Source organism: Apium graveolens, chromosome 3 (genome assembly GCF_009905375.1).
Source record: "Apium graveolens cultivar Ventura chromosome 3, ASM990537v1, whole genome shotgun sequence".
In the NCBI taxonomy this organism is placed as follows: domain Eukaryota; kingdom Viridiplantae; phylum Streptophyta; class Magnoliopsida; order Apiales; family Apiaceae; genus Apium; species Apium graveolens.
This window is the reverse complement of record NC_133649.1, coordinates 206127560-206199648: the sequence shown is the minus strand read 5'-3', so window position 1 is coordinate 206199648 and position 72089 is coordinate 206127560. Positions and strand designations below refer to the sequence as shown.

General features: G+C 34.5%; 1 non-coding gene across 1 annotated transcript; it reads right to left on the bottom strand.

Annotated features, from left to right (window-relative positions):
• Positions 1-37643: 37643 nt before the first annotated feature.
• Positions 37644-37750, bottom strand: LOC141715830 (small nucleolar RNA R71). The gene has a single exon (XR_012572578.1). It is a non-coding gene; the product is annotated as a small nucleolar RNA R71 (small nucleolar RNA).
• Positions 37751-72089: the final 34339 nt, after the last annotated feature.

The window sequence follows — 72089 nt, the reverse complement described above, 5'->3', positions numbered from 1 at the left end:
CTTACCTCATTCCCCGAGGTAACCCAGGGTAAATCATTCGTTAGAACCTTCGGGGCTTGCTTTAATTCTAAAGAATTCCGATATGAGATTCATTGTAACGTTTTCTTTTTAACAGTTCGCCACTAATACCTTGGTTTAATCTTCCTTGTTTACACGCATTCCTTGAATGAAATTCCTATCTTCAATTATCAGTGCTTCACTTCATTCCCCTATCAGTTTTGGCACAACGGACGTTCACAACTTGCTTATATCCTAGACCATTTTATAGAATTTCTTTATCATCCTTTTGTTTCCACTTCTTTTCTTCATTAGTTCTTCATTCTCATTATTCATTATCTCTTTTAAACATAAGGAATTTCTTTTTCCTTGATAATTCTAATATGTTCATTATTAGATAGATCATTTATGGAGTTAACACTGGAATAAAGGCTTTTATTTATAATATTTAAATTCTTACTAACAGAATTATCAAAATTGATCGATAGTTATTTTCTGAACCTCACTTAAATCGTCAGTGATCGCATATTTGGCTTTTCCCTAATTGATTAACATTTCTTTTTCTTGAGTTCACATGTGGACTTCGTCAATCCCTATCTTACATCGGGTACTTGGATTTGCAAGTTTCCCAGTATTTCACAGCATCTTCCATTAAATCATAATTCGACATGGATGTACATTCATGTCCTTCATGGTGTATTATTACAGATGGTGACATTCCTTTGCTCTATTTTGGATCTTCAGTTCCTGTAAACGTTCTCTCCATGAATTTACAGTAGCTTCTATTAAATCGTCATTCGATATGGGTATACATCCAAGTCCTTCCTGGAACACTATTACAGATGATAGAATCTCTTTGCTTTATCTTGAACCTTCAGTTCTCGAAAATATTCGTTCTTACTGTCATGTACCAATTACTTTATGTTCCTCTTATTTATCGAAAAGGGCGTATTCATCTAGATAAAATCTCGCACATGTCTGCATTAACATCACGCTAATTTTACTAAACTTTCGATTTCTGCTAATGCCATCACTTCCTCCAAATTCCTAATTGCTTTAATTTTGGAACTGAAAATCATGTCAGAGTTTGACTTAATCTAATTGGAATCGATCTTCATTTAACTACCCATTAGTTGGTAAAGTTAATCAATTAACTCTTTTAATCGATCAATTAAACCAGGTAATGACTAGCTAAATGGAATCAAAGACCAATTATATAAAGTCGGTTTGATCATGACAACCTTTTCCAAAAACCGAGATCGTAATTATTTGGAGTATCAATTAGAATGAAAATATACTTCTTTATCCTTAAAAGTAGGGTAATTCCTGAAAATTTAGGCAGCACTTCCCCTATACCATCAAATACCAGTCAGGCTCAAGCCGACACCATCAATCAACTAAAGCATCCACAATCATATCCACCCACTTTCATCAACCAATTCATCCATACACCATAACTCAAACTGTAACATTTCGATCAGCACCTGTACTATTAACTGGCATATCATCTATCTTTGAATTGGACTGAGGTCTTAAACCAACAATGATTAATATAACCATAATTTTCTCAGTTCTTTCAGAATATTCAAAAAGGTTATCAGTAAACTTAAAATTCATCTTGTTGTTTCTCAAAATTTTTATTTCACAAGTATTTTAACTTATTTCTGGCCATTACTAATTGTGTAGAATTACTTTTAAGAATTATGCCGCATCCTTCAACCAGTCACACCAATCATCTATCTTGGACGATACACATTCAATTTCATTAACTAGTCTATTTATCTCTTAATAACCATGCATGGTTTTCATTATTATCGTCACAATCTGGTGGAAACTTAATCGTTATATCATTATTTCTTAAAAGGTTTCACAGTCGAGTAACCATTGCTTCATCTCCACTTATGTTCCCGTATCAAGCCTTCGTCATTGTTCCGGTTATGGGTATTAAATTCACCATAACTTATTTACTCAAGTTAGGTAACTTCACAATTCCTTGAAGATCACGTCCAAAATTTGGTTACAATTAAAATCTCTTCTATCTTGAATCTTCATGATAAATATCTTCTCGCGATGAAGGGATGCTTCACGTATTAGTTGCCTGTCTGAGTCAGTGTTCAGAATTCCCTTGATCTACGATTGTCATCCCGATACTCGTTCGCTTCGTCTGATGCATACAACCTTTCTTCCTTATTTTATAACTAATCTATTTGTTATGGTTCGCTAACCATTCATTTCACGTCAAAATCCTCTAATTTGAAGTGCATCATATTAACATAATTTACCATACTGATGAGATCCTCGTAACATGAACAACTGTCTGACTTGATGTCTTCGCCATGTCCATGTTATCGGTGAATTTCTTCTTCCTTACCCGTAGATGTCCACCACTTATTTTCTTGCGATCCTATCTACATTCGACATGTAATTCTACCTATTACCTGGGACTATTCCATTTCTTTTGAAATCGTCAAACAACAAACTTTACGCAAAAGGGGAGTTTGTGAATATGATTTTGATTGAAAAACTGAATAAGAAATAACAATGCAACAAACGATTGTGAGAATCTGTAAATCAGTAAATTGAAGGAAGAAGAATAAGTGAAGATTTAGATGTGAGTGAGACAACCATATTTGTACGCAAGATGGCCAGTCTTTCATACTATATGGCATACAGCACATGATTAGGTGGCGTCCCACCCGACTCTTCATCATTTCGACAAAGTGTCATACCACAACACTGTTTGTCTCAATCAGGAATCAATAATATTGAGAAGAGAAATAATTCAGAAGGAATACAATAAATTTTCTTTCGTTTTTGCCTCCTACGATTTATCAATAGAAAATCTCATACGTATTTAAGAATCAAGAAGAATATATGCTATCATATTTGTAAAAGAATGACCTTGTAGGTAACCATTGGTCACCTTCCACGCTTCATTTACGTATGCCCTCGGGAAATATTTGAATGAGAGATTCACAGCTTCAGTCACATTACAACTTTAGAATATCGTCTGGAAATGCCTCCACGCTAAATGCTTTAACAATTCGATCATGATTGCGCTCCCATGAAATTTATAATCATTTCTTTCGATTTCATCTATGCCACGTAGAATAACCATCACGACACACCTCACTTCGTCGATAAAAATACGATTCTTCTCCAATCATCTGGAAGATTCTTCGATTTTATTCAATCATCCTCTGTCCGTTCAAATCACGAATCTTGTTAAATTTTAATAATTTCATAAATTGGGTAAATAATATTTTAACATGTTGATTCAATTATTGATATTATTAAACAAAGTTTACTTTCGTCTTTTACGGAAATCTTTAAAATTTCTTCCTGCTGGTGGGTCTACTTAGTCCTTCAAACTAACAACACTAAGTCTATATCCATTCTTCCTTTTTAGGTCATTTTCTGTTTATAATAGCAAGAACTTGAATAGTAATTCGACAAACAAATTGTGAAACTCATTTATGCAAAAATCTTCTAAAAGTTGATTAAGAAAATCTGTTTCGAAATCTCATTTTAAAATTTTGAAAGTCATACATTTGGTCGTCATTACTATATAAGTTACTTGCTATTCTCATGATCTGCTAATGAAATATCCGATTAAAAGAATGCTCATATAAGGGTCCCTCCACTTTGGTACATCTTCTACTTTTTCCTTGGATTTTGCTCGCACTTATTAGTCGATGAAACTTTATTTACCGTTGTATATCATTTTATTCGCAATTCTACCACAATACTGACATCTGGTACTATCTTTGACATTCTTGTCATCGTCCTTGACGTTATGCTTACAACCATGCAGGCGATTTGACGTTCTGTCTATAGATAGGGTCGCATCTTCTTGCTAGTCTTACCTATATCTAGTAAGGTAAATATCATTCCTTGCGCAGCTCCCGATAAGTGATAAGAATCTTCTCGCAACAGTGGTGCCTCTGAAACGTGCAACATTGGTTCTTCATCAGCTTCTCTCAACTTGTTGCCTTCGGCGTGAAGCTCGTCCTACTACCTAATTTTAAATTAAGTCGTACCAAAGCTCACCTAGCCTTTCTTTCACAAGTTCTCACAAGAATCAATCGCATTTTCTTCAAAACCGCATGAAAAGTAGGGTAACATACCCAGTCTCCGTCGATCTGTCGATTCCTCATTACTGTAGGATCGGAGAACTCAATATACCTATAGCATTGCGATATTCGCCTTACACTTCCCTCAACAATCCTGGCTTACCAATCCTGTATCGGACCTGCTAATCCTTACTCGTACTCAATTCGAACTTAAAATGAGTACGCCTAGGGTCTTTCCTATCTCATATGGCCTATCACTCTTGTCTGACCCTCACCTATTCTTATTTCAGTGACCAATAACCTGTAGCTCTGATGCCAACTTGTAACAACCCAAATCTGGGGTTAAGATTTGGTGTCACTAAACAATCTTTACATAAAATAAAAGAATATTCAATTAAACCCTTGAATCCGGATCGTTTACAGGTTATGGTATGAAACAAGAATCTAACCTTCTACAATTCACAACAACTACAATACGAGTGTAAATACCTTTATGCTAGCGTCCTTGTCATATTTTTCTAACATCTTCGTCCTATCGCAGCGGAGATTGCTCTAACTTCTGCTGTCTAACGAAACCTATTCACTTCTATCCTTATCTGCTTCTGAAAGAAATAAGAATTTACAAAGCAAGAGTGAGCCAAAAATGCCCATCAAGTATATAATTTGAGTCTCAAGCATTAATTTCAAAGGAAAATTTCCGGACAAAATCTTTAAACAGTTTTAAACAATTTTATTTATTTGAGTGAGTTGAGCGAATAAACATTGGTTGTCACCAGCCTTTAATTATAAATCCAAAATTGACAAGCGATTCCCAGATTCATCTCCTGAATCAGGGTTTTGTCCGATTTTTGGAATCATAAAACCTTTCAAGAGAGAGTGCCTTTAATGGCGATCAACATTATTTAGACTGGACAGTAGTTCACAATTATATCCTGCTGATCAGTTAGGATACAGTACAGATCTATACCTACCTCTATAGATCCAGTCGGGTACCCAGGCTCTACGGCCCATCTCAAGGATCCGGTTATGTCCCGGTCCCTAGGTATAAGAACACTTAATCCCACACATCATCATCATCCAGCCCGTGGAGTATTTTGATGTCAAATCATTTTGAATTCAAAACATCCCAATTCAAGGTTCGCAAATAACCCGAAAGAATGGGTATTTGCTCAAGAGAGCAATCGAATTATAGGAACAATAATGAAAAGAACATGCATAATAAGAGTAATTGCAGCGAAATGTAAAACATTTAACTATTCTGAACTTAAAATAGGAACGAAGAAATAATTGCAGTATTTTAAAAGAAAGTTCAGGAATACTTGCCTCAATAAGCTTTAATCGCTATTACTAGTTGACTTTGATTCGACTTGAACGTTCGGCTTTATCGTTAAACTACTATTCCATTTTGGATACGATCCCAACACTCAGGCCCTTCGATTAGAACTACGTTAATCCCGACGTCTAATCACTAGATCATTCCTAGTCCGATGTCGATACTCTGGTTTTCCGTCTAGGACCTACAGGGTTGAAATACCCTAATTCAGATAATCGCTTAAGCTTAACATCAAATCGCTATCACATCTACCCATACGATTTCATAACCCGATTCGTATTTATATGTATATATGTATCATTGAAATACACATCACATTTAAGGTTCACATCATCAAATTTTGGTTCAGGGCTTATTTTCGGAAAATACGTATACTCGTCGTTTTGAAAAATAGTAAGGTGATTATAAAATATTTTGTCACAACACATAACTAAATTCGTATAATATAATACTTTCGTTCTACATCTCCGATAATTATAGGTAACGTTCCCGTATTTTCGGAATTAATTTTCCGAAAATCGGACAGCGTCTCCTTTATTTATCGGCCTACCCGTCGAGTCAATCGACATCAAAACACAACAATAATCGTAATGCAATCCAATCCACAATCCAATTTACCAATCCCATCCACCAACACAATTCACTTTATTAAATATTATCATTCATTTTGGTTTCAAAATTTATTTCACAACTAATTTAATTTATTTATAATTTAGGACTCAGATAAAAATCACCATCGTCCACCATCGACTCGCCGAGGCTCATCGTCGGCGGAGGTAAAATTCGTCGGTACCCGATAAATTTGGGTTTCAACACGAATCCCACCGATTAATTTTAATAATTTCCTTCACGAATAAATTTATTTCACGAAATTTTCTCAAATAATTTATTCGAATATTAAACAATTAGTTCCCTGCTGAAAATAATTAATTTCGTATAAGAATAAAAAAATACACAAAATCAAACCAACACAATAGCCATGACCAGAGGTACGCCCCACACGCCACCACCCTCGTCGGAAACGGAGGGGGTGGCGATGGAGGGAAAGAAACTGAGAATCAGAAGCTAGACACACCACACACATACATATATGTATGCATATATATATATATATATCGAGTAAACAAAACGGAACCAGGCTGACTAACGACCAGGAAATAAATCGGAAAAGAAAGGCAGCGACGACCGGAAAATTGGGCGGCGGCGGAACAAGGGGAAAACCCCGAGAACAGAACAGGAGGAAAACGAAGGGGAAAAACGAGGAAGAGGGGAAGAGAGTTGAGAGAGATTTCGAGGGAGAGATTTGGAAAAAAAAAGAAAAATGAGAGTGAGATTGAGAGATTGGGTAGAGAGAGATCGACCGATGAAGGAGGCGGTGGTGATACAGAACAGGGGGTGGGGGGATTAGGTTTATTTTCTTGTTTATGTTTCATCCCTTTTTCTAGTAAAGCCTAACTTGTTTGGCGTTTCACAATATAATGGTATAATTTATGAATAACGACAAATTACAATACTTTCAAATTTATTTGAAATTTACAAAGTAATAATAAAAATATAATTAAATAAAATTTCTATAATTTTTTTGAACCATTTTTGGATCGCATATCTGACCCGCATTTTGTAATTTAACGAATAAATGTGTGAGTGAATAAAAGCCAAAAAAATGCTGGAATGATTTTAAAATTCTCGAAATATTTAAAAGTTAATAAAATAAAATTTCCATGATTTTTGAAGCATTTTGGAATTAAAAATTGATTTTACAATTAAATGAAATTAGAAAATCATTTAAAGATAAATATTCAATAAAATATTGATTTTCAAATTTTATAAACTCCTAAAAATAATAAAGAAAATTATAAAGCAACCAAAATAATTTTAGAGATGATTTTAGCCCTTATAAGAATAAACATTCAATAAAATCATTTTAAAAACAAAATTATGCCATATGGTTTAATAATTAATTACATAAATAAGGTTTGTGTCCATCAATTACCCAAAATTAACCATAAGGTAACACATAGCCAACAGACTCATCACATATTTTATTTATTTAATAAATTGATATTTACATATACATATCGAATCAGAAAATAGATTACTTAGCCACTAAGTAACCATGTACGATACAATTTTAATATCAGATTTGGATAATTATCAAAACAGGGCCTCTTATAAAACACTTTATACAAAAATAAAGTAACATTATCCCGTATTTCGAGAATACGGGTTGTATCGGTCTGTAAAAAATGATTAGCGTATCGAAAATTTCACGTCGGGACTCGTACGGACCAAACCGTACCCCGGATCGAGAAAGTCAAAACACGGAAAGTGTTCAGAATTATCAGATTAGGTTAGGAAGGAGTTTTCGGAAGAGTTTCGGGTTGTAAAAATGCAAAAACGGTTGAAGTAGGACGATTTCTAATTCTAAAAAGTAATTTTATAATTACGTAAAAATAATCATTATTAATTCTATAAATCCTTATAAAATCATATAATGATCCGAAAATTGCCAGAAAAATACCAAGACTATCTATATTTTATCCTGGATAATTAAAATTAAAATATCTAAATTTTATCAGAAATAAACATCCAGATATGATTATCCATCATCAAATAATTCACCAAAATTCACATAAAAATCACATAAAAATCACATAATAATTATTTATTGATAAAAATAATTACATAATATTTCCCGGACGTTACAGACCTAGTATACAGGAAGCAGAGAGGAATGACTTACAAGTCGAAGTACACTCCAAAATATATTGATGAATTTGGAAACACTATTGATATGCCTATTGGAGGAGCCAAGGTGATCATGTCTATAGGTGTAAAAGTTCTCACTTTCAATCTAGATGGTAAGAAAGTTGGTTTCTTGGAACTGGATGACTTGTCACTTGGAAGATCTAATCTACATGACCTCAGAGCTGCTATCTATCAGAATGATGAATATGCAGAATAGCTGAAGGATATCAAATAGAGAATGGGGATGTATTTGAATGTTCTTGAAGCAAATTTACTCAAGAAATTCTTTGATGATTCTACTGGATTTACTAGAGTTCAAGATTAAATTTAAAGTCTGAGAGAACTGACTGTAAGATTGTATATCTGTTTGTATTTTTGCATTTAGATAGTTTTGACATCATCAATTAGGAACTTGTACATATTTACAGAATGCACAAGTTGAGGGAGATTGTTAGAAGAAATTGATGATATCAATATTTTAACTATCAGTGTTTATTGATCAGCATTTGATATCAGTATTTGACAAAGGTGTCACCATCACCATTTAGCATCAGTATTTACTGATCAGCATTTGAAATTAGCATTTAGTCACATCAGTAATTGTAAAGCTAGAAATCAGGAGATATCAAAGGAGGAAATATTTGCAGAGATATGTCGGTGTAGGACTTTACTTATTGTAGAAATCAATATATGGATATGTATTAGGTTTCCTTATTTTATTATATTATGATTCCTTATTGATAGTGTAACTGTGCAGTATATAAGCACACATTAGGTTTACACTTTATATGGTTCGAACATTAAAACTGAGGATGACACTGTTGAATTAAAGGTACCTCAAACCACCCTTGCTTTTGATACTGATGATATCTCTGAATTAAGATTGTTTCTTAAATCTCTGCATGTTAGTTATGGGGATCAAACTTTAAAGAATAATAAAATCAATAGTGAAAACTCTGAGTTATAGAAAAGGAATGATCACCTAGAAATTGAGTTATTTTCCATGCTAGAAATTCAAAAAGAAATAGATAATATTGTTTATGTTAAAGAAAAACTGTTAAAAAAGCATGCTCATCTAGAATAGGAGTTAGCTAAAGAAAGAAATGTTATTAAACTTTGGACTAACTCAGGAAAAATAACTCAGGAAATTTTAGAAAATAGATGTTTGGGATCAATATTAGGATATGCTAATAGATCTAATTCTGATAAGAAAAATGGAAAAAAACTAAGAGAACTAAACTAGTAAATACAGATACTAAGGATATACTGAACAAGGTTCAGATGAAGCCTATCAAGTTTAATTCAAGTGATGATGTTATTAAGTCAATTCATGAGGTAGGTTCAACCTCAGCACCTAAATCAAACTTAAATACTGATAAAAGTGAACAAGTTCACACAAGATCAATAATAATTGGTAAAATGTCTGAGAAAAAGCTTAAGCAAAAGCTGAAGTAATTACACATGAAAGACAAGGAGAAGAAGCCTGGGAAAAATAGGAATGGCAAAGTAGGTGTTAATAGAAATGGTACTTATAAAACTATTCCCAATGCTCCTAGAAATACATGCTTGAACTATTGTAGTACTAATCATATTGCTAATTCTTTCAGGAAGAATAAGGAGATAAATATTGTTCCTCCCAAATCAGAGTTTAGGAATAGAACAATTAGATATAAACAACAAAATCCTTGTTTTCATTTTGGTAGTGTGTGACACTCTATTTATACATATAAAGAGTATCACGGTTTATATTATGATTACTATGAACTGAAACCCTCTTTAAATAAAACAAAATTTGTTTTTGCATGTAAAAATACTGATAGTAAGAATGTTAACATAAACTCTGATATGAAGTCTTCTGCGCTGCAAATGTTACCAAACTTAAAATGACCAAAGGATCCAAGCAAGTCAGGGTCCTTAAAAACACTAACTGATTTTAAATATTGATTGAAGGGTAACAGGAGAAATTCTCTAGTCTTGGACAGTGGATGCTCAGGACATATGACTGGTTATAAATCCCTACTATCAGAGTTGAAGGAGAAGGCTGGCCCAAGTGTTTCTTATGGAGATGGCAACTTAGGAAAAATCTTGGGATATGGCAAAATCAAAATTGGGAATGTCATCATTGAAAATGTAGCTCTGGTTGCAGGACTCAAGCATAGTTTGATCAGTGTGATTCAAATCTATGACAGAGGTTATCATGTGAATTTTTATGAAGAACATTGTGAAATTGTCAATAAGTCTGATGGCAAGATTGCAATGAGTGGTGTAAGACATATTAACTTATATGAAGCCAGGGTCTCCACAAATACTGATGGATCAGAAGTTTGTTTACTTAGTAGAGCATCTGCGGAAGACAGCTGGAACTGACATAAAAGAATTTCTCATCTTAATTTCAACAACATCAATGAACTTGTGAGGAAAGATCCAGTAAGAGGATTGTCCAATGCAGTATTTACTCATGATGGCTTGTGTGACTCATGCTAGAAAGCCAAATAAAGGAAAACATCTTTTAAAAGTAAAACTGAATCCTCTATTCTTGAACCATATCATCCACTATAAATTGATCTCTTTGGTTTAGTCAATGTTATGTCTATTATAAAGAAGAGGTATGTACTTGTAATTGTTGATGAAAATACAAGATACACAGGGGTGTACTTTGTACATACCAAGGATGAATCTACATCCATTCTTCTTGATCATGTGAGAGAACTGGAAAAAGGATGAACATAGAAAGTGAATATCATCAGAAGTGATAATGGAACTGAATTCAAGAACAGTTTTATGGAAGAGTTCTGCAAATACAAGGGGATAAAACAAGAATTTTCTGCTCCTGGAACTCCACAAGAAAATGGAGTTGTTGAAAGAAAGAATATAACTCTCATTGAAGCTGCAAGAACTATGTTAGAGGAAGCAAGATTGCCTACCTACTTCTGGGTTGAGGTTGTGCAAACTTCTTGCTTCACAAAAAATGCAACATTGATTAACAAGCATGGTTAAACACCATTTTAGATGGTGAAGGGGAAGAAGCCAAATTTGAAGTACTTTCACATTTTTGGATGCAAGTGTTTTGTTCTCAAAACTCATCCATAACAAGTTACTAAATTTGATCTAAAAGCTGATGAAGGCATTTTTGTGGGATATTCATTGTCTACAAAACCCTTCAGAGTTTATAATCTGAGAACAAAGACAGTCATGGAATCTATACATGTATCTTTTGATGAGAAGAAACTCTCAGGTCTGGAAGATGCAAATGACCATGACGAGTTGATATTTGAAAATGAAGTACCATATGCTAAACAATTAAATCCTGATATACTGACAAGTCCTGATACAATAAATCCTGATATCACTTTAAACTCTAATGATCCATATGACAGTGAAAATTCTGCAAATATTGAAGCACATGTTGAGGGGGAGCAACATAATTTACATCAAGAGTCTACTACAAGTGATTCAACTCAAGGAACATTAGTAAATAATTCATCAGACTCTGATTCCTCAAATACTGATGGGTCAAATACTGATTCAGAGGGAGCATCAGGAAATCATAGTGGCACAAGTCAAAGAGATACTAGAGATTTCATGGATCAAGGGGAGATTCTACTTCAAGGAGTCAACTTCCATCTGCAAGAAAATGGTCTAAATCACACACACCAGACTTAATCATTGGAAATCCTAATACTTGTGTAAGAACCAGATGAGCCACTCAGAATGAATGTCTCTACCATTTTTTTATCTCAAACTGAACCAAAGAAAGTAGAAGAAGCTCTTCAAGATGTTGACTGGGTTACAACAATGTAAGAGGAGCTTAATGAATTTGAAAGAAACAAAGTCTGGACTCTTGTGCCAAAACCAAAGAAAAAATACGTTGTTGGTGCAAAGTAGGTGTTCAAAAACAAAACTGATAGTGAGGGCATCATTACAAGAAATAAAGCAAGACTGGTTACAAACGGCTATTCTCAGCAAGAAGGCATTGATTATGATGAAACTTTGCTCAAGTTGCAAGGCTTGAGGTAATCAGAATTTTTCTAGGCTATGTTGCTCACAAGAAGTTTAAAGTGTTCCAAATGGATGTGAAGAGTGCATTTCTGAATGGTGAACTTGAAAAGGAAGTTTATGTTAAACAACCTCCAAGGTTCATAGATCCAAAATATCATGATCATGTGTATAAACTGGATAAAGCACTCTATGGACTAAAACAAGCTCCAAGGGCCTGGTATGAAACACTTGCTCTATTTCCATTAGAAAGTGGTTTCACAAGATGTACAATTGAAAAAACTCTCTTTTATAAATACCATGGTAAGGACTTGTTATTAGTATAGATATATGTTGATGATATTATTTTTGGTTCTACTAATGATAAACTTTATGAGAGATTTGCAAAGCTAATGCAGTCTAGATATCACATGAGTATGATGGGAGAATTGAGTTATTTTCTGGGTTTACAAGTAAAACAGACCGATTAAGGGATCTTCATAAATCAATCCAAATACGCCGGGAATTTGCTCGAAAGATTTGGAATGCAAGATAGTTCAACAACAACAACTCCAATGGCCACTACAACCAAGTCAGATTTAAATATTGGTTCATTAGTAGATATAACTAACTACAGAGGTAAAACAGACCTGATATCATGTATACTACCTGTCTCTGTGCAAGGTTCCAAGCTGATCCAAGGGAACCACATCTATTAGCTGTGAAAAGAATTTTTAAATATCTCAAAGGCACTATGAATCTTGGATTATGGTATCCTAGGGATTCAAACTTTAAGCTTATTGGATATTCAGATGCTAATTTTGTAGGATACAAAATAGATAGGAAAAGCACTTCAGGAAGCTGCCAATTTCTTGCTGGCAGGTTGGTTTCTTGGTTTAGCAAGTAACAAAAGTCAATTTCCACATCAACTGCAGAAGATGAATATATTGCTGCAGGAAGCCGTTGTGTTCAAATTCTATGGATGAAGAATCAATTACTGGATTAGGGGTTAGAGTATTCTGCTATTCCTATATATTGTGATAATCAAAGTGATATTGCAATGACAGGAAATCTAGTCCAACATTTTATGACTAAACACATCAGTATTAGGTACCATTTCATAAGGGAAAATATGGAAGAAGGTATAGTGGAATTGGTTTTTGTCCTAACAGATCAGCAATTAGCAGATATGTAATATTCAGGACATAGTGCATAATTATTTTTGTTAATAAATAATTACTATGTGATTATTATGTGATTTCTGATGAATTATCTGATGATTGGTATTGATATTTACATGTTTATATGTGATGAAATGTGTGTTTGTTAATTTTAATATGTCCAGAATAAAGTATAGTTAATTTAGGTATTTTTCTGGTAATTTTTGGGTTGTTATATGATTTTATTATGATTTATGGATTTAATAATTATTTTCTGTATAATTATAAAACTATTTTATAAAATCGGGAATCGTCGAACTTCAACCGTTTTTGCGTTTTTACAACCCGAAACTCTTCGGAAAACTCTTTCCTAACCTAATATGATTATTCCAGACATTTTCCATTTTTTGACTTTTTTGATCCGAAGTACGGTTTGACCTGTACGCGTCCCGGCATAAAATTTTTGATATGATAATCAATTTTACAGATCAATAAAACCCGTATTCTCGAAAGACGGGATATTATTATATTATTTCATATAAAGTATTTTATAAGAAGCCCGATTTTGATAATTATCCAAAATGGGTATCAAATTGGATCGTTTTTGTAGTTACTTAACGGCTAAGTAACTTATTTTTCGATCCAATATGATCCAACGAGCATTAATATTCTATAAATATAAATACCCTTTTTCTTATTTCATTTTATTCGTATAATCATAATCGAATAGTACAAACATAGAATTTACAAAGAAAAACCCGTAAAATCATCGCGTTCTCGAGAATCGAACTTAAAAACGAAAGCTTTATCAAACTCGGAATCAAGCGTTCCATATACCGAATCGAAGCTCTTGAAAAGTTTTATCAGAATTAATTATCAATTTCAGTGCACAAATCAAGGTGATGTTCCTATTTATTTATTTTAATTCGAATTAATTAAAGATTAATTTATGAAATTTTGATTTTGATATTATTGATGTAGTTTGATGCTTAAATATTGTAGATAATTTTATCCTAATCATTTTGGTATGTCATATGATGAATTTGGAGTTCAATAACATATAAAAAAAGTCAGTTTGATTTTTGAGTTTGAATGTTCTTGGTGTTCTTGAATAAACTCACCGGAAAACTCATGTTTTGGCCGGATTTTTGATCCGTTAAATCTGGGTGTATATAATTTATATCAATGGATAGATGGTATCAAGGGGATTTGAATCGTGGTGTCCGTTTTAACGGGGGATGTCGGAGTCGACTTCGCCGAAAAAGAGAAGAGAAAGTCGGTGGGAGGAATTCCGGCCATTTGGCTGTGAACTTGGTGATTTCGATTTGATAAATCGCTTGCTGCAGTGACATAGTCTTATAGAGTCGATCTGCTCATTTTTACGCCATTCTGGGCAGGTTGAGTGTTGCAGGAAAGCTTTTGACCGGCGGCCATGGCTTCGCCGGCGACTGTCGGAAAAGAAATGGGGAAGAAGGTGGTGAAATTACCCCTGAACCCCCAGGTTTTCAGCATTTTACAGATTTAACCCCGAACTTTTCAAAATTTACAAATCAAACCCTGCTGTTTAAATTATTTCATGTTTTAAAAAATGATTTTTTTTATAATTTTAAAAATCAGAAAAATGATTATTTAATTATTTTAAATTCAGAAAATTGTTTTTAATTATTTATTTATTTTAAAAATAAATCTGATTTATTTTATTAATTTTATTTAGTTTTTAATTATTTTACTTAATTGATTAATTTAATATTATTTGACTAATTAATTAATTTAATTATTAATTAATTTTAATCGATTTAATTATTAGATTTAATTATTCTTTTTTATTTAAAAATTCTGAAAATAGTTTCAAGGTTTAAAATATTATTTTAAATTATTTTCAAAGCTCGATAATTAGTATTAAATGATTTTAAAGTCATATCCGGGTGTTCGAACCCTGTTATTTAATTATAAAATGAATCGAAGATATGTTTTAATTCCGAAAAATGTTCAAAAATTCGTATTAAATACCTGAAAAATCATTTTAACCCCGAATCTTCTTTAAAAAAATTATTATGATTGAATATCTTACGTGCTATGTGCTATATTTGATCTGATTGATGTATAATATGACTTTATATACATCATTTGACGGTTTTTGTTATAACTTTCAATCCGTGAGTCAGATTTGGGTACAACGAAGGGTAGATAAAAGTTTGTAACGAATAAAACAAGATAAGAATAAGTATTGATATATACATGTGATATAACAGAAGAAGTGAGACGTAGAAAGGGAAAGCAAGTGGCCGGAGAGTGAGATTCAGTAGACGAGTACAAGTAAAGTGATAGCGGATTGAAATAAGGCAAGTATTTCCGTTCATTCTTGTTATACTGCGATTAATTGTTGAACCATATTGAGATGTATTGAGATAGTTCTATGTTCTAGGTTTCCAGGTTGAGATGGAATAAGCTAGCAGAAGATGTTTGACTTAGTTTGTGTTGAAAGTTTGTAATAAAGTTTTACTTCACTTGTAAGATAAATAAATTAGGATTTGGTACGTTTTAATATAAATAAAGTCGTGGCTTATGGACATACTTTGAACTGTTATAATTTGTGGTTATGGTAAGTAGGATCATTGCATATATATTATTTTTATAAACAGGTTTATATATGGTGTGTGTGTTGTGGACCCCAAACTTCTGACCCGGTTTTGGAGGGCGCCACAGGTTTGTATCAGAGCTACAGTTTAAAAGTCACTACCACAAGCCTATATTATCAGGAATGGGTAGAGGTTAAGGTTAGAATTAAGTAATAGAAAAATAGGACGTCGAGAGGTTGAGTGTGACTAAATGGTAGGTTTTAGTATGATTTGTGATGAGATTCGAGATTCTTATTTAGCAACGTGATTTTTAAATAGCAGCGATGGCAGATTCCTTTATCCCGATATCATCTAATTATTCGGAGCCTTCAGTTCAAGGACCGTAGTCTGATCTACGTCATGCTCTTCCACCAGTGTCAGCTATAATACCAGTTATGACAGTTACACCACTGCGAGCTATTCCACCTCCTGGTGTGAGACTACCTATTCGAGGACTTCCACCTGTTGATCCTGATTCTACCGGACATTCAGTGGTGGGTGCATCATTCCAGTTTACTTCACATCTTGTTCCATACCATAAGTATGAGGCTCTTCTTTTAGAGCGAGAGGCCTTGTTAGCTCAAATTCAGGAGCTACAACATATTATAAGGACTATAGGTGTTGACAAGAATGTGAGGGAGCTTCAGAATGAGATTCAAGTGACTCGGAGAATACTTGAGGCTAGTCTTCATGGAGCTACTTAGTTCAACTATTGAAAATGTTATCAAAAAGAGATATTTTGTTTTACAAAAACTTTTCAGGAAAAGGGATTTGATTTAAAGGCTAAATAAGTTATTTGATTCTTTACAGAAAATGCCCCCAGAAGAAATAACCGTTCTACTAACCAAAATGAAGAAACCAACAAAAACAACCAAGACAATAATAACCAGAATGCAAATCCAGGTCCCATAGACCCAACTGTAGCCCAGATTCTTCATATCTTGGCTCAATAAATAGTCCACCTGACTCAACAACAACAGAGGCAGACCAATCCTCAGGTAACCTTTAAGACTTTTCAGGCGGTGAATCCACCAGAATTTAAAGGTTTTATAGATCCTATTGAGGCCAGAGTTTGGTTGAAGGAAATTGAGAAGGCATTTGCCTTAGTCAAGGTGAGGGAGGAACATAAAACTGAGTTTGCGAGTTAGTATCTGAAGAATGAAGCCACCTACTGGTGGAATACAATTAAGATGTTGGAAGGCACAGAGGATGTTGCATGGGATAGATTCAAGGAGCTATTTTTGGAGAAGTATTTCCCTCAGTTTGTTCAAGATCAAATGGGAATTGAAGTTTCTGGAGTTAAAGCAGGGAAATATGTCAGTGGCAGATTATGAAATTAAGTTTGAGGAATTGTCCAGGTTTGTACCATCATATGTGGACACTGACAGGAAGAAAGCTAAAAGGTTCCAGCAATTGGGTTTACATGTTTCAAGTGCGGGAAGCCAGGACACATAGCAATGGATTTCAAGATACTAGTTACAATCAATAATACGCTGAGAATCATGAGAGCTACCCCAACAGTGAATGAACCTCCCAGAGGTAGAGTTTATGACATGTCTGTGAAGGATGCTATCATGGACACTGATGTTGTGGCAGGTACGCTTACAGTGAATTCTTTATGTGCTAAAGTTCTAGTAGATTCGGGAGCAACTCGATCATTTATTTCTCAAGATTTTGTTGATAAGTTAAATTGTCCAGTTGAATTGCTAAGTGAGATTATGACGGTAGAATTAGCAAATCAAGAATGTGTATATATTAATCAAGTGTGTACGAATTGTGAGATTGAGATTTCTGGTAATAAGTTTGGTGCTAACTTGATACCATTTAAGTTAGGAGATTTTGACGTTATCTTAGGAACGGACTTGCTATCTAAGAATGATGCTCAGATAGACTGTCGTAATAAGAAAGTAATCTTGAAGACGCCAAACAAGAAAGTGGTGACGTTTAAAGGTCAGAGGCAAGCAAAGAAGTTATTGACGATGATTCAAGCTAAAAAATTACTATAACAAGGATGTGAGCATTTCATTGCCTATGTGATAGATAGAAGTCAGGAGCCAGCAAAACTGGAAGACATTCAAGTGGTAAATGAATTTCCAGTCGTGTTTCCAAACGAGTTACCAGGACTTCCTCCAGATAGAGAAATTGAGTTGGAACCTGGAACGGAATCAGTATCCAAGGCCCCGTTCAGAATGGCGCCAGTTGAAATGAAGGAACTGGCAAAGCAATTGCAAGAGTTATTGGGGAAAGGAGTGATTAGGCCCAGTATATCCCCATGGGGTGCACCAGTACTATTTGTTAAGAAGAAAGATGGAAGGATGAGACTATGAATCGACTATCGAGAACTCAATAAACTTACTATCAAGAATAAATATATGTTACCTCGAATCGATGATCTATTTGATCAGCTAAAAGGAGACAAGTATTTCTCTAAGATTAATTTGAGATCTGGATGTTACCAGTTGAAGACCAATCCTGAAGATATACCAAAGACATCTTTCTAAACAAGGTACGGTCATTATGAATTTTTAGTGATGTCTTTTTGATTGACCAATGCCCCAGCAGCAGTTATGGACTTGATGAACATAATTTTCAAGGAATATTTGGATAAGTTTGTAATTGTGTTTATCGATGAAATTTTGATCTACTCGAAGTCAACCGAAGACCATTCGGAGCATTTAAGGATATCTTTAGAAATTTTGAGAAAAGAGAAATTGTATGCCAAATTTTCAAAGTGTGAGTTTTGGTTACAAGAAGTTAAATTTTTAGGGAACATAGTAAGTAATGAAGGGATAAAGTAGACCCAACAAAGATTGAAGCTGTTATGAATTGGGAAAGGCCAAAAAACACCAACAAAAGTGAGAAGTTTCTTGGGATTAGCAGGATATTATCGAAGATTTGTTCAAGATTTCTCGAATATTGCGATGCCTTTGACAAAGTTTACCAGGAAAATTGAGAAGTTTATATGGAACAAGAAATGTGAAAAAAGTTTTCAAGAATTAAAGAAGAGATTGATCACGGCACCTGTTTTGTCACTTCCAGATGATCAAGGAAATTTTATAATCTATAGTGATGCTTCTCATAAGGGATTAGGTTGTGTTTTGATGTAACATGATAAAGTTATTGCATATGCGTCTAGACAACTGAAACCTCATGAGTAGAAGTATCCTATTAATGACTTGAAACTAGCAGCAATAGTATTCACCTTGAAGATTTGGAGACATTATCTATATGGGGGAAAATGCGAGATCTATACGGATCATAAGAGTTTAAAGTACATATTCACGCAAAAGGAACTCAATCTGAGACAAAGAAGATGGTTAGAGCTGATCAAAGACTATGACTGCACGATTAACTATCACCCATGAAAAGCAAATATGGTGGCAGATGCTTTAAGCAGATTGGAAAGACTGAATGTGTTAACAGTACCTGAAGAGTTATATAAGGAGTTTCAGAAGTTGGAATTGGAAGTCAGAATTTGCAAACCTGATGAAGCAAAGATGTATAGTATGACTTTTCAGCCAAAATTGTTAAAGAAAATAAAGAACTGTCAAGAGGAAATAATGGATCAAGATAGTAATCGATTCATAGGAGAAGAGTTATGCACTCAAAAGGATGATCGAGGTATCCTCAGATTTTCTTCCAGAATTTGGATTCCACCAGTAGTAGAGTTGAAAAATGAAATTCTACAGGAAGCTCACAATCAAAGTATTCCATCCATCCGGGAAGTACCAAGATGTACAGAGACTTAAAAGAGAATTATTTGTGGCTAGACATGAAGAGAGAAATTGCGGAATGGGTTAACAAATGTTATACGTGTCAAAGAGTTAAGGCAGAGCACCATAGACCGAGTGGATTGTTACAACCGTTAGAAATTCCAGAGTGGTAGTGGGAGCACATTGCTATAGATTTCATAGTCGGCTTACCAAGGATGAAAGCGAACCACGATGCCATTTGGGTTATAGTGGATAGACTAACTAAATTAGCTCATTTATTGCCTATTAATGAAAGATTTTCATTGGACAAGTTGGTTCACATGTATTTGAAGGAAATAGTAGTCCGCATGGAGTCCCTGTGTCTATTGTATCGGATCGAGATCCACGATTCAATTCAAGATTTTGGAGAAGTTTTCAAGAATGCTTGGGAACTAAATTGAATATGGGTACGTCTTATCATCCCCAGATGGATGGTCAAAGCGAAAGAATGATTCAGATAATTGAAGACATGTTACGTGTTTGTGCCATTGATTTCAAAGGAAATTGGGATGATCATTTTCCCTCAGTGGAATTTGCTTACAATAACAGTTATCACGCCAGTATTGGAATGCCTCCCTATGAAGCTCTTTATGGACGCAAATGTCAATCATCAGTATATTGGGACGAAGTCGGAGAACGTAAGATACTTGGACCCAAATTGGTGCAGCAGACAAAGGAAGTTGTTGAGGTTATTCAGAAAAGGTTAATTCCAGCACAGGATCACCAAAGGAAATATGCAGATCAATCCAGAAAGGATATAGAATTTAAAGAAGGAGATCTAGTGCTACTGAAAGTATCATCATGGAAAGGAATGGCAAGATTCGGAAAGAATGGAAAGCTGAGTCCTAGATATGTTGGACCTTTTAAGATTTTGAAACGTGTTGGTAAGCTAGCATACGAATTGGCGTTACCACCGCATATGGAGCATATTCATAACGTATTTCACATATCGATACTTAAGAAGTATAATCCAGACTCTAGGCATGTAATCGAGTATGAGCCGATTGAACTCTAGGCAGATTTATCTTATGTAGAGAATCCAATAGAGATTCTAGAAAGGAAAGAGAAGGTATTGAGAAATAAAGTTGTAAATTTAGTAAGAGTATTATGGAGAAATCCAAAGGTTGAAGAGTCTACCTGGGAGTTAGAAAGTAATACACGAGAAAAGTACCCTCATTTGTTTATATTGGAGATTCTGAGGACAGAATCCTTTTAAAGGGGGAAGGATGTAATATCTAGGATATAGTGTGTAATTATTTTTGTTAATAAATAATTACTATGTGATTATTATGTGATTTCTGATGAATTATCTGATGATTGGTATAGATATTTAGATGCTTATATGTGATTAAATGTGAGTATGTTAATTTTAATATGTCCAAAATAAAGTATAGTTAATTTAGGTATTTTTCTGGTAATTTTTGGATTGTTATATGATTTTAATGATTTATGGATTTAATAATTATTTTCTGTATAATCATAAAACTATTTTATAAAACCGGGAAACGTCCAACTTTAACCGTTTTTTGCGTTTTTACAAACCGAAACTCTTCTGAAAACTCCTTCCTAACCTAATATAATTATTCTGGACATTTTTAGTGTTTTGATATTTTCGATCCGGAGTACGGTTTGACCCGTACGCGTCCCGATGCAAAATTTTCAATATGATAATCATTTTTATAGATCAATAAAACCCGTATTCTCGAAAGACGGGATATTATTACATTATTTTCATATAAAGTATTTTATAACAAACCCGGTTTTGATAATTATCCAAAACGAGTATCAAATCTGATCATTTTTGCAGTTACTTAGCGGCTATGTAACTTATTTTTTGATCCAATACGATCCAACTGGTATTAATATTCTATAAATATAAATAGCCTTTTTCTATTTCAGTTTATTCGTATAATCATAATCAAACAGTACAAAACATAGAATTTATAGAGAAAAACCCGTAAAATTGTCGCGTTCTTGAGAATCGAACTTAAAAACGAAAGCGTTATCAAACTCGGAGTCAAGCGTGCCATATACCGAATCGAAGCTCTCAAAAAGCTCTATCAGAATCAACTATCAATTTCAGTGCATAAATCAAGGTGTTGTTCCTATTTATTTATTTTAATTCAAATTAATTAAAGATTAATTTATGAAATTTTGATTTTGATGTTATTGATATGATTTGATGCTTGAATCTTGTAGATAATTTTATCCTGATCATTTTGGTATATCATATGATGCATTTGAAGTTCAATAACATATAAAAAAAGTCAGTTTGATTTTAGAGTTTGAATGTTCTTGGTGTTCTTGAATAAACTCACCGGAAAACTCATGTTTTGGCTAGATTTTTGATCTGTTAAATTTGGGTGTATATAATTTATATCAATGGATACATCGTGTCAAGGGGATTCGAATGGTGGTTTCCGTTTTAACGGGGGAAGTCGGAGTCGACTTCGCCGGAAAAGTGAAGAGGAAGTCGACGGGAGGAATTCCGGCCATTTGGCTGTGAACTTGGTGATTTCGATTTGATAAATCTCTTGCTCCAGTGACATAGAGTCGATCTTCTCGTTTTTACGCCGTTCTGGGCAGTTGAGTGTCACCGGGAAGCTTCTGGCCAGCGGCCATGGCTTTGCCGGCGACTGCCGGAGAAGAAAGGGGGAAGAAGGTGGTGAAATTACCCCTGTCTCCCCAGGTTTTCAGCATTTTACAGATTTAACCCCGAACTTTTCAAAATTCACAAATCAAACTCTGTTGTTTAAATTATTTTTTAAAAAAATGATATTTTTTCTTATTTTAAAAATCAGAAAAATAATTATTTAATTATTTTAAATTCAGAATATTGTTTTTAATTATTTATTTATTTTAAAAATAAATCTGATTTATTTTATTAATTAATTTTAATTAGTTTTGAATTATTTTAATTAATCGATTAATTTAATATTAAATGAATAATTAATTTTATTAATTTTAATTGATTTAATAATTAGATTCAATTATTATTTTTGATTTAAAAATTCTGAAAATTGTTTCGATCTTTAAAATATTATTGTAAATTATTTTCAAAGCACGATAATTAGTATTAAATACTTTTAAAGTCATATTCGGGTGTTCGAACCCTGTTATTTAGTTATAAAATTATTCGGAGACCCGTTTTAATTCCGAAAAATATTCAAAAATTCGTATTAAATACTTGGAAAATCATTTTAACCCTGAATTCTCTTTGAAAAATTATTTTGATTAAATATCTTACGTGCTATGTGTTATATGTAATCCGATTGATGTATAATATGACTGTATGTGCATTGTTTGACAATTTTTACTATAACTTTCATTTCGTAAGTCGGATTTGGGCAAAACGAAGGGTAGATAGAAGCTTGTAACGAATAAAACGAGATAAGAATAAGTATTGATAAATACATGTGATGTCTAACAGAAGAAGCGAGATGTAGAAAGGGAAAACAAGTGGCCAGTGAGTGAGATTCAGTAGACGAGTACAAGTAAAGTGAAAGCAGATTGAAATAAGGCAAGTATTTCCGTTCATTCTTGTTATACTGCGATTAATTGTTGAACCATATTGAGATGTATTGAGATAGTTCTATGTTATATTGCAAGTACTTTGAAGTACTTAACCCTTAACCCTGATATTATTATTGATCTTGAGTCGTAAGCCTTATTCTTCGTAAACCATTGATTGTTGAATTGCTTGTCATACGAACCTTCATACCTTGTATAACAGAAGAGCAATCCTTGTAACCATTGAACCCTTGGTCTTCTACTTTCTATTTATTTCCTTGATTGAAAGCCAGTCTTTATGATTACCTTATTATACCTTCATGGTATTACGAGTCACCCTATGCTTCAAAGTAAATATTGTTTATGGTTCAGCTTATTGATTTACATTGTTTATAGTGTTATTATTATTGAATTGGATTATTTTTAAATATGGACCAGATTTGTGGTCGGACCAGATTCATGGTCGAACCAGATTTGTAGTCATAATAAGCCAATGTATGCTTTGGATCCAGTTTATAGAGCAAAGCTGGGAGCCTTGCTCGGGGTTAGTGTGTGACTGATCAGCAGCCTAACCCTGTTTTTTAAAAATAAAAGTGAATATCCAGTTATAATCATTGCTTATCAGGAAACTTGATTCCTTACATCATTTCAGTTGATCATTGTTTAATCTCAGTGTTGTCATTAAGACTTGATGAGCTAGTTAGCTCACTCTTGAAAATCTGTTTATGTTCTTTTCCAGTTAAAAAGGAAATTGGCGGTAGCAAGGATCCCCAGACAAGTGTACGAGCTAGGTTTCCAGGTTTAGATGGAATAAGCTAGTAGAAGATGTTTGACTTAGTTTGTGTTGAAAGTTTGTAATAAAGTTTTACTTCAGTTGTAAGATAATTAAATTGGGATTTGGTACGTTGTAATATAAATAAGGTTGTGGCTTGTGGACATACTTTGAATTGTTGTGATCCGTGATTATGGTAAGTAGGGTCATTGCATATATATAATTTTTATAAAAAAGTTTATATATGGTGTGTGTGTTGTGGACCCCAAACTTCTGACCCGGGTTTGGAGGGCGCCATAATATATATTCACCAAGCCTCTCTGTGAAGCTATCTTTACAAGAATGGTGAATGTATTGGACATGATATCAGGACATTTCTCAAACTCTGATAATTTGGAATAACTACTAAAAGTTAGAGTATGGTATCTTATAATTATGTATCAGTATTTGCTAAATACGGATTATAGTGTTAAACTATGATGCCATGAAAACATGTAGTTAGCTTCTATTAATCCCAGCCAATAGCTGCATGTTAAACTCTGATTATATGTATAATCTCTGATATTGGTCAAACTTGTGTTGACTGATAAATCCTGACAATAGTTATTAAAGCATGATATTGGTCAAACTCTAGTTGACTGATAAATCCTGATAGTGGTTGATTAAATACTGCCATTGGTCAAACTCTGATTGACCATTATATTCTGATGATAATTTTTGAATTTATTCAAAGATTGTTTTAATCAGTATTTTAATTACAGGTGTGAAGTTATTTGCACGTGGGTAATTTTTGCATGATTACAGTTGTTTATTGATGGCGTGGGGATATGAAAAACGTTTGAGTATACATAAAACATCATTCTAGGGAACTGTGTGCGCAGTATCTACCATTACTACATATTTACATGATTGCTTTTATAGTCAATTATATGTTGCCACGTGTCACACTAAATTGAAAGTTAGTGGAGTGATGTGTTATACAAAATTAATTTTTGATTTCAAATTGCACTTTACTTATCTCTATCATCTTCTTATCTGCTACTTTTCTCTCTCTCTCTCTCTCTCTCTCTCTCATCCGTAAACTCTGAAACCCTAATTTTTGTTTGAAATTTTTTTCTTGCAAATTCAAAATGACCTCACCTAATTGCTTCCAAAACTTTTAGCTATGGCGGTGCAAAGTTTGCGACTAATAATTATTCTGCTATTTTGGATAATAACAGTGTGAACATCGATTTTCACATTTTTCAAGATTTTCTAAGAACTAGTGAGATTAGGTTTACTCTCACAACACCCACAATTATCTTAGGTGACAAGGTGCTCTCTATCTTTTATAAGTGTTTATGATGATGGAGGTACCAATGGAACTCCAAGCTTGGTGTTTGAGTTTGACAGGAAGAAAAGGGAAGTTATTCCTCAAATTGTAAGGGATTCATTTTAGTTGCCTACTCATACCTCCTACATTAGATTCATGGGAGATACTGAAATGGGGAAGTTTTTCACTAACATAGGTCATGACAAGGATTTGAAGAACCTTGGTCAATTGAAGAGGAATGGGTTCGGGAAGGAATGGAATTTCTTCTTTGACTGCATCACAAAGGCCTTCAACAACAAATCTTCTAATTTTGATGATTTGGCCATCATGACACAACAGACAGGGTACTCTTTGTTTTATGGTTCAAATTATGATTATGGCAGAGTAGTTTTATCTTTTATAGGTAATAGATTAACTGCCGATGGGAATATAGTGTATTATGCTAGATTCTGTCAGTTAATTTTCGATGTTTGTTCCCTGATACCCCTATCCTCTCTAATCAAGTTGTGGCATTGTTTAAGCTAACAAAAAGGGCCTTTTCTGATCTCATTTCACAAGATGAAAAGAAGGATGATTTAGCTCCCTTGAGGTTTCCTTTGGTTTCTAGGAATTTGCTCATTGCAAGGCTTCCTGTGACTTATGGCTTACTTAATAGGCAGAGTGCTCAGTTGTAGGCCATACCTATTGGAAACCCCCATGTACCTAACCCAAGCACAACAACCCACACACAACCCCAAACACAAACTCAACCACCACCAAAACTTTAAACAGGTGACACCTCAGGTGTCTCCCAAAAGACACCTATTGTAAAAAGAAAGAAAGAATTGGCTAATAGAGCTACAAATCCTGATATAGCAAAGCCAAAAGCTGATGTAACACAAGTTCCTCATTCTTCTAAACCTCCAGAATCTGTCAGGAGGAAACTTGTGCTTCTTGGACTAGAATCAGATTAAGATAAGGAAAATATTACCTTATCTTTTAAATTTCCAAACCTTTCATCTGATTCTTCTACAAGACCAATTGTACTACCAACAGAGGAGGGCACAACTACTGATGTTGTTGAAAGTTCCAGAAATTCTGATGTATCTGGTAAAAGCCTAAGGCCAAGGAAGAGGAATCTGGCCCGAGGAAATTTATAATGAGACACAGGGGGAATTTACACCAAATCCTGATTTCCAGACAAATCCCGATGCACCTGTGAATTTGTCTAATTTTCTTGTGAAGCATCAAAGTAAGAGAGTAAGAGAAATCTTTCATGAGCAAGTTAAAGACAATGTCAAGAGGCTACAAGGGAAATGTCTTTTCCCTGGATCAAGCACACAAGAACCTATATCTCAAAGGGATACAACAGCTACATATTTTGATCCAGTCCCACAAGAACCTGTACCTCAAAGTGGTGTAGCAGATATTGAAGATCAAGAGCCTCTTGGTGAAAAGTCCATTCAACAATGACATGATGATGAAACTGCCAGGATAAGAGCTGAAGTTGCAAGGGTTAAGGATATTTGTCAATCTGTTGAGAAGCATTCTTATAAGCTTAGAGCTGGTTTTAGTCAGACAGATATTTTTAATGAAGAGCCTACACATGAGTTAAATACTGTAATTGTGGAGAAGAGTACACAAGAACCTGGGTATCAGAGTCATCCAGCAACTCCTGATTCTCCAGCCATACAAGAACCATTGCATCAATGTTGCAATGAAGGCTTCTCTCCTACTACAGTGACTCTGGTTATAGATACTAAAGATAAAATTCACCCATCACCACCATCTACTGATATCTTATCAGTCTCTCCACTGAATGTCTGCACAGAAGCTGAATCTTCAGAATCACAAGGTATAAATACTGATTTCACTTTATCAAAATTTAATTTAAATACTGATTTTTTTATCAGCATTTATTATGCATATTATAAATCATGTTGGTATGATTATATCTAGACCTTTATTTAAGGACTACCTCTAGTTGTATGACTACATATCACCTTTCTTTAGCCACCTCTTATTTCTGTTAGTATTGCATATTTATCTGAGCCTTTTCTGTGATTTGTGTGAAAAGATTTAGAGAAAAACAGAACTTAAGAGAGGCAGGATCCTCCCTGGAAAAAGGAGAGGTAGATGATAGTCAGGATTTAGTAATCCTTGTGAGGAACTCTAACTATTAAAAATTATGAGTTGTGTGGTATGAGGAGTAGTGACACTACTTTAAAAGAATATAGAGATTAAGTGTTACTTGTTGTATTTTACAAGTACATAGAGTACAAAAGAAACAGCTGCTGAACAACAGTCTATAGACCCTCGGTTAAACTCTGATGTACCAAGTGCTGATAATATCCATGAAGATCTAAGTAGTGATACTTTCCTGCAGTCCACTCACTCTACTATTCCATCACTTGCTATTCTTCCTATTGTTGTTGAAGATGGAGTAGCATAATAGTCCATTCATGAAGATCTATTCACTACAGGATCACAACAGCACTCCACAGGTACTAAGGTTCTGGAGGTAAATCCTGAAGCTCCAGCTCATCTGTCTATAATTCTTGAAGATGTGGAGCTAAATGATGATGGTATGGAAGTTTCTAAGGTAGATGGTTCTCATACAGCCCCAATTTTTGATTCGATATATAATGCTGAAGTTGGTGTTGAAGTTCAGCAAATAGTATCAGTTCTAGTTGTTGATGAAGGATCTGTCCATCAGACAGAATCTAATGATGGTGAAGATGTCAATACTTCTAATCTGAATGACATTATGGATCCTGAGGATGATCTATTCTTCCCTGAAGATATACCTAAACATGTGGGGCAATAAAAGCTGTAAGAGTTAGATGCTAAGAAGAAACATGATTTCTTTGATGATGTCTGGAACAAGAAATTAAAGGATATTGACTATCCTATTTCAAAGAATTATGATGTCAATCATCTGGATACAACTGAGAAGACTATATAGGATCCTAATATGCTAAATTATCTGAAAGCATCTACTCTATTGGTAAGATCTCTGCATTCTTCTCAGGAAGCCTCCACTTCTCAAATCAATCAAATCAAAGAATCTTTCATGGCTATAAAGCTGACTACTCATCAGGAGATTCAGAAATAGATTGGACCAATTATTGAAAGACAGGCTCAGATTGAAGCCAATCAGGCTAGATTGGAAGCTAAACAAGATCAAATGTCTGGACAACTTGATGAGTTTCAAAATTCAATGAAGTTGATTCGTTCTCTACTGCTTGGTGATGATGCTAAAAAGGGGGAGAAGATTGCTAAATCTAAATGCAAATAGCTGACTTTGAAAGGAGCTGATGACACAAATCCTGATGGTGGAGATAAGGGATGAAGGAAGGAGAATGTGAAGAGGAGAGGAGAAGATCTAGTTGGGACTAGTGGATCATCAAAAGCCACTAGAACTCAATCTAGACAAGGTGGAGGAAACAGGAAAAGTGAGAAAAAATTCAACAATCAAAAGAACTGACTGACTACAACAACTCAACAAACTTTGGAAGTCACAAATACTGATGATGACCAAGGAAATATAGAGATAAAAGCTGGTGCAGAGGCAAGTCAGTATTTACGGACTTTGAAAGTTAAAGGGAAAAAGACAACTCCTTTCTACAATGACCCAAAGATTCAAGATTTTGATTCTGAGGTGAGTAGAAGAATATTTGAGAAGGAAAATTCAGGAGTTGATCTAGAACAGCTAAGGCAGATGGAGGAAAAGTTCAAGAATTCTATGAAGATAACAAATGTTGATGTTGCTATTATCTCTCAAGATCCTTATGAAGATGATCCTTCTAGCAGGCCAACCAAATGGGTAGTTATAAAGGAGGCGAGTCAAGCAGATGCTAAAAGATCTCTAATGTCTCAAGAATTCTTAAATGCTGACAGGAGTCATAAGCGGAAGGAGAAGATATGAGAGAAGCCCAAGCCACCAAAGTCTAAAGTTAAAAATGTTTTAAAAGAAAATCAGTATCTAAGGCACCTAAGTCTCAAATACTGATGGATCCAGTCTATACAGTTGCTAAATCCTTTGATACTGAAGAAAGAGTTGAAGAAGATGAAATCAGTCAAGCTCATCAAAGAAGAAAGATTCATGGAGATGACTGGGCTGAAAAACTGAAGTTAAACTCTGACACTGCTCAAGTTAATGAAGAAGCAAATGCTGGTGTTCAACCAATCACAACCTCTGATACTACTCATGTTGTTGATTCTTCAAACCCAATTCAAGCTGAGACAACAAATCCTGATTCTGAGAACATAAATTCTGATAAGCCAGAGCTTACTTTTGAAGAGAAGAGAAAGTTGCTATGGGGAAGCAAGAAACCTGCACCTAGAAGAGATTTCTCTGAAACATTAAAGAAGATTTACAGTGGGAGTTCTCATGCTAGAAAACCTGAAATCATAAGTGGTCTAGGAAGGTTAGGTGCTGATCCATCTGTGGTTGATGCTTTAATTCTAAGAAAGCATGCAAATCTGACAAAAATTGGAGACAATGTGATGCTTAAAGACTTACAGAAGATTATATCAGTATAAAAAGTATATTGATGAAGCAGAATATCCTGCTGATATGCTCATTGGAGGAGCCAAGGTAGTTAAATCTCTAGGAAGAGAAGTTCTATCTTTCAATCTAAATGGAAAGAGGCTTGAATTTCTGGAACTAGATGATCTTTAACTTGGAATTTCAAAGCTACATGACCTCAGGGCAGCCATCTCCCAAAATGATGAATCAACAGATGAGCTAAAAGAATATAAATAGAGGATGCAATGGTACTTAGATGTAATGGAAGAAAATCTGCTGAGGAAGTTCGTTGAAGAAACTACATATTGTGTTAGAGTTCATGAATAAAGAATAAATTCTGATAATCACTGTCTGTAAGATTATATATGTTTATTTGATTTCTGCATTCAGATAGTTTTTGACATCATCAATTAGAACTTGTATATAATTATATAATGCACAAGTCGGGGGACATTGTTAGATATAATTGATGATATCATGATATAAACTATCAGAGTTTATTATCAGGACTTAATATCAGTATTTACTGAAGATGACATCATCAGTATTTGTTGATCAACATTTTTCGATCAGGATTTAGTCACTTCGGTAGATATCCAAGAAGGAAAGGGATTGCAGAATTCAAGGCGGTGAAGGACATTATTTTAGAAGCAATCATACATGGATATATATTAGGTTTCCTTATTGTAATAGAATAGGATTTCTTATTGATTGTGTAACTGTGCACTATATAAGCACATATTAGGTTTACACTATATGTGTTACGAATTGTTATATCTTTCATATAACCTAGCAACTCTCAAGGGTAATTGTTCATCCTTTGAGAGAGTACTTTTATAATCAGTTTTTATCTGCTAATATAAAACCTGTTGACTCTGTTAAGCTTTATCGAATTATTTGCATAAACTGTATTTACCACCCTCTACAGTTGTATTACAGACCTAACAATGTAAAATTGAGAGGAACCTCCAAATAAGAAAAATGTATAAAATTTAATGAAATTGCCATAATACAGTAGATACTCTGTATAAGAATACTCTTTATAGCCTCCTTATTGTAATAAAAAATTACGTTACCAAGTTGGGCTACTTATAATTAAGAATAAACTATATATTGTAATATTATATCCTTGTATAAATAAATTTTTATTAAATTTTCTCTATATAAGAATAAAAATGTTTAAAATTATATATATATATACATACATGTATGTGTAAATATATTCAAATATACACATGTATGTGATAGATTTATATTCAATAATGTAATATCCGGGACATGATGTGTAATTATTTTTATCAATAAATGATTATTATGTGATTATTATGTGAATTTTGGTGAATTATTTGATGATTGGTGTGGTTATGTTGAAAGGCATATGTCATAGCCTATTTTTTTATTCGAGGATTTAACTCAACTCAAATAAGAATGTAACAAGTAAATAGTGGTTCTATCGTCAAAGAGATCTCTCAAAGTAACATTTGTCAAAGGATTCAGAAACAATGTTCATCTTTAGACTTGAGGAATTAATTCACTGGAAGAAGTTCAAGAAATTGATCAAGCCTCAGTGATATAAATCAAGATTGTGGATTTAATCAAGTGTCAGAGATCTTGTCAGGGTATCAGATAATTACGGGGATTTAATCTGAAGAAAATCAAGTTATTAAAGTCAAGACATGAAGAAACGTCACAGAAGTTAGTCACTCATGAACCAGACAGTACATCGAGTGTCAACATTGAAGTGGTGGAATTGATTCATAATTTTCAGAAGATTTTCAGAAGAATGGTTGATGTTCAAGAGTAGTATTAATTCTCTATTAATTAATTAAGTCATATAATTTAATTAAGAAAATAAATTAAATCTGCAAAGATTAATTTATTGATTAATTGAATTAATTGATTAATTAATTCTGAATTAATATTAAGAATTTTCTGAATTATAATTGAATTAAAATCGGTTTTAATTCAGTAAGACAATTGAGATTGAACTGGCATGACAATCTGGATTGTCATGCCGATTGTCATGCCAGGCCATTCCTGATTCTCTCACCGAAAGTTCTACTGGAAGGAGAATTGTCTTTCCAGTTCATTTTGATTGTCTTGCCAGTTCATTTTGATAGTCTTGCTAGTTCATTCAATTGTCTCACCGAAAGTTCTACTGGAAGGAGGATTGTCTTGCTAGTTCAAAAGATTGTCTCACCGAAAGTCATGCCAATTCTCAGATAGTCATGCTAGTTCAAGTGGATTCTGTTGAATGAATTATAAAAGACAGAAGCAGCAAAAGACATTAAAAAAACACACTCAAGAACATAACATAAGTAGCCGCACAAATATTTCATCTCTCTGCTGAATTCAAGATTATACATTTCTAGTTTTAAAGTTAAATCCAAACCAGTAGAAATCATTCTCTTGTTCTTGTGTAACTATCTAGCGGATCAAAATCCCTAGAACTTAATCTCAAATTGCTTTTATCATTTGATTCTTTTTATTGCAAAAATAGAAAAAGTTCATGTCGAATTTATTCTAGATTTGTGATAATTAATTTGAGATTAATCCCTTGTAATCGATACCGTTGTTGTAACACCTTTCAAGTTTAATAATATTTTTATTTAACTTGAATTTTGTTTCAATTTTTTATTCCGCATTAAATTCGATTAAACTGTATAGTTTGTATTCAACCCCCCTTCTACAAACATATTGGGACCTAACATATGTGGAGTTTATATATGGTAAAGTCTAGGTATGTTAATTTTATTAGGTCCAGAATAAAATATATATAATTAAGGTATTTTCTGGTAATTTTTGGAGTGTTATATGATTTTATATTGATTTATGAATTTATTGATTATTTTCTGAATAATTACAAAATTATTTTATAAAGCCGGGAATCGTCCAACCTCAACCGTTTTTACGTTTTTACAACCCAAAACTCTTCTGAAAACTCCTTCCTAACCTAATATGGTAATTCAGGACATTTTCCATGTTTTGACTTTTTTGATATGGATTACGATTGACCCGTGCGCGGCCCGGCGCAATATTTTCGATACGACAACCACTTCGATAACATTATCTTCGTACAAATCATTTTATAAAAACCCAGTTTTGATAATTATCCAAAACAGGATAATGTTTATCCAAAACAGGATAGTGCTTATCCAAAATAGGATAACGTTTATCCAAAACGTTATCCGATGAGATCATTTTTTATAGTTACTTAGCGGCTAAGAAACGTATTTATCGATCCAACATGATCCAGAACGTACTAATATTCCGTAAATATAAATAGCCCTTTTTTTATTTCATTTCACTCGTATAATCATAATCAGACAGTACAAACCAGTAAAACACAGAGAAAACCCTAATAAAATACCGTGTTCTTGAAAATCAATCGCACAAACGAAAGCGTTATCGAACTCCGATTCGGGCGTGCAATATATCAGAACAAAGCTCTCAAAAAACTCTTTCTGAATCAATCATCTATTCTAGTGCAGAAATCAAGATATTTTTCTTATTTAATTGTTTTAATTCGAATTATTTAGAGATTAAATTATGAAATTTTGTTCTTGATGTTTTTGATGTGATTTGATGGCATAATCATGTAGATCTTTTCTTTCTGGTCTTTTTGGTATATTATATGACTAATTTGGAGTTCAATAACATGTATAAAATGATGTTTGATTATTGAAACTAAAAACTAGGGTTTATAGCTTGAATGTTCTTAATTGAAATTTGGGTATTTTTTTGTTTGGGGTTATTAGATGAAATTGATTGCATGATTAAATAGATCGTTTAACCACGAATCGAATGGTGTAATCGAAATTAACAATCGATTCCTGGAGAGCCTTGATCGGAAAACGAAGCACAGCGGCAGCGGAAATGTTCTGTCGGGTTTTTCGGCCCAATTGTTGATTTATTTCACGATTTGATTGCATAATTAAGTTCCTGGTGGTGGATACATGCATCCCTGTTGTTTTGGCTGAATTCTGGGCACAAACGAGATTTCCCGGCGAGCTCGGGGTCGCCGGCAATGGCAACCGCCGACGTAGGGTAGGGAAGATGGCAGAAATGCCATTTGACCCCTGGTTTGTTCAGCTTTGCAAATTAGTCCCCAGTGTTTCAAAAAAATCCAAAAATTAGATTCTTGTTTTAGCTATTTACAAAAATTATATTATCTTTTTATAATTAATTTCATAAATTGTTTTATTTATTTTAAATTCCAAAATTCAGTATTTAATTTCTGAAAATTATTTTTAAGTTAAAAATAAATCTTAATTAATTAATTAATTAATTTTAGTTAATACTTAATTATTTAATTAGTTAATTAATTTAAATATTAATTGATTAATTAATTTAATTAGTTATTATTTAATTTTAATTGATTATTTAATTAGATATAATTATTTATTTTGATTTATAAATTCTGAAAAATAGTTTCGAGTTTTAAAATATTATTTTAAATTACTTTCAAAGCTCGATAATTATTATAAAATTATTTTAAAGTCAGATTCGGGTGTTCAAACTCTATTATTTAATTATAAAATAATTCGGAGTCCCGTTTTAATTGTGAAGAATATTCAAAAATTCGTATTAAATGCCTGGATAATCATTTTGACCCTGAATCTTCTTTGAAAAATTATTTTGATCGAATATCTTATGTGCTATGTGCTCTATGTGATCTGATTACTGTATAATATGATTGTATATACGTTGTTTGAATGTTTTGCTGTAACTTTTAATCCGTACGTCAGATTTGGGTGAAACGAATGGTAGATTGAAGCTTGTATCAAGTAGAATGGGATGAGAAGTAGTCTTGATAAGTATATGTGATGTCCAACAGAGGAAACGAGACGTAAAAAAGGAAAGCAAGTGGTCAGTGAGTGGGAACCAATTATCAAGTGTTAGTAAAGTGAAAGCGAATTGATAAGGCAAGTGTCCCTGAACTTTCTTGTAGTATAATTGCGAGTACTTTTGAACTCTTTCATTATGTTGCAATTATTCCTAGTAGTTCTTATTTTGTATTTCAAGTACTTTGAAGTACTTAACCCTAAACCCTGATTCTTATTGATCTTGAGCCGCAAGCCTGATTTTTTTGTAAACCATTGATTGTTGAATTCTTGGATACGAACCATATATATTCGATATTACTCCACAAATATATATCTACCACATACTGATCCTTGATATGAGATTTCTTAATAGACGAACCTTTATGCCTTGTATAACAGAAGATCATTCCTTGTAACCTTTGAACTTGTGGTCTTCTACACCCTGATTCTTTCCCTGGATTGAAAGTCAATCTTCCTGCTTATTTTGTTATACCTTAATGGTGTTGTGAATTACCTTATGCTTCAAGATAAATGTTGTTTATGATTCAGTTTATTGAATTACATTGTTTATCATGTTATTATAATAGAATTAGATTATTTTTAAATATGGGCCAGATTCATGGTCGGACCAGATTCGTGGTCATAATAGGCTAATGTGTGCCTTTGATCCAGTATATAGAGCAAAGTTGGGAGCCTTGCTCGGGGTTAGTGTGTGACTGATCAGCAGCCTAACCTTGTTTTATAAAAATGAAAGTGAATATCCAATTCTAATCATTGTTTATCAGGAAACTTGATTCCCTATATCATTTTAATTGATCATGATTTAATCGCAGTGCTGTCATTATGACTTGCTGAGCTAGTTAGCTCACTCTTGCGAATCTATTTATGTTCTTTTCCAGTTAAGAAGGAAACAGGTGGTGGCGAGTGTTGAGTGGCATTTATGACACTATATTATGCTCCATAAAACTTTGAATTGATGTCTTTGTACTCAAGTTGTTGGTGTTTTTACGTATTTTTGTAGTGTTTTTGCATTACAGGCATTTTCCAAATAATCAGGTAAATTAGCATGGTTTTAGTGCAAATTGGGTGTTAGGATAGTGTTGCAATAAAAGCTCATGGCAAACCAACTCAAATCAGCAAGGAAAAGAAGAAGTCAGAATTTTATCCAGGGAGTCGGCGCGCCCGCGCTGTGATAGCGCGTGGCCGCGCCCAAAGGTCAGAAACTCAGCGTGCCCGCGCTGGTAAAGCGCGCGCCCGCGCTGGTCAAGCGCCCGGCCGCGCCGGGTCGGGGTAGCAGAATTCTGTTTTTACTAGGATTTTGAGAGTTTGAAGCCCTGGTCAATTCTACATCATATATATAGATAAATAAAGACATTTTTTATAAGGAGACGTACCTGAGCACAAGGAGAAAGCGTAAGAAGACCGTTTTAGAATAATTCAACCAAGGCGAAGAGGATCTAGTTTATTCTTGTGATTCTTTGTTTAAGTTATAATGTTGGATGCTAGTTTTCTTATTCGTGAACCTATACTCTTGTTTCGTACTTTTTCTATTAATTGTTTATAAAGACTACATTATTATACCATGCTTTCATCGGAACTCATGTTGATGATGAGTCCGATTATGGGCTAATCGTTATCGTGGGGTTCTAGCGGATTTATTTATGGATTTATTTAGTTGATTTTTTTCGATGCCTTAGTGTGTGGTGATTGTATGATAACCTAGTATTGGTTTTGCTTATTCGTCTTATGAGCGTCGCGAACTTATAAGATAGTGTGTTAATTCTTAATGAAGCGAAAGTGAATTTAAGGGTTTAGAACTTTCCATGCTAGTATAGGTTCATGTGTTATTGTTATGCAAGATTCGTAGGTAATTTTAACCATCTTACTTGCCCTATGTAATCACGATAGATAACTTGTCCATTAAACCGTTATGTTGTCAAATTCTATAGACATATAGGGTCTCAATATAATTGGTATCTATTCAGCTTCTATCTCTTTTGTAGATGTCTGGTAGTATGGTATTAGTGTAACAAAAGTTGGCGTTTATCAGTTTCGTGTTATCTGATTAGTGTCATCACCATTACATGCTAAGGTTATGAACAAAAAGGCTATTGATTGAAGTATTTAATGAAGTTAGAATCCCATATTTGTCATATATATTAACTCAACCATTCTTATTCTCTTATTTATAATTATTAGCTTAAGTTTAGTAAAAATAATATCAATTTCTTAATCGTCTTAGCATTAAATAATTACCATACCATTGTTGCATAGATACATTGACTGAAATTAAAAACTTGATTCTCTGTGGGAATGAAGAAGAAGATATTCTATATTACTTGCGAACGTATATACTTGCATAAATTTTAGCACGTGTTTAGCGACTAACAAGTTTTTGGCGCCGCTACCGGGGAATTCAGTGTTATTTTTACTTTATGTATTTATCATCAGAGGTCGTTAAAGTTCATGGACTCGGACATTGTTACTTTTTTGTTTCCTTTTCTTATTTCAGGTACTCTAGCGAGCGTGTATGCATACGCGTTCGCGGGCTCGTAAGAGAACTTTGGATCAAGCCGAGGAAGAAGCTGTAGTGATTCGAAGGGAAGTCTTTTAGGATGAAGAGAAGGTAGAAGAAGAAGAGAAAGTCGAGGAACCAGCTTTAGTAGTAATGGGAGATCAAGCAGAAATTCCTAAGGCTTTGATGGACTATTCTCAGCCTAAGATCAATGATATTCATTCGAGCATCATCAGACCAGCCATCTCAGCTAACACTTTTGAGATCAAGTCAAGCACGATTCAGATGATACAAAACTCAGTTCAGTTTGGGGGTTCTCCTACAGAAGACCCCAACATGCACATCAGGGATTTCATCGACATCTGCGACACTTTCAAGTTCAATGGTGTGACTGAAAATATTATCAAGCTGCGACTCTCCCATTCTCTCTGAGGGATAAAGCAAAGTGTTGGTTATATTTTCTACCACCAGGGTCTATCACTACTTGGGAAGATCTTGCTCAAAAGTTTCTCACTAAATTCTTCCCTATGGCGAAGACTGCTGCAATCGGGAATGCTCTTACTCAGTTTGCTCAACAAATGATAGAATCTCTGTATGAGGCTTGGGATCGATATAAGGAGATGCTAAGGAAGTGCCCACACCATGGCATGCCCGATTGGATTATTATAAACTGTTTCTATAATGAATTAGGGGCTACTTCTAGACCTATGCTCGATGTAGCATCAGGAGGAGCCTTGCGGGCTAAGAGCTACAATGAAGATTATAAATTTATTGAACTGATGGCTGTTAATGAATACCAGAATCCTTCTCAAAGGCTAACTCAGAGTAAAGTAGCAGGAATTCTAGAGTTGGATGTAGCAACTGCTATAGCTGCCCAAGTTAGGGATTTGACGATAAAGGAGGACACTTTGGCTAATTAAGGAGTTAATTAAATCACTAGTGTCTGTGAGCTTTGTGCTAGTGCCCATGAGACTGATCAGTATGTTATTTTTAGTGAATCAGCTCAGTTCGTGAGCAACTTTCAGAAATCAAAACAAATTGTGCCAGCCACCTATCATCCTAACAACCGCAATCATCATAATTTCAGCTGGAGCAACACTCAGAATACGGTTCAACAGCCTTATCAGCAGTACCCAGCAAGGCAGTACAACCCCCTGGTTTTCAGCAACCGCAATATGCACCAAGACAGCAACTTCAGCTGCAACAAGCTAATGAAAAATCTGAATTACAGGAGTTGAAGCTTATGTGCAAAAGCCAAGCTGTTTCTATCAAGACCTTGGAAAATCAAATTGGACAAATTTCCAATGCCTTGCTAAATCATCAACCTGGTACACTACCTAGTGACATTGAAGTACCAGGAAAGAGGGAAGCTAAGGAGCAGGTGAAGGCAATCACTTTGAGGTCTGGGAAGGTCGCAAATCCCGAACAAACTCAAGTTTCGGAAGAAGAATCTGGGGCTGAAGAATTAGTAAAATAGCAGGAAGCAGAAGTGGAACCATGGAATACTACTATTGAGCATACTCTTCCTGAGGATAATACTATGGAGAAATAGATATATCATCTACCGCCTTTTCCTAAACGGCTGTAGAAGAAAAAGCTGGATAAGCAATTTGAGAAGTTTTTGGAGGTGTTCAAGAAACTTAATATTAACATACCTTTCGCTGAGGTTCTTGAGCAGATGCCAAGTTACGCAAAGTTTATGAAAGATATTCTTTCTCAGAAAGTTAAGCTAGATGATTTAGAGACTATTGCTCTCATAGAGGAATGTAGTGATGTGCTGCAACAGAAGTTGCCTTCAAAGCTTAAAGATCCAGGAAGCTTCACTATTCCGTGTACTATTGGAAAAGTGTCTTTCGACAGATGCTTATGTGACTTGGGAGCTAGCATCAATCTGATGCCTTTGTCAATCTTCAAAAAGTTGAACTTGCCTGATCCAAAGCCTACTTATATGACTTTGCAGTTGGCCGACCGTTCTATTACATATATGCGAGGTATTGTGGAGAATGTCTTGGTCAAGGTGGATAAATTCATCTTCCCTGATGATTTTGTATTTCTTAATTTCGAGGAGGATAAGAAGATTCCCATAATCTTGGGAAGGCCTTTCCTGGCGACTAACCGAACCTTGATAGATGTGCAGAAGGGTGAGCTCACCATGCGAGTGATGGATCAGGATGTAACTTTAAATGTGTTCAATGCCATGAAGTTCCCTATAGAAAATGAGGAGTGCTTAAAAGTGGAGTTGGTTGATTCTTTGGTTACTTCAGAACTTGATCAATTGTTAAGGCCTGATGCCTTAGAGAAGGCCTTGTTGAGGAATTTCGATAGTGAAGATGATGAAGGGGATGAACAGTTGCAATTTCTGAATGCTTCTCCCTGGAAGAGGAAGATTGATATGCCTTTTGAATCTCTAGGAATGGAGGAGTTGAACAAAGATCTTAAGCGCCTCAAGCCATCTATTGAGGAAGCTTTTACTCTTGAGCTTAAGCCTTTACCTGAACATTTGAGGTATGCGTTTATAGATGATGCATCTACTTTGCCTGTTATTATTGCATCTGACCTTTCAGGTAGCGACGAGGAGAACTTTTGAGAATTCTTAGAGAATTCAAATCTGCAATTGGCTGGAGTATAGCAGATATCAAGGGAATCAGCCCTTCGTATTTTATGTACAAAATTCTGCTAGAGGAAGGAAGCAATCATAATATTGAGCAACAGAGAAGGCTAAATCCGATCATGAAGGAGGTTGTGAAGAAGGAAATTCTTAAGTGGTTGGATGCAGGTGTGATATCCCGTGTTTTCAGAATTATTGTTATTAATATTTGAATATGTTTATGTGATTTTCTGATTTAGAAGGAATAAAATGGTGGATATTTTATTCCTATTTGACGAGTTTGTGTTATTAAATGGTAATGTGCTAATTGTTGGGTGTTATATCGATCCTTATTAATTTCTGAAAATATTTCCTTAAATGTATTATTTTCAAAAGTTTATTTGAAAACTGATCATTTTATTGAAATCGGTAAATTGAGTTCGTTTAGTAATATTAGGAATTGGATGGATATTCTGTCTGCTATGTGTTGTATGTAATATTAATTGTGTGAGACTCAGTTGTGATTGAGGATTATTTGTATTATTAATTACTGAATCGTATCCTTTTGTTTTTGTCTTTAAAAGTGATTTTATTGAAAAATTTAATTTTATAAATATTTAAATTATCTTTAAAATTATTTTTATGACTTTATAATTACAATAATTATTTTTGGGATTTTATAAAATTTAGAAATCAATATTTCATCAATTATTTAGCCCTGTATGATTTTCTGATTACATTTATTTATAAAACCCGTATTTAATTCCAAAATTCTTCAAAAATTACGAAACTCATATTTATTTAAGTTTGGAATACTCTGAGAATTTTAAAATTATTTTGGGAATTTTTAGGATTAATTTTACCCGCGCGTTGAATCGTTTAATTGCTAAAAGCGGGTATAAATTACATTTCAAAAATTATTTTAAAAATTACGAAATTTATGTTTTTATAAACCTCGGGATATTTGTAACATTTTAAGACTATTTTCATGATTTTCTGAATTTGTTTCAAGCGCAGCTCGGTTCGTTAAATTATATAATGCGGGTATAGAGCGCAAGTCAAAAATATTTTAAAAATTATGAAAATTTTATTTTACTAGTTTTCTAATTATTCTGAGAATTTTAGAATTTGTTTGGTAATTTTTCTAATTTTATTTACCGGCGCGTTTATTCGATAAGTTGAGAAATGCGGGGCAAAACAAAATTTTCAGGTATAAATAAGGATATGTTGCTGTGCTCTGTAAAAAAAAGAAAAAAAAATGTGGCAGGAGGCCCCCACCCCCACCTGACACCCCGTGAACAACAAAACCCCCCCTATTTCTTCACCCTTCCCCATTTTTTTTACCAAACACAACAGTCCCCTCTCCTCTATCTTCTGTCTCTCCCTATTTTATATACTTTTAATTTTCAAAAATGCATATCTTCTCAACCGTCCGTCCAAATTTCAATTGTTATATATATAAACAATCAGCGCTTCGATACCTACACATAGGTATATATATTGCAAGGTTTTGAGAAGAAAAATTGCGGGGCATATTTCCGTTATATTTCCGTTTTAATTTATTTTCGGGGCGTAGAAAAAGAGTTTGGAGGCGGTGATTACTCCACATGGCATCTCAGCGTGTATATGTCTATGGCTATTAATTTCGGATTTTTCTGGAGATATTTTCCTGACATCAGATATTCTCTTCGGGGTGATCATAATTTATTTTTGGTAACGATTCCGAAATTCCGCCTTCGTACTTGTGTATATTATAGTATGTTAGTGCTTATATATTTATTTCATAATTTTTAGAAATTATTGGAGAAGTCACTTTTGGTCCGAGTTTTGGTTCAGGTGGCTGTGTTATTCATTTCTGGAGTGTTTATACGCGTAAATATAAATTATTGTGTTGATTATTGTTGGTTGTGTTGATATGATATCGACTGGCAGTCCGAGAAATAGAGGAGGTGCTGTCCGATTTCCAAGAAAATATTATTTTTTAGTTCTGAAGATTATTATTTTTATTATTATTCGAAAATAAATCCAAATTATTTAGTTAATGAATTTTAATTGATTATTTAATTCGAGTTAATTATTTCTTATGATTTAAAAATTTCGAAAAATAGTTCGATCTTTAAAATATTATTTTAAATTATTTTCCAGGCTCAATAATTCTTATAAAATTATTTTCGGGTGTTCGAGCACTATTATTTAGTTATAAAATGATTTAGACACCCGTTTTTATTCCGAAAAATGTTCAAAAATTCATAATAAATCAACCGTTCATCTGTTTAATACGAAACGAACGCGTATAGACTCAGAAAAATATTCTGCTTCTATTAAAAATACTTTCGAGATCCAAATTCTTTTCTTTCGAAAGGTCACCTATTTTACGAATCATTCTGAGTCGATTTTTGATCGATAAATCATATTTTTGACCCGATTTCCGTTTTAAACGTACCGAGTCGACCCTTCTGATGAACCGAGTCATATGTGATATGAATTATGTGATATGTGGACTATGTGCTTACGTGCTATATGAATTAAATGCATATGTGGATCAAGAGTCCTGTGTTTGTCTGTTATATTCATGCGTGGGTTATCGTATGGGTAGACGATAGGCTTTTGACGCGTAGTTCGTCGAGTGATTATCGATTAGACGATAAAATTTCTATATTTTAATTATAGATGCGGATCTCTCAAGTCGATCAGGACCCGATGGAATGGGTGAAGAGTGGAGTTGAATAGTATGGAATCTTGGGTTGCAGCACTGCATGAGCAGCAGACCAAATGATTAATTGAATAAAGACGGTGATGTTTTGAGGCAGAATGTCAGAATAGATGCGTCTTTACGGGTGTGACTAACTGCTAAAACCCAAAGGCAAGTATCCCTATCATCACTTATTGTTCAAGTGATATTTATTTTGAATCTTATCATGCAAGTATTGCTTTCCCTATTCAGTTCAAGATAGATAAATGTTTTACATATCGCTGAATTAAATAATTCTGTTTATGCAAGTTTTCATCTGTTATTCTAGGTTCAGAATAGCTAAGTGATTTTACGTATCAAATTACCGGATTTATAAATGTTTTGGATTTTGAGAAAGATGATTTTGTTGCTAGTATTCCTGCCCAAGTGAGTGGGGGAATAAAAATTATTTTGGATGTCGAAGGATTCGGCTCCTTTGTCAATAAAAAAGGATTTTAAGATTAGAATGGTTACTGGTTACTGGTTATTGGTTACAGCGTAGGCGATCGAGATATCGGTCCAGCTGTAATATCTTTCAAGGCTAGTTATGCCTTTTCTGGCGCCCTATAGGTACCGTATGTCTTCGGGATACGGGTAGTACCTATATTTACGGTATGGCTGCGGGATACCGGTGTTGTTTCGTGACTGATAATTGGGAACAGCGTGAAATGTTATTGGTTCCAATCTAAATTGATATCTAAATTTCTTTATTATTTTGATAATCATAGAATAAATGATTTATCAACTATTTCTGTTTTGGAATAATGGTAAAATGCAGTTTTGATTCCGATTCTGATTTATGCTTATACTTACGTTGTTGTTAAATATCAAAGGTGGTATTAGTATAGATGATTGATGTTGACTTCAGTATGGGTGTTGTGAGCATCAAAGTTCGTATTGATATCTAATTTGATATGACAGCAAAGTAAGTATTAATTTGAAGAGTTCGATTTTGAATAAGTTTATGATCCACTTTATAATCATTGTTTCATGTTATTGTTGTTTACGATATTTCCGTAAACACTGTTTTACGAGTTTGATCCTCATCAAGATTCAAAGTATTGCTGAAGCATTTCGCTCAAAAATATCAAAATGGTTTTGAATAAAATTAAGGAATCAATTCTGGGATTCCTCAACTAAAATTTTATAATTCAACAATTATGATTTTAAATGTTCTGCTCTAATGCAGATGTCGGTTTTATATCAAAACGACCCTATATATGCTATAATGATCTTGCTGAGCATTTCTTCCGCTCATACTTGCCTGTTTTTAAATTTAACCTCCAGTGAGGATTAGCTTGCGCTGTTTAGCTGCGTAATTCAAGGAAGCAAAGAAGAAGCTTTTGGAAAGTGGTTGATCCAGGGTTGCAGACTAGTGTAAGTTTTATTGAGTAAAGTTGTTTATATTATATTATATTATATTATAGTTGTGTATTTTATAGTTGGGCCTAATATACTTCATTTCGAAGTTATACTAGCGGGTTAACTTTGGATATTGAGAATTATTGAAAAGAGTTTTAAAAGGAAGTGAAAAACATTTTATTTGTGGAATTTGGATACCTTGTTTCTAGAACTGTAACCTTAAAAGATCTTGGAGTAATTTGGGGTCATTTATGATAATTATCTTCCACTGGCATTTATTTATTGATTTAACAGGTTAATTTGGATTGAAGTTTTATAGTGACGACCAAATCCATTGACCCCGGATTTGGGGGCGTTACAGTAGGGATCATCTATTCTATTTCTGACAGTTCATGGGTGAGCCCAGTTTAGTGTGTGCCTAAGAAAAGAGGTATAACATTCGTTGCAAATGAGAAGAATGAGCTTATTCCTACACAAACTGTCATGAGGTGGAGAGTTTGCATGGATTATAGGAAGCTGAATAAGTCCACAAGAAAAGATCACTTCCCTCTGCCTTTTATTGATCAGATGCTCGACAGATTGGCTGGGCATGAGTACTACTATCTTCTGGATGGTTATTCTGGTTATAATTAAATCTGCATTGCTCCAGAAGATCAGGAAAAGACTACCTTCACTTGTCCATTTGGTACTTTCACCTTCAGACGAGTTTCTTTTGGTGTGTGTGGTGCACCGGCCATATTTCAGAGATGTATAATGGCCATCTTTTCTGATATGATTGGCCAGAATGTGGAGGTATTCGTGGATGACTTCTCTGTATTTGGTGATTCTTTTGATGAGCGCTGCATCTGGGCGACGTTCTCAAGAGGTGTGTTGAGACCAATTTGGTTCTCAATTGGGAGAAATGTCACTTTATGGTGCAACATGGCATTATTCTTGGGCACAAGGTTTCTATTAAGGGTCTTGAGGTGGACAAAGCCAAAAAGGGGATCATCGAAAATCTTTTCCCACCAATTTTTGTTAAGGGGGTCCGCAGTTTTCTTGGTCATACGGGCTTCTACAGGCGGTTCATCAAGGACTTCTCAAAAATTTTTAAACCTTTGTGCAATCTTCTGGAGAAGGATGTCCCATTTAAGTTCGATGACAAGTGCGTGGCTACTTTTGAGTTCTTGAAAAAGAGTTTAATCACGGTACCTGTCATAACTGCACCTGACTGGAATGAACCTTTTGAGATGATGTACGATGCAAGTGACTATGCAGTTGGAGCAGTTCTTGGGCAGAGAAAGAACAACATATTTCATGTGGTCTACTATGCTAGTAAGACCCTAAATGGTGCTCAACTGAATTATACTACTACGGAGAAAGAAATTTTGGCTATTGTCTATAGTTTTGAGAAATTTTGATCTTATCTGCTTGGGACAAAGGTGACAGTTTTCACTGATCATGCTGTAATTCGATATCTTATCTTGAAGAAGAACTCGAAGCCTAGATTGATCATATGGGTTCTGTTAATTCAAGAATTTGAATTAGAGATCAAGGACAGAAAATGGACTGAAAATCAAGTTGTTGATCATCTCTCGCGTTTAGAAGATCCAAGTGCAACTTCACTAGATAAGATATTGATCAATGAGTCTTTTCACGATGAGCAGCTGTTTGGAGTGCAAGAGGAAGAACTGTGGTTTGCAGACATTGTGAACTATCTTGTGAGTAATATCATGCCTCCCGACTTGTCGTACACTCAAAGGAAGAAGTTTCTGCATGAAGTGAAGTGGTATATGTGGGATGAGCCATTTCTTTTTCTACAAGGAGCTGACCAAATCATCAGGAGATGTATTCGTTACAGCAAAACGGGGGGGATCTTGCGAGATTGCCACTCAACAACTTATGGAGGATATTATGGTGGGTAATATCATGCCACCCGACTTGTCGTACGCTCAAAGAAAGAAGTTTCTGCATGAAGTGAAGTGGTATATGTGGGATGAGCCATTTCTTTTTCGACAAGGAGCTGACCAAATCATCAGAAGATGTATTCCTTACAGCGAAACGGGGGGGATCTTGCGATATTGCCACTCAACGGCTTATGGAGGACATTATGGTGGAGAAAAGACAGCAACTCGTATTCTTCAAGCAGGTTTCTTTTGGCCGACTTTGTTTAAAGATGCTCATCAGTTCATTTTGAAATGTAATCGATGTCAACGTGTGGGTAATATGTCCAAGAGGGATGAGATTCCTCTTAATGTGCTTCTCGAGGCTGAAGTCTTCGATGTTTGGGGAATTGACTTCATGGGGCCACTTGTCTCATCTTGCAACAATCAGTATATTTTGTTGGCGGTCGATTATGTCTCGAAATGGGTTCAAGTTAAGGCGTTACCAACGAACGATGCGAAAGTAGTGCTTAATTTTCTTCATAAGCAGATATTCACAAGATTTGGAACTCCAAGAGTCATAATCAGTGATGAGGGGTCGTATTTTTGCAATCGCAAGTTCACTGCTATGATACAAAGGTATAATGTGAATCATCGCATTGTTACGGCTTATCATCCTCAAATAAATGGTCAAACAGAGGTATCTAATAGAGAGATCAAGCGCATTCTAGAAAAATTTGTGTGTTCATCAAGGAAAGATTGGTCTTTAAAGTTTGATGAAGCTATTTGGGCATATAGAACAATATATAAGACTCCATTGGGAATGTCGCCGTTTCAGTTGGTTTATGGTAAGGGGTGTCATTTACCGGTGGAGCTAGAACATAAAGCATATTGGGCTTTGAAGAAGTTGAATCTGGACTTGGATGCAGCTAGAAAGAAGAGGATGCTTCAATTGAATGAACTCGACTAGTTTAGACTTCAAGCTTATGAGAACAACAAAATGTATAAGGAGAAAGTCAAGAGATGGCACGATAGGGGTCTAGTGCTCAAATCATTTGTGCCGGGGCAACAAGTTCTTTTGTTTAAATCTCGTCTCCGTCTTTTTCCTTGAAAATTAAAGTCAAGATGGTCAGGGCCGTTTGTTGTCAAAATTGTGTTTCCACATGGAGCGGTGGAGATTTTTGAGAATGATCCGAGCCAAGAATTCAAGGTAAATGGTTAGAGGTTGAAGCATTACTATGGTGACACGAAAAACCGCGAGGTAGTTAGCGCCATTTTATTGTCCGTTTGATCTCGCATTTCTACGTCGAGCCAACGACGAAAAACAAGCGCTTCTTGGGAGGCAACCCAAGTTTGTTGTACATTAGTAGGTAGAGGAAGCAAGAAGAAAAGAGAAAAACATAAAAAAATCTAGAAAAAGAAAAATATTCCAAATTTCCCTCTCCAAATCAAACCCATTATTACCACGATTCCCATAATCAATTCCCACTTCTATTCCATATCTAATTCTCTTCTCACCTCATATATATACACACACACTTATACACAAACTTCTCCACCACTTCAAAAATTCTCAAACACAAATCTCTCTCAACACTTATCTTTTATTCTCTATTATTCAATCCCAATGGCACCCAAGAGACAAAGAACTCAAGTAAGCAGCACCACCACCGATTCTTCAAGTGCGGGTGGTGTGAGGCCAAGATTTTCAACTCCCGAGGCTGAAGCGGAGTACACGAGGCTTCTCTCGAAGCCTATAGTAAAAGAGCGAGGTTTTCTGCCATCAGGAAAGGACGGTAAGTTGTTGGAGAATATATTGGAGATGGGCTGGGTTCCTTTTTGCGAGGCTCCCATTGTTGTGTCCATGCACGTTGTTCGAGAGTTCTATGATAATGCGAAGGCGGAGAAAAATGGTTTCACTGTGGTTAGGGGATGACTATGGAGTATAGTGCTGATGTGATAAGGAGGGTGATTGAGCAGTCCACGATGAAGCCTGGTCAGGACACTTGGAACGATAAGACTCCGGAGGACTTTGATCTGGATATGATTGTTGCTACTTTATGTGTGCCGGAGACTCACTGGAAGTTCAAGAAGGGCACGACTGATTATTCCCCATTCCCTGCCTCGTGCATGAACAGGTTTACACGTGCATGGAACTCTTTTATTTGTGCTAACATCATGCCATAAACTCATGTGCATGAGATTACTGTGGAGCGTGCTCGTCTGTTATGGGGTATTCTTCAGGGGGACTATGTGGATTTGAGGATGCTTATTTATCAAGGTACTTTGAGGTTCTTGAAAGGAGGTACTAAGAGTTCTATATCTTATGCGTCCGTGGTGATGAAGCTGTGCGTGGCAGTTGGTATTCATTGGCCCGCACATGAGCAGCTGCAGTTTCCCAATGCTCCTATCGACAGTTCGACGCTGTTGAACAAGACTGAGTGGTATGGTGGCAAGCCCGATCCTAAAGGGCTTGGTTATTCTTATGATCATCTGCCAGGTGGACGTCCAGCTCCTTAGGCATATTCTGGTGGCACGGCGCAGGCGAGCAAGGCAGCTTGGAGAGCTGAGTTGGGTGAGGCTGGTCCATCGCAGCAGCAGGAGCAAGAGGAGGCAGGAGCATATGTTGGAGCTGGTTTGAGCACTGTAAGGTCCCGTAAGAGGGCTATTTGAAGCTAGAAGGGGGTTGAATAGCTTAATTACCAATTTAAATATTGTTGTGGCATTTTAAAAATATTTTATCCCTTTTTAAAACTTTATCGAGTGGTTATGCAGTTTATATGTGCGGAAAATAAAGTGCAAGGAAAGAAAATACCACACGGTGATTTTATCCTGGTTCGCGATGGCGCAACCTCTAATAGATTCGATCACCCCTAATCCAGTCCCCGAGCTCCTCTCCCGGACTCGGCATTTTCCCTTATAATAAACTCGCTCCTTTAGTAGGCGGAGAAGCCTTTACACCCTTTACAAGTATTTGTCTTGGTGCGTAACACAAGGGTCACCACCTCAAAATAAATGTATTACCTACATAACTTATCTTAGACAATAAGTACCTGCTATTTCTTCAAAGTTGTTGTAGAGCCTTTGTGTGGACTTGGCTTCCTTAGCTTTTGCCGGTCTTGGATCTTAGTGATTCGGTCTTGGGTCTTTCCTCTTCTTCACGGTGCGAAGACTACTAACTCCCCGTTAGCACGTCTAGGACTTGGGTCTTAGAACGAGAATCACCTTACGTCACTTCACCTCACTACAAAACTAATAAGACAATCCATGAAACAAAACAAGTAGGAAAAGATTTGTTTTGAACTAGTATGTTACTGTACTAGCCCATAAGTAGTATAATATCCAAATAAGAATATTAAAATTAATTAGTTATACTTGACTTAGAATAATATAAGACGGTCAAGTATATTTATAATTACTCCTTTATGGATTTAATAAATTTATGGAGTATTATGAGAAGTCCCTTTTTATATTAAGCACTTATGGCTTATGACTTCTTAAGTATTCTTCTTCTTTCGATTGAGTATTTATGGATCGAAGAATAATTTAATTACAACGTCGGAGTTGTAATTTTACCTTTAAGTATATCAACTTAAGGTTATAAGGTATACTTGTATATTGACGATTATAAGGTCAAAGTATAATCTTTTAACTTCAAGCACGTTAATAAGATTTATGAGTCTTAGCCAAGATCCAATTAAATAAGTGCAAGTAATTGGCTTAAGATTGTGCTTTCGAAGTTTGGACGAATAATTATGAGTATTTTATAGATATCGTAGTATAACCCCACGGAACACTAAAAGATGTTAGAAGGGGCTTATACGATATGACTCGTAATTATTTATACACACAATATGTGTTAGCCAAGATCCAATTAAATAGAGTAAATTAATTGGCTAACTCGTGGATTTGATTCGTCCTTAATTTTAATGGATGATTACGAAGTGTTTATAGATCGAGTTATAATCCCCCAGAACACTAAAGATGTTAGAAGGGATTAAAACTTTGCTTCATAATAATTTATGTGCATGAAATAGTTAGCCAATATCCAATTAAATAAAGTGCAAGTAATTGGCTAACTCGTCAACTTAATCCGTTTTGATATTTGACAAATTACGAAGTGTTTATAGATCGAGTTATAATCCCCCGGAACACTAGAGATGTTAGAAAGGATTAAAACTTTACTTTGTAATATTTATGTGCAAGAATAATGTTAGCCAAGATCCAATAATAAAAATAATTGGCTAACTCGTGAACTTGGGTCAAATATAATCTCCCCTTTGGAGATAAAGTACTCTTGTTTATAGATCTTCTTTTTGAGATGATTTATGTGTAAATCAAGTACTTATTCGAATTCCGAGTTCGAATCTTAGTTCTCTTGAGAACTTTGTTTATAAGAGATCTTGTATTAGAGCTTAAGATGAAGTAGAGAAATTAAGTACAAAGCTCAAATAAAAAGAACTCAAATAAGAAGCTAAAAATAACCACTTTTGAAAAACGGTCGGAAAAGTTCACCGGAAAAATTCGCCGGAGGTTCGGCCGGATTTTGGCTCTTTGGTCGAACTTGGGAAGCCCTTCGGGAGGCCGGAAAGTGGTAGTGGATGAGCTCACTTGGTAGGATAAAGATTGGTTGGGTGAAGCTAAGCTTGGGTTTCAAAAACCTTGTATATATGTAAGTATATAGAAGAGAGAGAAGGTTTTTGAGAAGAAGTGTGTGTATAGAATTTGAAAGAGATGAAGAGAAGCACTTCTTGAAAAAATCCCAGCAACTTTTTGGCTCTTTAGCTTAAAGAAAATGGGTTGGGGTAAGGGTTTATTTATAGGAGAAGTTGGGTGGATTGAATGGTGGAGATTTGAGAAGGAATGAATGGTGGATGGAGTGTATCACATGGATTGATGACATGGAAAGTAGGTTGTGTTTCTTTGCAAGTGGGAAGGAAGCACAAGCTAGTTTTCATTCAAATCTCAGCTGATATATATATATATATATATATATATATATATATATTAAATATATATTTTCTTTTTCTTTTAATCATTCTTTAATTACTTTAATTAAGGATTAAGCACCATTAATTATGACCACCCAAAAACTCTTAAATAAATATCATAAAAAATATGATAATTACATAAATATTATAAAATGATGTCCTGCAAGTTTTGGTCAACTTTAGTCAATGGTAACTAGATCAAACGTGGTCAACTGTGGGATCAACTACCTCGATTTTTGTGCCTGGACAAAAAATCTCTAAATGCTACGAAATATTTACCATACTTATAAAATACCATTTAAATGATCCATACCAAATTTCAAGTCATTCTAGTATGTGGAAGTATTTTATCTAAAAATGAAACTGTTCTGTCAGCCTTTCTTCCGAATAAAAATATCGTTGGTCTTGAAATAAAGGAGATGGATCTTTTGACCAAAGTTTTGACTTGTATAAATACTTAAAATATATTTACTAATATATAAAATATATTTGGATGAAAGGAAATATGTTTGAGTATTTTTGAATAATTTTCTCCGAGAAATGCTGATTTTACAAAACGGGAGAAAATTACTATAAGTATTCATAAATGAGTTGCAGAACTTGATATTAATATTCCAACCTTGAATATTAATAAACTTTGAATAAAAACTCTTTTGATATATGTAGAGATATATTTTGGAGTGAAGAGTTAAATATATTTGATATAGCACGAGACCTCTAAAGAATATTTCTACAATATTCCTTATTCGAGCGTGTTGCTATATTCCTGTTGCAACACAGATCTAAAAAATATCATATCTTGATGTTTCTTCTTTGATCATATTGCCTTTAGAGATATATTCCATAAAGATATAGTTTTGATATTTTGCAAGAATGGAATATCTCTTTAATCTGTTTAAAAGACATGATTTTGCTAGTTTGACTTTTTGACTCTAATTTGGATCACTTAAATTTATGTCCTAATGGAGAGAATCTAAGTGTTCTTAATTTTATTTTTAATCGTACAAATACCAAAATAAATAATATATCGAAGATATCCTTTCAATCTTCCCCTTTTTGGTATTTTCCAAACAAACATAAAATTAATAGTGTGTGCTTCCCCTTGGTGTATGCATGAATTTTTAAAAAATATTTTGCACATAAAGCATTTATGTACTTAGAGATTAAATCTCTTTCTTGAGATCCTACAAAATACTTTGTTAGATGTATCATATAATAATAGAAGCACAGATAGATCCTTGTATAAAAAAGATAGCAATTTTCTAAAAATTGGAAATTAGGGGTCCAAATCTCTTATACTTGTTCAAATTGACCATAATTTCTCTTCCCCTTTTGTTTGGTATATGCCAAAAAGAGTGTATATTTATGAGGAAGAGTTGTATCTAAAAGTATTGACTAGGTAAGCATGGCAATTTGATCATAGATCTAGTCAAGTACATGTATTTTGATCAAGTAGGAGTTGATGCAAGATATTGTTGATCTGTTTTTGCATGTATTGAAAGAAAACAGTTGGTGTAATACTGTTGAGATATAGTCAGTTTAGCAAATCAAAATATAAGAAATATTTTAAGCATGCATGGTTGGATTTAAAAGATAGGGTGTAATGTTTAATAGCCAATACTAATTATATCTATTAGTAGTTGATCCCTTTCAATTTGATTACCAAATATTGTAGTCAAAACAGTTTTTATAAGAATAATTTCACGATCGTGTGATTTAGCCGCCTGTTTGAACTTATATTGAAAGATTGGTTAATTAATATTTAGCAAGTTCATTTCATTTTGACAGATTGCAAGTAACTTTAGACAACTTGTACTAAGCTAATTTCAGTCTGGAGTATATCTTGATGCATAATAACAAGGCCTTAGTGTTTTACAATCTAGAATACATAATTCTGTAATCACAAATTACTAGAATTGTCACTAATATAATCTAGTCTTTTGGTACAAAATCTAATACTAATACAATCTTTGTCTATTTCTAGGTCTAAGTAACAGTTTATACAGTTTGAGATCTAATACAGACTAGTTGATGACATTACATTTAACAAGGTCTAATACAAAATACAATTCTGTCTTGAATGGATCCAATTTAACAACAGTAGCTAAGCACAGATTGTACACAGATGACCAACTCATACAATCTAGTATGACTGATTGACTATCCAGAGACTATACTTAACACTTCAGGCTAATAATGAAATTGAGAACAAGGTGCAGATACCTTTAGCATGGTAACTGGGATGGTTTGTAGTGAATAGTATAGATAAAATATATAAAGGATAATGTTCTTCTCACCTTTTATACCTTTAACATGAACTTTCCTGGAATGCACTGTACTGGACTTTGTCAAATTCTATATATTGGTAGATTCTCAGAGATGTATATTTCATGCAAATTAGTTTGACATAGAAAGCAATTGCCAACAATTTACATAAATGTTAGTTGTATCAGAATAAAGTACTGGGGTATCTGCAAGAACAGAACTTTGCTTTTTAATTAATGTGGTTTATTTTTTGAATACAAGTGATTATATATAAGATCTTAAATCCTGCACGAGAAACAGATTTCACAAACTTATATTTTTATACAAGAAAACATAGAAATGTTTAAAGTCAGATTTGACTTTGATCCTGCATAGAATGGTTAGTAAGTTTAAGAGGAAACTTGTAGTATAATAATGATAGAGTATGTAACACCAGAAGTAACAGAATGCAGAGTATATTACATAGAACAAAAGTGTTCATATTAATCAGTGTGGTTCAATGATTAAATAGAAGAAAGTTCTGTACCTGTGTTAAGAGATTACGAAGCCTAAGGAATGCATACACTCCATCAAATCCAAACAAAGTTAAACAATTCAAGATTACAAAAAACAACCAACACAAAGTCTGATAAGTTACGAATACATCAGATAATAGCAAAATAGGTACATAACAGCAAGTACCAGCACAACATCACAGAGCAAACTTCATCACATAGCAGATTCAGGTAAGTTAACCAATCACATTTCCAGCAGCATCATAGATATGAACCAAATCAGGAAAACTATCAATCAGTTGACCTTTAGCACCCACATTAACCTCTTCTAACTCATGAATTATAGTAGTGTTATCATGCATAGGGACTTGAAAGGAAGAGACAATGTCATGATCATTCATACAAGGAGTTCCTAGAGTAGATGCAGCCAAATGCTCTAAATATGCAATCCTATGTTTGCAAGATGCAGTGAGACACTCTAACTCTCCTACTTTTTCTTTAATCTCATTATTTTCTTCCTTAACCCTCTTAAGTTCAAGTTTTAGTTCATGAAACATGATTTTGACAGACTCAAACTTAGACAGAAACACATCTTCCTCTCTAATGAATTGAGGAATAACTGTGGGAGTTGCCTCTTGAGGCTCACAGTGCATCAGGGGCACTTGTGGCCTAATGTGTTCATTAGTGATTTGAGAATCAGCAAGATTAGAAAATTCTTCAGGCATGTTAATGTTGCAAAGTGCAAAGAAGGATGAGATTAGCATACCATAAGGCATATAATCTACAAGATGTGCATTGATCATGTTTAGAAGAATAACATAAGATATACTGAAGTGAATTTTGTTTGCGCGTAAAAGATACATGATTTTCATATCAAAGAAATCAAAGTACTTACTTTGATTTGGTTTTGGCATAACATTTGCCCTAATGATTAGAGCAAGATGCTGAAAAGTGCCAGTGAAGTGTTTGAAATGAATACCACAGTTAACATCACAGAGACCATCAGGAATGTCAGATATACAAAAAGTGCCAAGCATTAGTTCAAATTCAGATTTGTTAAAAATAAACAGAGAGAAGATATCCTCACAAGGCAACTCACACAAATGCAAAGGTAAATGCAGTGCCCTATTAATGCTCTTTTTATCAACACAAATGACCTTTTTGTTGACTAATGTAGTGAAATGCAATATGCCATCTACCCCTTTTATGATATTCATGTTACAGTTGAACTCTCCCATGAGGTGTGTGCAGTAGTGCTTACCTAAGTTATACATGAGACCATCCCACCTAGCCCTTATAAGTATGAACTCTACATCACCCTTCACATCAACACAAGTGCCAGGTTGGACATTTTTGACAAGTTCAAGAAACTTTTTGGAGTTTGAAGGGTTTGACAGTTTTGGTGGAGGGGGCTTTGGTGTCTTCATAGAGGTGTTTGGATTTTGTCTTAGATTGGCCTTTCTGGTCTAAACTTTGGCTTGCAAAGGTTTAGGAGGTATAGGATTAGGGGATTTAGGGTTTTGATATTTTCTGCTTTGATCGAAAGGGATGGTATGGTTCTTGTATCCCTTTCTGAATTGTCTTGGAGGGAAGTGTCTGTTGTGATAGTGTTTAGGTTGTGAGGTTTGAACAGTTTGGAAAGTAGAGGTTTTGTGGTGATGAAACTGATTTTTCTCCATATCTTCAAGAAGATATGGGTTTTCAATCAGTGGTCTTGGTCTAGGGTAAAAATGGTTAGCATTTGGGTTCATGTTGCAAGTGAAGTGGAGTTTATGCAATTAGTGTGTGTGTGTGTGTGAATGCAACATACAAGATATGCATATATATAACCATTTAACACAAATGCAGAGAGAAAAGATTTTTAGAAATTGTTTACTGTTCATGAACAGTGAAAAACATTTAATGCATGCATGGTTGTGTTACATAAAAGTCCAAGTTCGTTATAAATAGATACTAGGATGATGCATATGAATGAGTGATGTAATGCAACACATATACACAGATGCATGGATTAGTACAGAAGAGAATAAATAATGTATAATTTCTTTATCTTTGTGTCTGCTTTAGAAAACAGCACAGTACATAAGTACAAGTTTTGGAAACTGTGTGACATAAAGTTGATATCATAGCTTACTCTATTACACAGGGACTGTACTTTCAGTGCAGGAGCATTTAAGGATGAGCTGTGTGTGAAGTGAGTTTGAAAGAAGAGCTGATTTTTAATGCAAATAAAATCTGTTACATTTATTTCTCAAGAAACTATGTTATTAATGAGATGCAACCAAGGGAATGTCATGCACATTAAACACAAAACATGGCATACATAATCAATTTTCATTGAATTCATCAAGCATTCAAGGCAATACAACACTCAAATCATTTATATCAGATATAATACTTTAAATGCAGTAAGTTAAAACAAATGTCACCTATTTGTTCTAAGTGGCCATTAATCACAGCAGTGATCCAGATACAGGGATGCTCAAAGCTCCCCAGCCAGGTCTTACTGTGAGGGCTGGTGTGTGAGTGTATTATTTTATTTTTATTACACAAACCAGTCTACAATATACTTTATCTGATTTCTTATAACTGCTTAAGCACAAATAAACACAGAATAGTAAACAGTGTTGCACTATAAGTCCACAGATTATATATATTGTAATAACCCCCAAAATTTTGAACTTTTTGTAACCCGTATGAATAGTGTTTTAGCTGAATGAGAAAACTTTTCATGCCACACTATGTAGGGGTTCTGTTATGGATATTCTGAGATTTTATTAGTACTCTATATGGTATATAAGTGTATGTAAAGATCGTCAGAATCCAATTTCGAACACTTTGATTTTTCCCGGAAATCCACTACATACGGAAAGAATTGAGTATGAGGTAATAGGATAAAAAGGATTTAAATTAAAGGATTATAAGAGAGGATCATAAAAGGAATATAATATATTGAGAAAGGTTAAGGGAACCTAAGTAATAAGATCCCGGGTATGATCCCTCAAACGATAAACGAAAACGAAAGTTAAGCGAACCGTATAACAGATCAGCGGTCATTAGGCAAACAATTAGGAAGTTAATCAAAGGGATTAGAGAGGATGATGTCACCCAACCAATAGAAAGAGGACAAAGGAGGGATGATGACATCACAAAGTGACACAAGCATGACATAAGGAGGAAGGAGATATGGATGGTTATTAACCACACAAAAATCAAGGTTAAATTGGTAATTAACCAAAAACAAATCAAACATTCAACCAACCAAGCCAAACAATTCATTTTTCATCAAAACAAGAACACAAGGCATTTTATTTTCTTCATGCTCTCGGCTTTTTACTATTTCAAAGAAAACAAAATTCAAAACTCAAGATCAAGGCTTCCTAAATTGGTAAGATAATTCCCTAGTCATCCTTATGCATAGTTATGGCTATCTTATGAGTTTAAGCCTTCAATTCTTTCTCAATCTTCTTCAAGAAATCAATGAAGAAGACAATGAATAGTGACTTCAAGAATTTTAACTTGATTTTCTTGTTTTTCCTTTAAGATCCAAGCTTTCCTAAGACACCTCAAGGCTTCCTAAGGCTTCTTAGCTACTCACACCACTTCAAGGAAGGTATATCATCTCCAAACCCTAGATTTAATTTGTATAGTAGGTTGATTTTGGTTGTTAGAGTAAAGAGTAGCTTGAAACTTGTTTGTTTAAGAGTTTGGGTTGGAATGGTGGTGATTGATTTGTTGAAATCTTAAGATTTGGTTAAAGAATGTAGTATAGTTTAAATTTAAGTTTTAGGAGTAAGTAAATGGATTATAATGAGTTGGTTTGGGGCTGTTGTAATGTATTTTGGATGGAGTTTTGATTGGGTTGTGAATTGGGGTTGAATTGTGGTTGTTTTGAGTTGGTTTAAATTTGGAAAATCGCGTAAACATAGCCGTCGTAATGTCCAATTTACTTTAGACTGCTTTTGTTCATAACATTAGGACCCGAGAACCCCCTGCTAGATGTTGACCATTGCCATGTTTAGATAGTTCATGTTACGAGCTTCGTTTTGATATGTAGTTCGTTTGATTTCGATGTACGGTTTAGGAGAAACGACCGTTTTAAGTAACGGCGTTTCGCGAACGAAACATTTCCCCTCGCCTTACTTTGGAACCTTGGTTAAAGACCTTAAAGGACTAATTGGAGTATGAAACAATTATGTAAGGTGTAATAGGCAGTTGGTAAGACACTCGCGAAGGAATCGCCTTAAAACTCGTAATGGTTAAATTATTAAAAATGGTGGAGCCGAGGGTACTCGAGTGACTTAAGAGAATCAGTAAGCGCAAAACGAGCGTTAGAGTCTGAGTTGGTTAGAGTATAGATTTACAAGTGACTTTGGTTTAATTCCAACTTACTTGTTGCTTATAGGTTACCAGATTCGTCCCGAGCCATTCGTAACCCCCAGTCGCTCAGGCAAGTTTTCTACCCGTTATAACTGTTGTTGTGATGTATATGTGTATATGCATGATCTTGCGATAAATGCATATTTGTTATTAGCAAATTCTTGCGATATATTGTAGCATGTGATATGGTACATATGCATGCCTGTTTCATATTCTTGCCATATATATCTGTTGGTTCAGTTGATAATACCTATACTAGAGAATAGCGGTAATTTGCAGATACCCTTAGTATAGGGACCCAAAGGTGAAAACATTTTCTAAAACCGGGAGTCGAGGATCCCGAGTAGATTTTATATATATATATATTTATATATATATGGTTATAGTTTTAAAAACTATTAATCGAATAAGGTTTATTCGATAACTTTATATTATTTAATGAATATTATTTGAATATTCATTCGAGGACTTATGACTCTGTTTATTATATTTATTGATTATTAATTGAATATTCATTTGAGGATGTATGACTCACTTTATTTTATTTAATGAATATTATTTATAATATTCATTCGAGGTATTAAGACTCCGCTTATTATTTAATAATAGTCTTTATTTTATTAAAGAATAATGTTTCGATAATCAAACTTATTTTCGATTATTCAAATAAAGATAGTACTTTCGTATAAGTATATCTTTGGTTATTTAATATCCATTTCAAGTATGAGTGTTAAAACTTCTACTTCGAATATTTTAATAAGGATTATCTTTATGAGAATATTATTTAAATAATAATATTCAGATATTTCTAATATATTGGGACTGATTTATTTTAATAAATCAACAGTACTCCAAACACTCTTTAAAAATGATTTCGAGTCTTCAAAATGATTTTTAAAGTTAGAGTGGACCCTAAAACTCATTTTTTTATATTTAAGATCTTCCTTTCAAAGGGGATTTAAATACTCGCTCAAAACCTGGGGGATCCAGCTCTGTGGTGCATTTTACATTCGCAATGTGGTTGCTGTTTTGAGAAAACAAATGAATTGATTACTTACCCAACGTTCGGGAAGTAAGCCCATCTAATTGAGTCGGCATAAGCGACAGGCCGGGGTACGGTCTATCAAAGTGTAAGTGGCTGGGTGGCAGTCCATCAACGCGTAAGAGGCCGGGTGGTGGTCCAGCACAAGGTCCTTATGTGGCCAGGGTGATGACCGGTGGGGGATTCATCCATCTACTAGTAGAAAAGGTTACTTATTGGTATCTTTGCCTGATCAGCAAGATATCGGGTTTATGCCACAATTCTTTTTCCCTTCCAAAAATTCATTGGATGTTACAAACTCTGTTCATACTTTACATGACAGAGGTTTTCAGGGACTGTATAAGGAAGATGTATATGTGGATATATATATCGGGACTTAATTAAGTATATCATAACTTCATTTCCTTCAAAATATTTCAAAGATTGAATCTATTAAAGTCTTATCTTGTAGTCTCATCAGTGTGATGAACTTTTGAAACTAATTATAACTTGAACGGTGGTAGTTCAAGTAGTATTTGGAAAAGATATAAGTATATTGGAGTATCTTCTAACTTCATCTTTTAAACTTATATCTAGTAAATGATTATCTTATGCATGACAAAGATTTTCAGAAAAACGTTGAGACAAGGTTAGATATATGAGATCACCTTGAAACGATATTTTTATACAGTTATACACTGGAACTCTGTGTGTATTATGCATGGAAGAGGACTTCCCATATTTTGAAAAGTATATATGTATATATATACTGAATATTTTGCGACTTCATCGCATTAAGATATCAACTTGGTTCATTTCTTTTGACCAAGACTTTCATGAGTACTATGAGAAGGCTCATATATTGTTAATCATATTACATATTATTTTGGTGGGCTTGCTGCTCACCCTTGCTTTCTTCTTTCATCACACAACAACAGATAGAAAAGATGAACAGGACCAAGCTCCCGATTTGCGAGCGGATAGGAAATGTTCCGCAGTTTCCTATAGGCGTTGATGTCGCTGTAGCTGAGGTAGGAACTACCAATAGGCTAGGCTTTCAACTTTCGATGTACCAGATTTATGTATATTTATGAATTGTAATAATGGCAAAGAAAATGTAAATTTATTCAGAAAACCTTTTAAGGTGTATTGGCAGATAATTGTGGAATAAAATGACTTGTGATTATTTTTGGATGTTCATCTCTGAGATTATAACTTGTGGTGTGTGTGTTTATTGTGGGGTCACAGTACAGAGTAGTTGATTAATTATTAAGATTGGGTGTTATTAAGGGAAATGGAACTCGTGACAACCCGGATCCCCGACCCCGGATTTGGGGGTGTTACAGAAGTGGTATAAGAGCTAAGCGTTATAAACCTCAGAGATGATGTGACGTTAAGATAATAACTAAGATAATAAGAACTCTTGCCAAGTTCATAGTCGGGCTACCTAACGTAGTACTGACAGTTAAAACCCTTATGGGAACCCTTATAAATATCGTGATAGAAGCGTAGTTCGTTATCCTATATGGTAGCGGGACTCCGAACCCTGAGGTTGAGGAGCAACAATGCGATGATGTTTTATTACTTATTGGAGATCAGATTATGGATCTGATAGAACGTCCTAACGCAGGATCGGATGATGTCCATATTGAGGATGTAGCGGTGGAGGATGTTGTCCTAGAAGGGACAGTTGCTGAGGAGAATCCTATGGAGGATCCTGACAAGAATGAATAAAGGACCACTGATGAATTGATGACCATGGTTAGGTCGACTACCAGAGGTAGGATTGGTCGGTCACTACCGGAGGTTCGTTCAAGTTTGTAAAGATAGTAGCCCCCTTTAACGCGGCTTACTCGTAAGACTGAGAAGTTCGAATGGACAGAGAAATGCGAGAACAACTTTTAAGAACCGAAGCAAAGGTTGGTGACGTTCCCTATGTTGGCGTTGCCAGATGGAAAATGAGATTTTGTGAAGTGTAGTGACGCTTCGCATAAGGAATTAGGGTGCTTCTTATACAGCACAGCAAGGTAATCGCGTACGCGTCAAGACAATTAAGGGAATATAAAATTCGATATCCCCACCCATGAGCTTGGGCTCGTGGCAATAGTTTTGCCCTAAATATTGGAGGCACTACTTGTATGGAGAGAAGTGCGAGATTTACACAAGCCATAAGTGCTCTAGTGCATTTTCACGCAGAAAGAGCTCAACATACGCCCGAGGAGGCGGTTAGAGCTAATCAAGAATTATGATTGGGAGATTCTGTATCATTCGGGGAAAGCCCATGTGGTGGCTGATGCCCTTAGTAAAAAGGAGAGACTCAAGATGATCATGTCTCTGAGAGAGTTTATAAGAGATTTTGAGAAAATGGAAATAGAAGTGAAGGTAACCGGAGCTGGTACCGAAAAGATGTTTGAGATTGCAATACAGTCCGAATTATCGGAAAAGAACATATTGTGCCAGAAAAAGTGATGAAGGAAGGCAAAAAGCCAACAATTAGATAAAAGATTAATACTGAGAAAGATGAGAAAGGAATAATGAGGTATTCCTACAGAATTTGGGTTCCAAATGTTCAAGAGCTTAAAGATGAGATCTTAGATGAAAGCTAGTTTGAGGAATAAGATTTAGAGCAAACCCTGAACGTGATAGTCAGGGAGGTCGCCATCAAGATAGAAGGAACCCATAACATAATGGAGTGGAAAATGAGGATTTAAAACATGAAGGATGACCCCAATTATGGGGAGGAGGAGGGGACGTTTAGACTAAGAAAACAGAAGTCGATCGAGATAAGGAGACCCGAGATGGTACTCCTATACGAAAATTCATGGACCTGTCTAAAAAGAACTTAGACTATTATCCCCAACCACCACCTTGAGGAAACAATGCGGTAGGAAATTCTTTCATGACCTTTAAGTCGCTAAGCTCTCAGAGTTCCAAGGAACAGGTTGACCCAGTCGAGGCAAGAGCCTGGCTAAAGGAAATAGAGGAATCATTTGAGATTCTAAATGATTGACGAATCACAAAAGACTGTTTTTGTCACTTACCCTCCTAAGAGAGAGACCACCCGCTGGTGAAAGGCCAAGGAAGGAACGAAGCAAGAGATTATAATAAACTGATTTAAGTTCAGTCAATTGTTTTCGGGAAAGTAATTCCCAAAGATAAGGAGATAGTGTAAAAGCTTTGGAGCTAGAACAAAAGTGGATGAGTATGATGAATTATGAATCTAAGTTGTAAAAGTTGTCAAGATTCGTTCTGAGGACACGAATCCAGAATGACGGGATGTTTGAAATCAATACTTATGTTGTGTTGGTTCATGAAATAATGATAAGAGAAAGGAGTTGGGTATGAGGAAACCCTAAAAACTCGTAGCAATAGAAATAGAAAAGTATGTAATCGTCAGGATGCGGGTGATTCACCATGAGTTAAATTGATGGTTGAAGGAATAAGAGATACATATATTTTATCCCCTGTAAGTTGGGAGGATTTGAGGAAACCTTGAGATAGTTCGAAGGATAAATATTGAGACACGGATAGACTGAGGAGATAAGAAAGTAAGAAATTAGGAAAATTGGATGAAGGAGGTGACCCTCAAGAATGTGAAGTGTAAGACCGGTGGCTTGATACCCAGAAAGGGAGACGCCAGGTATGAAAGATATCCCAACATTGAGATGACTGTTGAGATAAACAACAAAAGTAAATAAGGAATTATTAAGAAGAAGTTCGCGTTGAACACGACCAATATCTTCCAGAACATCCTTGTTATCGTTACCAGATTAGGCAAGAAAAGCGGATAACCGTTGTTACCTTTTGGAGGCCATATTGATTAACCTCATTTTGAATACAGATGTTATTTTGAAATTAGGCATATACTATCGAGGTGGAAATAATTGAATAAGACACCCTTATCAGGGTTATATGACTTGATTTATCCATGGAAGGATGCAGGTACCTTTTAAAGGTGGAATTAAGGATAAAACATCGGTAACTTAAAATGAATCCCGGGGGAATGCATAAAGGTTGGCATTTCACCCTTAATAGGGACAGTATGAGTTTTGATAGTATAGAATGAAGGATTAAGGTAACAACAACCTTTAAGGATCAGTGGAGAAATTTTTCAGAAGTATATAGACTATGATTCTGGTATTAATAAATGGTATCTTGATACGCCCTGTGCCTAGGGTGTACCTGATGAAGGATTTAAGGATAACCTTAGAAGTTTTACAAGGAGAAAGGTAATATTCAAAGTTCTCAAGAACAGAAATTTTGATGAAGGAAATATGGCGTAATTATAATAATGCCAAGTGGGGCACGTGGTAAACCACGAGAAGGTATGGATCGAACCAGTAATGGTCAAAATTGTTTAGGGCAATTAGGACTTAAGATAAAAGATGTTCTAATTATGATTGAGAGTCAGTCATGACAGTGATTAACCTCTAAAGACTGAGGCAATAACTTATGGAAAAATGGTAATATTTTTTTTTACTCATCAGATTTTAAGGAAAACATCTTCACATAAGCAGTGATTGAAATGAGGTAGAAAATTTATTTGGAGGTGGTTAAAATGACATTGACTGTAAGGAAATTTTACTATCAGGAAAGGCCAAAGAGGTGGCCGATACTTTAAAGGTAAGAGGATAATTATAGGCGCTTGTGCCAAAGGAATACAGTGATGATGGTTAAAGCTATGAAGGTTGTATTATGGTTTGGAAGATTGACATTCCTTCTGATGACTGTGCAATACCCAACCGTAATAGTGGTTGGTAAAGGTTTAATTCGTGTAATCGCCATGAGCGGGCTATCTATCTCAGAAGGTACTATCTTGAGAATAATCCAGGACCCTATTTCAAAGAAAAGGACTAAACGAACCTTGAGTTAAGTCTTCTATTTAAGGCATACGATTAAGAATGGTATTCACCTGCTATCGTTGCTTTGACTGAAACTCTTCTGCAATTTTATCTACTTCATGTCATGTATGTATGTCAGGATCAGGAGTGTTCTTCATGAATCATAAATGGTGATTAGGTTACCTCCTTAGAAGAATTTTATACGACATATATGGACTCCGTATGGTTAGATATTAAGATTTCATGAAAAATGAATGACGACAGTAAGTCAGTGGTGGACCATGATAGTGCAGCAATGATTCTGCGAGTAATGAGTCGATTACAACCATGAGAGTTGTATTGGAATGGATGTTGAGATTAAATACCACTAATCGGGTCGTGGTGATGTATAAGTTATCATTGAATAGACTAATTAAGTAGATTATTTACCTATTGAATATTTATTCCTCCTTATCAATTGAGGGTCGTATGACTATACGAGGAAGGTTGTGATGCAAGCATAGAATTCTAGTAACGATGATATCTAGAATGAGATCCCAGATTCGATTTTCAATGTCGAGGGAGTTTCAAAGGTGATTGTGTATAAGCTCGAGGAAGAGCATGGGTCCATAGAATGATGGACGGAATAGCAAAAATATTTAAGCATGTGAAATGCGATGCGATAATACTTGATGTTGATATATATACGTATATGATTTGTTCTCCTATGACAAACCTCTATAATTCAGAGGTAGGTTCCAAGCCAGATATTTTGTGGCAGTATATTTTTTTTCTTCTTTCATATATACAATTCTCTTCAATTCGTTCTTTTCTCTTCTTTTCATTTTGTATAAGCTGAGAAGAACAACCCTTCCAGAAGGGGAGGTATTGCCGAATGACTATCTATCTGTGTGATAGAAGCCGAGTAGGATACCAGCTATTGTTTAATTGCTTGTCAAGTACTAAAGGCTGGCCACCTTCTGTACTAACTATGTAATGTAACAAGTGTTCATGATCATAGTGATCTCTCAATGAATTCTTTTACTTCTATATGATTGATCAAACTTTGGGAAATAGAAACAGCTGAAAAAGGAGTAATAAAGTTGTGGTAGGATTCGGAATGGAAACACATTTGTGATACTAAGGTTGGCGTGGTTATTAAAAGGTTATAGAATGCTAACGAGCAAAAGTATAACCAGTATAATATTAGGAACGGAAGGTAGTAGTGATTACGAACTGGAAAAGAATGGGTATTGAGAAGCAAAAGCTCTAATGCTAAACGCTATAATGAGAGTCTGTGCAATAGACTAGAAATAATTTGGAATGATCAGTTATCACGGATTGAGTTTTCTTACGACGATAGATCATATGTCAGTATTGAGATATCGCCTTATGAGATCCTTGAGGGAAGACAATGTCGATCTCCCTTATGTTAGGATGAAGTTGTAGAGCGCAAGATGCTCGGACCAGCAGTGGTCCAAAGGACCAAGGATATGATAGATCTAATCAGAGGACGGCTGGTAGTAGCCCAAAATGGACATGATAAGTATGTTGATTTGACACGAAAGGACAAAGAGTATGAAATAGGGGACCTAGTAATGTTATAGGTTTCCCTTGGAAAGGGTTAATGAGATTCGGAAAGAAAGGAAAGCTAAGTCCACCAATTGTTGGACCCCTGGATATATTAAGAAGTATTGGGAAGTTAGCATATGAGCTAGCCTTACCCCAGAACATGTAGCAAGTCATAACGTGTTTCACGTATCAATTTAAAGGAAATGTAATTCGGATGCCAGATAAATAGGGGCATATGAGCGCATAGACATGCAACCAGACGTAACCTATATGGAGCAACCAGGAAGGGTTATAGAGTGAAAAGGAACAAGTGCTTAGGAGAAGGGTTATCAAACTAGGCAGAGTTTGGTGGTAGGACCACAATGTGGGAAAATTTACTCGAGAGTTAGAAAGTGCAATGCTAAGAGAGTATCCCTATTAATTTTCTATCTGATTCCGGGATGGAATCCTTTTAAGGAGGGGAGACTGTAATAACCCCCAAAATTTTGAACTTTTTGTAACCCTTATGAATAGTGTTTTAGCTGAATGAGAAAACTTTTCATGCCACACTATGTAGGGTTCTGTTATGGATATTCTGAGATTTTATTAGTACTCTATATGGTATATAAGTGTATGTAAAGATCGTCAGAATCCAATTTCGAACACTTTGATTTTTCCCGGAAATCCACTAGATACGGAAAGAATTGAGTATGAGGTAACAGGATAAAAAGGATTTAAATTAAAGGATTATAAGAGAGGATCATAAAAGGAATATAATATATTGAGAAAGGTTAAGGGAACCTAAGTAATAAGATCCCGGGTATGATCCCTCAAACGATAAACGAAAACGAAAGTTAAGCGAACCGTATAACAGATCAGCGGTAATTAGGCAAACAATTAGGAAGTTAATCAAAGGGATTAGAGAGGATGATGTCACCCAACCAATAGAAAGAGGACAAAGGAGGGATGATGACATCACAAAGTGACACAAGCATGACATAAGGAGGAAGGAAATGTGGATGGTTATTAACCACACAAAAATCAAGGTTAAATTGGTAATTAACCAAAAAAAAATCAAACATTCAACCAACCAAGCCAAACAATTCATTTTTCATCAAAACAAGAACACAAGGCATTTTATTTTCTTCATGCTCTCGGCTTTTTACTATTTCAAAGAAAACAAAATTCAAAACTCAAGATCAAGGCTTCCTAAATTGGTAAGATAATTCCCTAGTCATCCTTATGCATAGTTATGGCTATCTTATGAGTTTAAGCCTTCAATTATTTCTCAATCTTCTTCAAGAAATCAATGAAGAAGACAATGAATAGTGACTTCAAGAATTTTAACTTGATTTTCTTGTTTTTCCTTTAAGATCCAAGCTTTCCTAAGACTCCTCAAGGCTTCCTAAGGCTTCTTAGCTACTCACACCACTTCAAGGAAGGTATATCATCTCCAAACCCTAGCTTTAATTTGTATATTAGGTTGATTTTGGTTGTTAGAGTAAAGAGTAGCTTGAAACTTGTTTATTTAAGAGTTTGGGTTGGAATGGTGGTGATTGATTTGTTGAAATCTTAAGATTTGGTTAAAGAATGTAGTATAGTTTAAATTCAAGTTTTAGGAGTAAGTAAATGGATTATAATGAGTTGGTTTGGGGCTGTTGTAATGTATTTTGGATGGAGTTTTGATTGGGTTGTGAATTGGGGTTGAATTGTGGTTGTTTTGAGTTGGTTTAAATTTGGGAAATCGCGAAAACATAGCCGTCGTAATGTCCGATTTACTTTAGACTGCTTTTGTTCATAACATTAGGACCCGAGAACCCCCTGCTAGATGTTGACCATTGCCATTTTTAGATAGTTCATGTTACGAGCTTCGTTTTGATATGTAGTTCGTTTGATTCCGATGTACGGTTTAGGAGAAACGACCGTTTTAAGTAACGGCGTTTCGCGAATGAAACATTTCCCCTCGCCTTACTTTGGAACCTTGGTTAAAGACCTTAAAGGACTAATTGGAGTATGAAACAATTATGTAAGGTGTAATAGGCAGTTGGTAAAACACTCGCGAAGGAATCGCCTTAAAACTCGTAATGGTTAAATTATTAAAAATGGTGGAGCCGAGGGTACTGGAGTGACTTAAGAGAATCAGTAAACGCAAAACGAGCGTTAGAGTCTGAGTTGGTTAGAGTATAGATTTACAAGTGACTTTGGTTTAATTCCAACTTACTTGTTGCTTATAGGTTACCAGACTCGTCCCGAGCCATTCGTAACTCCCAGTCGCTCAGGCAAGTTTTCTACCCGTTATAACTGTTGTTGTGATGTATATGTGTATATGCATGATCTTGCGATAAATGCATATTTGTTATTAGCAAATTCTTGCGATATATTGTAGCATGTGATATGGTACATATGCATGCCTGTTTCGTATTCTTGCCATATATATCTGTTGGTTCAGTTGATAATACCTATGCTAGAGAATAGCGGTAATTTGCATATACCCTTAGTATAGGGACCCAAAGGTGAAAACATTTTCTAAAACCGGGAGTCGAGGATCCCGAGTAGATTTTATATATATATATATTTATATATATGGTTATAGTTTTAAAAACTATTAATCGAATAAGGTTTATTCGATAACTGTATATTATTTAATCAGTATTATTTGAATATTCATTCGAGGACTTATGACTCTGTTTATTATATTTATTGATTATTAATTGAATATTCATTTGAGGATGTATGACTCACTTTATTTTATTTAATGAATATTATTTATAATATTCATTCGAGGTATTATGACTCCGCTTATTATTTAATAATATTCTTTATTTTATTAAAGAATAATGTTTCGATAATCAAACTTATTTTCTATTATTCAAATAAAGATAGTACTTTCGTATAAGTATATCTTTGGTTATTTAATATCCATTTCAAGTATGAGTGTTAAAACTTCTACTTCAAATATTTTAATAAGGATTATCTTTATGAGAATATTATTTAAATAATAATATTCAGATATTTCTAATATATTGAGACTGATTTATTTTAATAAATCAGCAGTACTCCAAACACTCTTTAAAAATGATTTCGAGTCTTCAAAATGATTTTTAAAGTTAGAGTGGACCCCAAAACTCATTTTTTTATATTTAAGATCTTCCTTTCAAAGGGGATTTAAATACTCGCTCAAAACCTGGGGGATCCAGCTCTGTGGTGCATTTTACATTCGCAACGTGGTTGCTGTTTTGAGAAAACAAATGAATTGATTACTTACCCAACGTTCGGGAAGTAAGCCCATCTAATTGAGTCGGCATAAGCGACAGGCCGGGGTATGGTCTATCAAAGTGTAATTGGCTGGGTGGCAGTCCATCAACGCGTAAGAGGCCGGGTGGCGGTCCAGCACAAGGTCCTTATGTGGCCAGGGTGATGACCGGTGGGGGATTCATCCATCTACTAGTAGAAAAGGTTACTTATTGGTATCTTTGCCTGATCAGCAAGATATCGGGTTTATGCCACAATTCTTTTTCCCTTCCAAAAATTCATTGGATGTTACAAACTCTGTTCATACTTTACATGACAGAGGTTTTCAGGGACTGTATAAGGAAGATGTATATGTGGGTATATATATCGGGACTTAATGAAGTATATCATAACTTCATTTCCTTCAAAATATTTCAAAGATTGAATCTATTAAAGTCTTATCTTGTAGTCTCATCAGTGTGATGAACTTTTGAAACTAATTATAACTTGTACGGTGGTAGTTCAAGTAGTATTTGGAAAAGATATAAGTATATTGGAGTATCTTGTAACTTCATCTTTTAAACTTATATCTAGTAAATTATTATCTTATGCATGACAAAGATTTTCAGAAAAATGTTGAGACAAGGTTAGATATATGAGATCACCTTGCAACGATATTTTTATACAGTTATACACTGGAACTCTGTGTGTATTATGCATGGAAGAGGACTTCCCATATTTTGAAAAGTATATATGTATATATATATACTGAATATTTTGCGACTTCATCGCATTAAGATATCAACTTGGTTCATTTCTTTTGACCAAGACTTTCATGAGTACTATGAGAAGGCTCATATATTGTTAATCATATTACATATTATTTTGGTGGGCTTGCTGCTCATCCTTGCTTTCTTCTTTCAACACACAACAACAGATAGAAAAGATGAACAGGACCAAGCTCCCGATTCGCGAGCAGATAGGAAACGTTCCGCAGTTTCCTATAGGCATTGATGTCGATGTAGCTGAGGTAGGAACTACCAATAGTCTAGGCTTTCAACTTTCGATATACCAGATTTATGTATATTTATGAATTGTAATAATGGCAAAGAAAATGTAAATTTATTCAGAAAACCTTTTAAGGTGTATTGGAAGATAATTGTGGAATAAAATGACTTGTTATTATTTTTGGATGTTCATCTCTGAGATTATAACTTGTGGTGTGTGTGTTTATTGTGGGGTCACAGTACAGAGTAGTTGATTAATTATTAAGATTGGGTGTTATTAAGGGAAATGGAACTCGTGACAACCCGGATCCCCGACCCCGGATTTGGGGGTGTTACATATATTCTAGAAAACATAATGCACAGACTCAGTATACCTATCAAATAGACAAGTAGAGATTGGAGACAACAAGACATTTCTTATCCAGATTCAATATATTCAGCTTAAGACTGCAATCAGGAAAACTTGCACATTCATTTGGTCACACATTTAAACAGACTTAACATTTCAATAATCTTAGATCAATTAGGTAGATTAAGAATAGACTAATGCTAAGTAGTATGATCACAGATAATTATAATTTACATGTAAGTAGTTCAATTTAACCAAGTAACCAAGAGAATCAAGTGTTAGCATGTTCAGGATCTATTTTACACAGATTTCATCATTTAAAGAGATAACAGACCAGGTTCAATGTTTTAATCTTGATTATACATTTGGTTCTTGATAGAGAATGAAGGCAAAAGTCTGTTTTCTTTTTAAAGGAAAGTGCTAGTAGAGAACTGTTAAGACAGAACTGAGATTTATCAATCCAAGACAGATTACTTTTTAAAGTACTATTTGAAAAATAATGTATATAAGCTGTGTCAAGAACTCAAGTAATATTCTTTAATAACACACGGATAACAAGCACATATACATATAGTTCTGCAAAGGTTAATCAGGTACTCAGAGGACAGGTATATATAATGGTTATTTTGCAAAGCTCAATCAGATAATTAGATCACAAGTATAGACAGCTGTGTTAAAAACTTAATCCAACGGGATTTATATCTAGGTAATTTAGACAGATAAGAATTCATGAAAAACACTAATTTCTTACTTCAAACAACCATTAACATACAGTTTAGATTAACAAAATTTCTTGACTAAACAACACAGCTAACAGGTAATCTTCAAGCCAACAGACAATCACAAATTCAAAGTTAATCACAAATCTACCAGATAAACATTAATCCAACAGATAATCACAAATTCACCAGATTAACATAAATCCAACAGATAATCATAATTTCACCAGATTAACTTTAATCCAACTGATAATCATAAATTCACAGTTAATCACAAATCGACCAGATAAACATTAATCCATAGATTATCATAATTTCACCAACTTGAATTCAACAGATACTCATGAATCCAACAATCACAAATAGATAACAACCTCTACAAGAATAATCCGAACTTCATACTTTTAATTCAATCAACCATAGAGTAGAATCAAATCTCAGCTTCTTTAAACACATATCACAGAACATTCATCTCACAAATATAAAAATTAATCAGATAAGGTTCGATTCAATTCAAGTCAAGTTCCCTTCACCACAAATTCACTTGAAAAAGACTGAAATAAAAAAATCACATGAGCCTAGAGTCTGGCCTGACTCATAGGTATTACCTGGTTGACTCAGTCGCGGACTGAGTCAACATCCAATCCATCGATTCAAGCCGCATGCATCTTTGTATCTTCTTCTCCGAATCGATTTTGAATCGATTTGGTCTTCTCCTGTTGTGAAACTAAAAAACACGTTAGGGCTTCACAGAATTGATCAACCAAAACTGTAGATACATATATATATATATATATATTAATCAGTTTAATGTCCGATTTGATGATTCTCGTTCGATTTATATGTAAATCGTCGATTTTTATCACCGAATATCGATTTGATTTTACCAACCCAATCACGATTATACATTAATCGTATGTTCCTAACTACGAATAATGAAATATAAGTATAATATCTGATGAATTTCATCAAGAATCGAAGAGAAAAACAAAAAAATCAATCTAGGGTTCTTCGAAAGAGGTGGAGAGGAGAAGAAAGGCTAGAGAGAGTTTAGAGATTAGGGTTAAGAACTAATTTGATAACGTGCACTGTACAAATAGTGTATCGTTTATATATTTTATGGGATGGACGGCTATGATTCACTAGGGTTAGTGATGAATGGCCAGGATTATAAGGTATTTAATGGAAATTGGGTTTGTAAATAAATGGGCTGGGTCTTGTTATAAAAAATCTGGGCTGATTTGAACATAAATAGATAATCTTTTAAAATATATTTGGGCTAGATATATATTTGATTTGGGCCGGATAAAAGAAAATGAATATAGATGGATTATTATATATTCATCCAAATATAATTTTTTTCAAAATATTTAAATATATATATATATATATATCAGAGAAATATATACTTAAATAACATATATTTATAGATTTATCTAAAAAAATGAGACTGGATATATATATATATATATATATATATATTTAAGAACAAAATAAATATATATATAAATATATATATATATAAATAACTTAAAATAACAATCAGTTTATATAGGAAAGACTTCTAAATATTTATAAATCTCATGGAATAATAAATATTCACTCGATTAAGTTTATT